Source organism: Nicotiana sylvestris, chromosome 7 (genome assembly GCF_000393655.2).
Source record: "Nicotiana sylvestris chromosome 7, ASM39365v2, whole genome shotgun sequence".
Classification (NCBI taxonomy): Eukaryota; Viridiplantae; Streptophyta; class Magnoliopsida; order Solanales; family Solanaceae; genus Nicotiana; species Nicotiana sylvestris.
Window position 1 is genome coordinate 68,290,700 of NC_091063.1, and position 72,089 is coordinate 68,362,788.

Sequence of the window (72,089 nt, forward strand, 5' to 3'; positions counted from 1 at the left end):
CAACCTGAACCTCAGCTGCTCAACTCCCTCTATGCGAACGCGGCTCCACCTCGCGAACGCGATGCACATCATTCCAGCCCTTCGCGAACGCGGAGCCTTTCTCACAAACGTGAAGGCTAAATCATTAGACTCCTCAACTAACCCTTCACGAACGCAAGGGCCTAGTCGCGAACGCGAAGGCCATTTCTCTGCAATACTGAACAACAATTTTCTGAAACTCTCAACATATAGAAATGATCCGATTGACCACCCGAAACTCACCTGAGGCCTCCGAGACCTCAACCAAACATGACAACATATCCCATAACATCATTCAAACTTGCTCCAACCTTCAGAACGCTCAAAACAACAAATTTGCATCGGATTCAAGCCTAAGAATTCCAAAATCTTCTAAATTACGCTTTTGATAAAAAAACTCAACCAAACCACGTCCGAATGACCTGAAATTTTGAACACACATCCCAAATGACACAACAGAACTACTACAACTCTCGGAATTCCATTCCGATGCCTACATCAAAATTTCACCTATCAACAAGAAAACGCCAAAAATTCAATTTCGCCAATTCAAGCCTAAATCTACTCCGGACCTCCAAAATACATTTCGATCATGCTCCTAAGTCCCAAATCACCTCCCGAAGCTATCCGAATCATCAGAATTCATATTCGATCCCTCTAACACATAAGTCAATATCCGGTTGACTTTTTCAACTTAAGCTTCCTCAAAAGAGACTAAGTGTCTCAAACCTTACTAAAACCTTTCTGAACCCGAGCCAACCAACCCGATCACATATAGAACCGATAAACAAAGCAATAAGAAGCAGAAATGGGGGAAACTGAGCGGTAACTTATGAGGCGACCGGTCGGGTCGTCACATTCTTCCCCTCTTAAACAAACGTTCGTCCTCGAACGAGTCAAAAAACATACCTGAAGCGTCAAACTTGTGAGGATATCTGCTCCACATCTCCCGCTCAGTCTCCCAGGTAGCCTCCTCCATGGGCCTACCTCTCTACTACACTTTTACTGAAGCTATATTCTTTGATCTCAACTTTCGAACCTGATGCTCCAAAATAGTTGCTGGCTCCACATCATAAGTCAAATCACCATCCAACTGAACCGTGCTAAAATCCAGAACATGAGACGGATCCCCAATATACTTCCGGAGCATAGAAACACGAAATACCGGATGCACACTCGACAAGCTAGGTGGCAAAGCAAGCTCATAAGTCACCTCCCCAATCCTCCAAAGCACTTCAAAAGGCCCAATGAACCAAGGACTCAATTTACCCTTCTTCCCAAATCTCATAACACCCTTCATGGGTGAAACCTTCAATAGAACCTTCTCACCAACCATGGAGGACACATCCCGAACCTTCCTGTCAGCATAACTCTTTTGTCTCGACTGCGCTGTACGAAGCCTCTCCTGAATTACCTTCACCTTTTCTAAAGTATCCTGCACCAAGTCTATCCCCAATAGCCTAGCCTCACCCGGCTCAAACCAACCAACTGGAGATCTACATCTCCTCCCATACAAAGCCTCATATGGAGCCATCTAAATACTTGACTGGTAGCTGTTGTTATAAGCAAACTCTGCAAGCGGTAGAAACTGATCCCATGACCCTCTAAAATAAATGACACAAGCATGCAACATGTCCTCCAATATCTGAATAGTGCACTCGGACTGCCCGTCTGTCTGAGGGTGAAAAGTTGTGCTCAACTCAACCTGAGTACCCAAACTCTCGCTACATCGACCTCCAAAACTGTGAAGTAAACTGAGTGCCCCTATCTGAAATGATGGAAATTGGGACTCCATGCAATCGAACAATCTCCCGGATATAGATCTCTGCCAACGCTCTGAAGAATTGGTAGTACACATAGGGATAAAGTGCGCAGACTTGGTCAGCTGATCCACAATCACCCAAATAACATCGAACTTCTTCAAAGTCCGTGGAAGTCCAACTACAAATTCCATAGTGATCCGTTCCCACTTCCACTTTGGAATATCCATCTGCTGAAGCAAGCCACCCGGTCTCTGATGCTCATATTTCACCTGTTGACAATTGAGACACCAAGCTACAAATCCCACAATGTCTTTCTTAATTCTCCTCCACCAATAATGTTGTCTCAGATCCTGATACATCTTTGAGGCACCCGAATGAATGGAATATCGCGAGCTATGGGCCTCCTCCAGAATCAACTCCCGAAGCCCATCGACATTGGGCACACAAATCCGGCCATGCATCCTCAACACTACCTCATCACCAATAGTCACATCTCTGGCATCATCGTGCTGAACTCTGTCCTTAAGGACAAGCAAATGCGGATCATCATACTGGCGCTCTCTGATGCGATCATATAAGGAAGACCGAGAAACCATACAAGACAATACCCGACTAGGCTCCGAAATATCTAACCTCACAAACCGATTGGCCAAGGCCTGAATATTAACTGCAAGAGGTCTTTCCCCAATTGGAATATATGCCATCCTCATACTCACCGCCTTTCCGCTCAAAGCATTGGCCACCACATTGGCCTTTCCCGGGTGGTACAATATAGTGATATCATAATCCTTTAGCAACTCCAACCACCTTCGCCGCCTCAAATTGAGATCATTCTGCTTGAACAAGTGCTGGAGACTACGATGATCAGTAAACACCTCACAAGACACACCATACAAATAATGCCTCCAAATATTCAACTCATGAACAATGACAACCAACTCTAAATCATGAAAAGGGTAGTTCTTCTCATGAGGATTCAACTGACGAGAAGCATAAGCAATAACTCTACCCTCCTGCATCAATACACACCCAATACCAACTCTCGAAGCATCACAATACACAGTATATGAACCTGAAGCTGATGGCAAAACTAACACTAGAGTTGTGGTCAAGGTTGTCTTGAGCTTCTGAAAGCTCACCTCACACTCCTCCGACCATACAAATAAAGCACCCTTCTAGTCAACTTGGTCAAGGGCGATGCAATAGATGAGAACCCCTGAACAAACTGGCGGTAATAGCCTGCCAAACCAAGAAAGCTGCGAATCTCTGTGGCTGAGGACGGTTTGGACCAACTCTGAATTACCTCTATCTTCTTCGGATCAACCTGAATACCCTCGCTAGATACCACGTGCCCCAAGAAAGCTACTAAGCTGAGCCAAAACTCACACTTGGAGAACTTTGCATAAAGCTTCTCATCCCTCAATCTATGCAACACAACCCTCAAATACTCTGCGTGCTCCTCCTGACTACGGGAATACACCAGAATATCATCAATGAAGACTATGACAAAAAAGTCAAGATAGGGCCGGAAAACGATGTTCATCAGATGCATGAACGTTACTAGGGTATTGGTCAGCCTAAAAGACATCACCAAGAACTCATAATGACCATATTGGGTCCTGAAAGCTGTCTTAAGAATATCCGAGTCCCTGATCTCAACTGGTGATAACCTGAACGGAGATCAATCTTAGAGAAATCTCTCGCTCCCTGAAGCTGGTCGAATAAATCATCAATGTGGGGCAAAGGATACTTGTTCTTAATTGTTACTTTGTTCAACTGCCTATAATTAATGCACAGCCTCATAATGTCATCCTTCTTCTTCACGAATAAAACCGGCGCACCCCAAGGCGACACACTAGGCCAAATGAACCCCTTATCAAGGAGTTCCTGAAGTTGCTCCTTTAACTCCTTCAACTCCGCTAGTGCCATACGATATGGCAGAATAGAAATGGGCTGAGTGCCCGGCACCAGGTAAACACCAAAGTCAATATCCCTGTCTGGTGGCATGTCCGGCAGGTCTGCGGGAAACACATCGGGAAAATCCCTCACAACTAGAACAGAATCAATACTGGGAGTCTCTGCACCGACATCCCTCACAAAGGCTAGATATGAAAGACAACCCTTCCCAACCATACATTGGGCCTTCAAGAATGAGATTACTCTACTAGGAACATAATCAGTCAAACCTTGCCACTTGACCCGTGGCACACTCGGTATAGCCAATGTCACTGTCTTAACATGACAGTCCAAAATAGCATGACATGGAGATAGCCAATCCAAGCCCAAAATAACATTGAAATCCACCATACACAATAATAAAAGATCCACTCAGGTCTCCAAACCCCTAATAGTCACCACACATGACCGGTACACACGGTCTACAACAACAGTATTGTCCACCGGAGTAGATACATGAACATGTGAAACAAGAGACTTATGGGGCATATCCAAATAACGAGCAAATTATGATGACACATAAGAAAAGGTGGAACCGGGATCAAATAATATAGAGGCATCTCTGTGGCAGACTGAAACAATACCTGTAATAACAGCATCGGAAGCAATAGCATCGGGTCTAGCTGGAAGTGCATAGAAATGGGCCTGACCGCCACCTGATCGGCCTCCTCCTATAGGGAGACCCCTAGCTGACTGACCTCCACCCCTAGCTGGCTGGGCGGGTGGTGGTGAAGTAACTGGAGCTGAAGCTGATAGCTGACTCCTCTACTGAGATGAACCTGCAAGACGATGAGGACACTGCCTCCATATATGACCCATCTCTAAACACTCATAGCAACTCCCCGGTGCTAGAGAAGGGGACTGAATGGAACCCCTCACACCGGAATGACTAGCAGATGCACCTGGCATAGAAGAGCCCTAAACTAATGGAGTACGGGATGAACTCTGAGCTAGAAGGCCACTAAGTGATGACTGGCTCTGATGAGAACTGTGAGAACCATGACCTGATGATGCCCTATGATAACCTGGGCGAGCTGGTTGAGTATGCCTTAATGGACGACATCTGTCGTGCTGAAACTGGCCTCTCAAAGGAGCACCACTATAACTACCAGATCCCCGAGGCCTCTTGGCCTCCCTCTCCTCTCGCTCCTGGCGACGAACTGACTCAATCTCACGAGCAATGTCTACAACCTCCTCAAAAGTAGCACTAGTCACCCTCTTCCTGGTTATGAGAATACGAAGCTGATAAGTGAGGCCATCCACAAACCTCCTCATCCTCTCTATATCTGTCGGAACCAACCAAATAGCATGACGATATAACTCGGAGAACTTCATCTCATATTGCGTCACAATCATCTCTCCCTAACACAACCACTCAAACTGCCTGTGTAGCTCCTCTCTGCATGACTGCGACATATATTTCTCCAGAAAGAGAACGGAGAACTGCTGCCAGGTAAGGGGTGCTGCACCAATAGGCCTACGCCTCTCAAAAGCCTCCCATCAAGTGAAGGCAGCTCCAAAAAACTGATAAGTAGTGAAAGCGACCCTACTGGTCTCTAGAATACCCACTGTACGAAGCATCCTCTAACACTTATCCAAGAAACCCGGGCATCCTCGCCCTCTACACCACTGAAGGTCGGAGGCTGAAGTCTACCAAACCTCTCCAACCTAAGTTGCTCGTCCTCTGGCATGGCAGGAACTATATAGTCCTGAGCAGCTGCAACCGGCTGGGCTAGATGCGCCCTCGGTGTCTTAAGTCCCTGCATGACCTGCTCAGGTGTGCGAGCGATGGGAGTCTGAGTACCTCCCACCGGCCTGAGAAGTAGCTGCGGCTGTAGTAGCTGAGACCGCCTGAGCTAGGCCAGTGCAAACAGATAGGATTTGAGCCAAGGCCTCCTGATGACCTAGAATCACAATGGGCACAACTGGTGCTTGAGCTGGTGCTGCAGGAGCGTCCACAACTGGGACCTGATCCTAAACTGGGGCAGCTGGTGGATCTGCAGGTGCTGCCCTAGCTGATGTACGGGCCACACCCCTGCCCCTACCGCAACCATGATCACGTCCTCGGCCCCTAGTGGCCACAGCTGGTGGTACTAGTGGTCATCCATCCTGACCGGTAGCGCGTGACCTCACCATCTATGAGAGAATAGAATAACAGAAGTTTAGTACTCGGATCAACATATTCGCACGATAAGAATTTAAAGAATATGAAATTTTCTTAAAGGTTCTGTAGCCTCTCGAGGATAAATAAAGACGTCTTAGTACCGATCCGCGAGACTCTACTAAACCTGCTCATAACTCATGAGACCTATGTAACCTAGGCTTTGATACCAACTTGTCACGATCCTAAATCCGGACCCGGTCGTGATGGTGCCTCTCATGAAGACAAGGCCAGTCGACATATTCCCACTTCAATTTTAAGCAATTAAAATAATAAGTATTAAGTTTTAAACATGATAAAATCCCAAAATAAGTAGTGAACAACACAATTTGTGGAATTAAAACCTACACAGCCTGACATCGGGGTGTCACCAGTCATGAGAATCTATCAATATACTACAAGTCTGAAGGGTCTACACAGCTATTACAGAATCACTAACAAGAGAAAAGAAATGAGATAAAGTGGGAGAAGCATGGGGTTGCGAACGCCGAGCAGCTACCTCGTGAACTCCGAAATCTGCCAGGAGCTCTCAACCGTCGCCAGCAGGACTTGCAGCGCCTGAATCTACACATGGGGTGTAGGAAGTAAAGTGAGTACTCCAACTTAATGAATAATAATAATAAATGAAGACTGAGAAATAAGAAATCACGTAAGGCACATCACATGCCACAAGGAAGCTTCATAAAATGCCTTTTTAAACAAGTAAGCAAGTAAAAGACAGGCAACTAGAAAAGGTAAATAAATAAAGAAATGCCCCTCGGGCACAATACCAATGGACTCAGCCCCTCGAGCAACACATGGAACAATAACCAACCCCTCGGGCTATATCTCACATCACAATAGGTACCCGCGCTCACTGGGGGTGTGCAGACTCCTGGAGGGTCCCCTTACAGCCCAAGCGCAATATCAAGCCATCTCGTAGAATCATCACTAGGCTTTCGGCCTCATATCAACAAGCCACCTCGTGGCGTACAAATCTCTGGCCCTCGGCCTCATAATCATAATCAGTGTTTCCTCACAACATAGGCCCTCGTCCTTACTTAGTCAGAATCTCACAAGCCACTCAGGCAACAAAAAAACATGATGCTCAGCCCAAAATATCATTTAAAATATCATTTTAAGGGTTAAAGTAGAGTAAACATGGTTGAGTTATGAAAACAGTAGAATATAGCATGACTGAGTACAAGTATAAAGTCAAAACAGTGAGGAAATATTAGTAAAAATCCCCTAAGGGTTCAAATAGTTGGCACGAGGCCCAAATATGGCATTCAGCCCAAAACATGATGATAACAAACAGTTTTCAATCAAATACGTGGTAAAACAATCATTCAGGATGGATTCAGTCACAATCCTCAATAGTGCAAGACCTCATGCTAGTCTTCTAGCGTGTGCGTCACCTCAATATAGCACAACGATGTGCAATCCGGGGTTTCATACCCTCGGGACAACATTTACAATCATTACTCACCTCTACCTGGTCCAAATCTATAGCTCGCGATGCCTTTGTCACTCGAATCAGCCTCTGGATGCTCCAAATCTAACCAAAATTAGTGTAAAACCATCAAAATATGCTAAGGGAACAAAGCTCACTCTAAAGAAATCAAATTACAACATAAATCCCGAAATTGGCCAAACTCGACCCTCGGGCCCACGTCTTGTATTCCGATAAAAATTATATCAATGGACCCCTTATCACACCCCGAGTTCATTCATACCAAAAGCATAAAAATCCAACCACAAACGACCCCTCAAATCCCAAATTCTAGGTCTCCAATTACAAGCTCTAGTTCTTCAATATTAGGCTTAATTTTCATGATTAATTAGGTAGAATTCAATTAGAATCGAGTATTAAGTCCATGAATCATACCTCCAAGTGTTTCCCCTTGAATCCCTCTTCAATCCTCTTCAAAAAGCTCCAAAATCACTCAAAAATGGTGGAAGTTAAGCCCAAAATCACAGACAAGATGATTATTTAAACATTTTGTCCAGGCCTCAATTCCTTTTTCGCGAACGCGGTCAACGCCTCGCTTTCGCGAAGCATAATATAACTTTGACCGAAATTTTTCTTCACGATCGCGATGCCCAGCTCGTGAACATGAAGGCATAGCTCCCTAACTCATCGCGATCGCGACTCCCCTTTCGCGAATGCGAAGCACAAACCAACCTGAACCTCAGCTGCTCAACTCCCTCTATGCGAACGCGGCTCCACCTCGCGAATGCGATGTACATCATTCCAGCCCTTCGCGAATGTGGAGCCTTTCTCACAAACGTGAAGGCTAAATCATTAGCCTCCTCAAATAACCCTTCACGAACGCAAGGGCCTAGTCACGAACGCGAAGGCCATTTCTCTGCAACACTGAACAACAATTTTCTACAACTCTCAACATCTAGAAATGATCCGATTGACCACTCGAAACTCACTCGAGGCCCCCGAGACCTCAACCAAACATGAAAATATATCCCATAACATCATTCAAACTTGATCCAACCTTTGGAACGCTCAAAACAACATCAAAACACCAAAATCGTATCAGAATCAAGCCTAAGAATTCCAAAATCTTCTAAATTACGCTTTTGATCAAAAACCCAACCAAACCACGTCTGAATGACCTGAAATTTTGCACACACATCCCAAATGACACAATGAAACTACTTCAACTCTTGGAATTCTATTCTGACCCCTGTATCAAAATCTCACCTATCAACCGAAAAACACCAAAAATCCAATTTCGCCAGTTCAAGCCTAATTCTAATCCGGACCTCCAAAACATATTCCAATCACACTCCTAAGTCCCAAATCACCTCCCGAAGCTATCCGAACCATCGCACTTCACATCCGAGCCCTCTAACACATAAGTCATCATTCGGTTGACTTTTTCAACTTAAGCTTCCTCAAAAGAGACTAAGTGTATCAAACCTTACCAAAACCTTTCCGAGCCCGAGCCAATCAACCTGAGCACATATAGAACCGATAAACAAAGAAATAAGAAGTAGAAATAGGGGAAACGGAGCGGTAACTCATGAGACGATTGGTCGAGTCATCATAAAAATCGCCCAAGTGTGCAATAAATGAACCCAAAATGGCTAAGTCCTAATTTTAAAATACTCTACCCAGCTGCCTCCTTCTTCGCGAATGCAGAACAGGCCTTGTATTCGCGAAGGAAATGGCGCAAGCCTATGAATATTTGCCTATGCAAACGCGACAAGGACCTCGCGAATGCAAAGTCTTACCAACCTTGTCCTACACGAACGCGAGGGCACCTTCATGAACGCGAAGGGCACTGACCTTAACCCCTCCCCAGTTCCCTCCCTTCTACGCGAACACAATGGGCTTACGCGAATGCATAGGCCTGGGACCTCAAGGCTCCACGAACGTGATCCCCTTCTTGCGATCGCGAAGGGATATTTCCCGACTGCCCAAATCCTTCTCCGCGAACGCAATGGTCCTCCCGCATTCGCGAAGAAGGAAACCAGAACTGGAAAATTTGGTTTCCTAGATTTAGCTCTGGGCGGTCTGAAACACGCTTGAGCCCTTCGGGACCCAATCCAAATACACCAACAAGTCTGTAATCATAATACGGGCCTGCTCAAACTCTCGAAACGCATAAAACAACAACAAAACCAAGAATTACACCCCAAAACCAAATTGAATCAAAATATGAACTTCAAGTTTCTAAATCGCTCCGAACGCACCGAATCATACTTAGACTACTCGGAATGACACCAAATTTTGCATGCAAGTCTTATATGACATTTCAAAACTATTTCTCGTCTTGGAATTCCATTCGGATCTTGATATAATCAAAACCTACTCCAAACCAAATTTAAAGAACTTCAAAACCTTCAAAAAATCAATTTTGACTATTAGGCACCAAAACGCTCCCGGGTCATCCAAAACCTGATCCTAACATACGTCCAAGTCCAAAATCATCATACGAACCTATTGGAACCATGAAATCCTAATTCTGAGGTCATTTTCTCAAAATATTGACCGAAGTCTAACTTAGCCTTTTTAGCCAACCTTAAGGAAACAATTGTTCCAATTTCAACCCGAACTATTCCAAATTCCGAACTAACCATCCTGGCAAGTCATAAAATAGTAAAAAGACATACGGGAAGTCTTATTTAGGGGAATGGGGTTCTAGAAAGCAAGACGACCGGTCGGGTCGTTACAGTTTGTGTATGTTTCTGCAATGAGGTGGACGCACTTGCGCGTGCGCACCGTGGACATTTGTCTGCTTCTATGAAATCCTCATTCAACTCGCCCTTAGCTTTTGTGATCCCTTCTTTAGGAGTGGCTCCGCTTCTGCGCTACGATTATCGCACACGCGACCACTAGTTACCTAGACCAGGGGCGCATCTGCGAGACCTCTTCCGCACGTTCTAGTCTGCACCTGCGGTTACCCCACTGCATGTGCGATTACACCAGAATCTTGAAAGCTTCGTCAACTCATGCAAATCCAATTTCGATCCATTAAACATTTGAAACTCATCCGAGGCCCCCGAGACCTCAACCAAACAGACCAACAACTCCTAAAACACTATACTAACTTAGTCGAGCCATCAAATCACATCAAACAATGCTAAAAACATGAATCATACTCCAATTCAACCTTAATGAACTTTGAAACTTTAAACTTTTACAATCGATGCCGATACCTATCAATTTACGCTTGATTGACCCCAAATTTTGCACGCAAGTCATAATGACATTTTAGACCTACTCTAACTTAGGGAATCGGATCTTACCCCGATATTAAAAAGATATAGGGAAAGTAGTAAATAGGGAATCAGGTTTATTACTCTCAAAACGCCTGGCCAGATCGTTACATGAGTCAACACTTTGGGTAAACGACCACAAAATCAGAATTTGAAGGATGCAATAGGCTCGTATAATAATTTTAAACTTAGGTGTAAGCCCAGATGTGGATTTGGAGGTACCTAGGTTGACTTGGCTCTTGTTGGCAAAAGTTGGCAATTTTGAAGGTTAGAATTTTTCAAGTTTGATCGAGAGATGATTTTATGGCTATCGGGTTCAAATTTTATTTTTGAAACTTGGAATAGTCTTGTTTCATCATTTAAAAATTGTGTGAAAATTTTGGTATTGCTCTGAGTTGGTCGGTAGGAATTGGACGCTTGGTGGTGATCTTAGCGATTCTTGAGTTTCAATTTGCTTTATATGAATTTTGGTGTTCAATTCATGGTTTTGGATGTTATTTTAGTGTTTTGAGCTCACGAACGAGTTCGTATGATATTTCTAGACTTGGGTGGATATTTGGTGTGGAGCCCCGGGGGATAGGGTGAGTTTCAAACTTATTTCAGGGTGCTTAAACTTGTTTTAGTTATGTTGGTTCTTTGCTAGTGATGCCGGTCTTACAAATGGAAGATCCAGTTCGTATATAAAACCTCACATTTTAGAGGATTTGTACCACAAATGTGACATTGCAGCAGAGTGGACTGGCTTCAAAATTGCGAAGTCAATGTCGTATTTGCGACCGAACATGGAGGCTGGACAACTCGGATTTGCGGACCATTTGTCACATTTGCGGCTTTTGTTCACTCCTTGAGACTTTGCAAATGTGATGTCTTTTGTCGCATTTGCGACTGAGCTGGGCCAGACTATCCTTCGCAATTACAATTTCATGGTCACAATTGCAACACCTGTGAATATTTCCAGGTATCACATTTGCGATCCTTGGATTGCAATAGTGAAATGCGACATCTACAACTCGTTTTTACCTATTTGTTTCGGTACTTAGGCTCATTTTCCCACTTTTCACTTGGCTTGGGCGATTTGGGAGCTCTTTGAAGAGGGATTTCACCAAGCATCATAAGGTAGGCGATTTTCACCTATTATGAGTAAATACATGGATTATGGGTAGATTTTAACATAGTAATTATAAAATTTTGGGATTTTTCTTTAAGAACCTAGGGTTTAGTAAAAAATGAGATTTTGACCATGAAATTGATTATAAAATTGGGTATAAGTTATATTTTCGAGTTCGTAAGGCCATGGGTAACGTTTACCTTCAAACAAATTCGGAATCCGGTCACATGGCCTCGGGGTTGACTTTTTGAGTTGGATTGGAAAATTACTCTAATAGTTAAATTATGAACATTTGGGCATATATTGAATGGTTTGTATGACCTTTGATTAATTTCGGATTGCTCGGCATCTATTTGAGGAACTAATGAGGTTTGAGAGCCGAGTAGTGGGCTTGGAAGCGAGGTAAGTCTCTTGCCTAGTCTTGTGAGAAGGAATTATCCTTGTAGGTATTTTAATTATTGTGTTATACTTGTTGTGGGTGCTACGAACACACGAGGTGAAGAGAGTCCGGATGTATTTAGATTCTTGTTTATGTCTGGTAGACTTAGATCCACATCATGCTTTAAACACACTATTTGAATTAATCTTGTTTGTTTAATTATTTAAATTCATGGCTGAGATTGAGACTAGAATAAATTCATTGACCGAGTCTCTTACTTTGGACTTTGTGAAATATTTGGTGAATGGTAGTTCTGTGTCTTCTCGACTTGCATGTATCTTCGCGAGTGAGAGAGTTTTCTCTACTGTTATGGGCTCAGGCTATTTGCCTTGATAGCGTTGTAAATTACTCTTATGGGATCGGGTCGTTCTCCTCGGTTGTATTGTGAGTTATTCTTATGGGATCGGTCCATTCACCTCGGCGGTATTGTGTAACACTACTCTTATGGGATTAGACTGTTCGCCTCGCTAGACTCATGTATAATACTTGAGATGTGATTTGGTATTTGTATTAGTTGACCTTGTGCCTTCCAGGCAAGTTGTGGTATTTAGTGATTTCGTAATAATTCTTGTTTGGAAGTTTTATTATTGTTATTTACCTGTCTCGTTGCTACTTGTTGAGTTTCATACCGGTTTACTTTATGTACATTATTGTATGGACACTTAAGTGTCAAAGTCGACTCCTCGTCACTACTTCTTCGAGGTTAGACTAGATATTTACTAGGTACGCGTTGATTTACGTACTCATACTATACCTTTGTACTAATTGTGCAAGTACTGAGACAAGTACTTTAGGATGTCATTCAGGCGCGTAGATGCACTTCACGGAGACTTGGTAATGAGCTGTCCTCAATGCTTCAACCTGCAGCACCCGAAGTCTTCCTCTTAACATGTTTATTATTTCTATCTATTTTATTTCATACAATAGCTATTGTGGTTTCGTATATTCTACTAGATTGCTCATGCACTTGTGACACCAGATGTTATGGGTTTCTAGTAGATGTTCACAGTTGTAGCTAATATTATTATCACTTTGCTTTATGTATTATTCATAATCAGTGTTTTGGCAAAAAAGAATGTATATTTCCATGAGTTCTAGATTTAATTCGATTATCTAATGAAATTCTTGATTTTAGAAGTTAAAATGGATAATTAAGTTGGAGGTACACGTGTTGGCTTGCCTTATGGGATAATTGGGCTTCATCATGGCCCACTACGGGATTTGGGTTGTGACAGGGTTCACATAGGTCTCACGAGTATGAGCATGCCTAATACAGTCTTGCAGATCGATGCAGAGACATCTGTACTTATCTTCGAGATCCTATAGAGTGTTAGGAAACTTCTCTTTCTTCATCTCCTATCATGCAGTTGACATTGTGCCAAGTATCTTTCTCTTATTTTCTCATAGTCGGTAAGAATGTATGCGGCGATGGTATATGGAAACAAAGGGGTTGCTCCCCCAGTCGTCAGAGGTAGAGGTAGAGGTAGAGGCTGAGGCTGAGGGAGGGCCATAGCTCTTGCTAGAGGACGAGGACATTCTAGAGTTTCTCCTGTAGTACCACTAGTGGATCCTGTAGAGGATCCTGCTATTGAGGAGTAGGATGATGCACCTGCAACTGAGCTGCCCAAAGCAGATTTTATGACCGTATCAGGCTTTCAGGAGGTCATGGGCTATATGATGTGTTCATGAATTCTATGACTCATGCTAGACTATTCCTAGCAAATCCGACCATATCTCATGAGTGAAGGGGAGCACAAACCCCTACTGCTCATGCTCTTGGGTACATTGTTGCCATTTATCAAACCCAAGTGCACTACCTGCAGGTGGGGTTCAGCTGGTTGCAGGGGTTAGAGTATAGACTAGACTGGCTGTGATCGTTAAGGAGTAGAAGCGGTTGGACAAATGGACTAGGCTTCACTTTCATGTCTTTAGTGGTGAGCAGTTAGAGGACCCACATGATTTTATTGACCATTGCAGGGAGAGGATGCATAACATTAGAGTCATGGAGTCCAACGGGGTGGACTTCACCATATTTCAGCTAGAGGGTAAGGCCCATTGAAGGTGGCAGTTTTATCTCTAGAGCACGCCATCAGGTTTACCTCCCTTAACTTGGGATCAGTTCACACACTTTTTCTTAGAGAAGTATATCCCACTTTCACATAGAGAGAGAGCAATAGGGTCAGTTTGAGCGGTTTCGACAGGGCCAGATGTCTATGATCGACTACAAGATAAGATTCACTAACTTGTCTCATCATGCAACTATCATACTCCCCACAGATGCAGAGAGAGTGCAGAGGTTTATCATAGGTTTTCACCCTGAGATTCAGGTTTCTATGGCCGAAGAGGCAGAGATGGGGAATCCATTCTTCCAGATTGTGGAGATAGCTTGGAGGATCAAACGTATCCATAACTATAGTATAGAGTTCATGTCAAGGGATAAACGACCACAACATTTTGGTGGATTTAGTGGTGCTTCATTTGGGGGCAGGGGTCAGTTCATAAGGGACCATTCGAGCAGTTACATGCATTCAGCACCACAACCTACTCGGGGTGCTCAGCGACCCTACTTCAACACTATTCTAGAGAGTACTTATCGTCTGCCAGCTATTTAGGGTTCCTCCAGTAGGTATTCTAGTTATCCGGGTCAGACTCAAAGTCAATAGTTTTTCACTCAGAGAGGTTGCTTTGAGTACGCGGAGTTGGGCCACGTGTAGAGCTTCTATCCCAGAATTTTGGGAAAGGCCGTGTAGTAGGACATTGGCCCATGATTAGCGCACCAGTTTCCGCATCGCCCGTTTGGCCAGTCAAAGGCGGAGGGCAGGTGAGTAGGGTTTCCCTAGAGGTGGAGGCCAGTCAGGTGGTGCTCTAGCTAGATTTTATACCTTCCAAGCCAGACCAGAGGCAGTTTCCTCTGATGAAGTGATCACAAGTATTATTTCTATCTGCCGTAAGGATGCTTAAGTACTATTTGATCTAGGGTCTACCTATTCCTATGTTTATTCTCTATTTTATACTTATTTTTATATAGCTCGTAAGTCCTTGGGTGCTCCTGTATATGTGTCCATGCCCGTAGGCGATTCTGTTGTTATAGATCGGGTTTACCGGTTCTATGTAGTGACTTTCTGTAGTTATGAGACTAGGGCGAGTCTTGTATTTCTCGATATGATTAACTTTGAGATTATGCTAGGCATGGACTGGTTGACTTTGTACCATGCCATTTTCGATTTCCATGCCAAGATTGTTACCTTGGTGATGCTAGAGTTGCCTAGGTTGGAGTGGAGAAGTTTTTTTGTTGGTATTTCAAATCGAGTTATTTCTTTCTTGAAGTCTCAACATATGATCGAGAAGGGTTGTTTGGCTTATCTAGCCTTTGTTCGAGATACCACTATAGAGACTCCCAAGATAGATTCAGTGCTTGTGGTGTGGGGTTCTTGGTGTATTTCTTGCCGATCTACCAAGCATGCCACTGATTGTGATATCAATTTCGACATTGATTTGGCACTAGAAACTCAGCCTATCTCTATTCCACCTTATCGCATGGCTCTAGTGGAGTTGAGAGAGTTGAAGGAGTAGCTTCAGGAGTTGCTCAAGAAGGGATTTATCAGGCCAAGTGTGTCTCCTTGGGGAGAACCAGTGTTATTTGTGAAGAAGAAGAATGGGAGTATGCACATGTGCATTGATTACCATTAGATGAACAAAGTCACCATTAAGAATAAGTACATGTTACCGTGCATTGACGATTTGTTTGATCAACTACAATGTGCTAGAGTGTTCTTGAAGATCGATTGAGATATGGGTATCATCAGCTGAGGATTCTTACTTCGGATATGATCACTATGAGTTTCTAGTGATGTCAATTGACTTGACTAATGCCCTGACGAGATTTATGGATTTGATGAATCGGGTATTAAGGTAATATCTTGACTCATTTGTCATTGTTTCCATTGAGGACATATTGATCTACTCACATAGCATGAAAGAGCACGAGCAACATTTGAGAATAGTGTTGCAGACCTTGCGGGAGAAAAAGCTATATGCTAAGTTCTCCAAATGCGAGTTCTGGTTAGATTTTGTGGCTTTCTTGGGGAATATTGTATCATGTTAGGGTATTAAGGTGGATCCCAAGAAGATTGAGCATTTCAGAGTTGGCTTCGTCCTACCACAGTGACCGAGATCAAGAGTTTCGTGGGGATAGCAAGTTATTATCGTCGGTTTATGGAGGGCTTCTCATCTATTGTAGCTCCTTTGACAAGATTGACCTAGAAGGGTGCTCAGTTCGGATGGTCCGATGATTGCGAGGCAATCTTTCAGAAGCTCAAGACCTCATTGACTACAATACCAATGTTAGTTTTGCCTTCTAGTTTAGGGATGTATACTTTGTATTACGATGCTTCATGTGTTGGTTTGGATTACGTATTGATGCAGGAGGGGCAAGTTATTGCATATATGTTTCACATTAGTCGAAGCCCTACGAGAAGAATTACATTGTGCATGATTTAGAGCTAGCGGCGATAGTTCATGCTCTCAAGATCTGGAGGCATAATCTTTTTAGAGTGTCATGTTAGGTGTAAACCGATCATCGCAGTTTGTAGCATCTGTTTAAGCAGAGGATCTTAGTTTGAGGCAACGCATGTGGATGGAGTTACTAAAGGATTATGATATTACCATCTTTTAACATCCGGCCAAGGTGAATGTGTTCATGCATGCCTTGAGTAGAAAGTCCAAGAGTATGGGTAGTTTGGCATTTATTTCAGTATATGAGAGGCTATTGGCTTGGGACATTCAGTTCTTAGCTAATTGACTTATGAGGCTGGATATTTCAGAGCCTAGTCGAGTTCTTGCATGTGTTGTGGCTCAGTCTTATTTATTCAAGCGGATCAAGGCTCGCCAGTATAATGATCCACACTTGCTAGTCCTTATGGAGATGGTGCTACGAGATGATGCCAAAGAGTTTACTACCGAAGATGATGGTGTTCTGCGACTCCTAGGTCGCATATGTGTTCATAATATTGATGGCCTATGGGAGACGATTTTAGAGGAGGCACACAGTTCGCATATTTTATTCATCTAATTGCCACGAAGATGTATCATGACCTAAGGCAGCATTACTGGTGGTGTCAAATGAAGAAGGGCATAGTTAAGTATGTGGCGATGTGTTTGAATTTCTAGCATCTTAAGTACAAGAACTAGAGGCTAGGTGGCTTACTTCAGAATATTGTTATATTAGAGTGGAATTGGGAGCGGATCACTATGGATTTCGTGATTTGTTTGCCGCAGACGTTGAGAAAATTTGATGACACGCTGACCAAGTCTGCACACTTCATTCTAGTGGTGACTACATGCACTTTAGAGAGGTTGGCCCAGATTTATATTCAGGAGATTGTCTGGTTGCATGTCATGCTATTTCCATCATTTCAGATAGAGGAACTCAGTTCACCTCGCATTTCTGAGGAGCTATATAGAGTGAGTTGGGTACCTGAGTAAAGCTCAGCATGACCTTTTATCCGTAGACCGATGGGCAGTCGGAGCGGACAATTCAGATTCTGGAGGATATGCTTAGAGCATGTGTGATTGACTTCGAAGGGTAGTGGGATCAATTCTTATTGTTGGATGAGTTTGCTCATAACAACAATTATCAGTCCATCATCGAGATGGCTCTATTTGAGACCTTGTATGGTCGACGATGTTGTTCCCCCATCGGTTGGTTTAAGCTCGGCGAGGCTATATTACATGATACTAATATATTGAAGGATGCCTTGGATAAGGTGAAGTTGATATAGGAGAGACTCCGCACAACACAGTCCAGGCAGAAGAGTTACGCGGATTAGAAGGCATGTGATTTGTCATTTATGGTAGGTGAGAAGGTGCTCTTGAAAATCTCACCGATGAAAGGTATTATGAGGTTCGGGAAGAGGGGAAAGCTGAGTTCGAGGTTTATCAGTCCATTCGAGGTGTTGGATCGAGATGGAGAGATTGCGTACAAGTTTGCTTTGCCTCCTAGTCTATCAGGAGTTCATCTATTATTCCACGTGTCGATGCTCCTGAGATACCATACTAGTAGGTCCCATATGTTGGACTACAACACACTTCATCTAGATGAGAGCTTGGGTTATGAGGAGGAGTCAGTTGTTATTGTGGAGAAGAAGGTCCGCAAGTTGAGGTCTAAGAAGATTTCAGAGGTAAAGGTCCAGTGGAGGGGTCAACCAATCGAGGAGTCGACTTGGGAGACCAAGGAGGACGTGAGGAGCAGATATCCAGACTTATTTGGCACTTCAAGTATGATTCTAAATCCATTCAAGGACGAACATTTATTTAAGAGGCGGAAAATGTAATGACCTGACCGGTCGTTTTGATTTCTAGATCCTCGTTCCCCTATTTAAGACCTTTCATATGTGGTTTTCCTATTTTATGACTTGCCGAGGCAGTTGGTTTGATTTTGGAAGCGTTCGGGTTGAATTTGGAAAACTTAGTTCCATAATAGTAGCCTAAGGTGTCCAAGTTTGACTTGAGTTAACATTTTGGGTAAACGACCTCGGAATCGGTATTTAAAGTTTTCAATAGGCCCGTATGATAAATTTGGACTTGGGCGTGTACCCAGATGTGGATTTGGAGGTCCCTAGGTTGACTTGGCTCTTTTTACCTAAAGATGGCAATTTTAGAGGTTAGAATTTCTTAAGTTTCATCGAGAGTTAACTTTATGGCTATCGGATTCGGATTTTGGTTTCGAGACTTGAAATAGGTCCATTTTGTCCTTTAGAACTTGTGTGAAAAGTTTAACATCGTTCCGAGTTGACCTGGTAGGAATCACACGCTTGGTGGTAATCTTAGCGATTCTCTAGTTTTAATTTTGTTTATATGCATTTTGGTGGTCGATTCATGGTTCTGGATGTTATTTTGGTATTTGATCTCGCAAGTGAATTCATATGATATTTCTAGACTTGGGTGTATGTTTAGTGTGAAGCCTTGGGGCTCGAGTGAGTTTTGGACATGTTTGGAAGTGTTTGAACTTGTTTCAGTTATGGTGGTTCTTTGCTGGTGCTATAGGTCTCGCATTTTTAGTTCGCATTTGCGAGGAATGTATTGCAAATGCAACATTGCATTAGAGTGGACTGGCTTCGCAATTGAGAAGTCAGTGTCATATTTGCGACCAGGCGTGGAGGCTAGAGAACTCACATTTGCGGACCATTTGCTGCATTTGTGACTTTTGTTCACTTGTTGAGACTTTGCAAATGCGATATTTTCTGTCGCATTTGCAACTGAGATGGGCCAGACTATCCTTTATGATTGCGGCACCTGTGACTATTGCCAGGCATTGCATTTGCGATCCTTGGGTCGCAATTGTAAAATGCAACATCTGCAGCTCGTTTTGGGACTTAGGTTTATTTTTCCCACTTTTCACTTAGATTAGGCGATTTGGGATCTCTTTAGAGGTTAATTTTCACCAAGAATCATAAGGTAAGTGATTTTCACATATTATGAGTTAAATACATGAATTATGGGTAGATTTTAACTAAGAAATTTCTCAATTTTGGGATTTTTGCTGAAGAACCTAGAGTTTAGCAAAATTGAGATTTGACCATGAAATTAATTATGGAATTTGGTATAAGTTATATGTTTGAGTTTTTAAAGTCATGGGTAATGTTTACCTTCGAAAATTTTGGAATTCGGGCATGTGGGTTCGGGGTTGACTTTTATTGACTTTTCGAGTTGGGTTGGAAATATTACTCTAATAGTTAAATTATGAATTTTTGATCATATATTAATTGTTTTGTATGACCTTTGACTATATTTGGGTTGCTCGACATTGATTTAAGGCGACCAGTGAGGTTTGAGAGCTGAGTAGTGAGCTTGGGAGCGACGTAAGTCTCTTGCCTAATCTTGTAAGTGAAAATTATCCCCATAGGTGTTTCGATTATTGTGTGCTACTGGTTGTGGGTGCTACATACACACGAGGTGACGAGAGTCCGTACATAGATAGATTCATGTTTGTGTCCGGATAGACTTAGATCCACAACATGCTTTAAATGTACTATTTTGAATTAATCTTGTTTGTTTAATTATTTGAATTCATGACTAAGATTGAAATAGAATAAATTCATTGACTGAGTATCTTACTTTGGAATTTATGAAACATTTGATGTACGATAGTTTCGTTCTTCTCAACTCGCATGTATCTTCTCTAATGAGAGAGTTTTCTCTACTCTTATGGGATCGTGTTGTTCGCCTCAAAAGTACTTTAAATTACTCTTATGGGATCGGGTCGTTCACCTTGGCTGTATTGTGAGTTATTCTTATGGGATCGGGTCATTCGCTTCGATAGTATTGTGTAACGCTATTCCTATGGGAGCGAGTCATTATCCTTGCCAGACTCGTGTGTAATAATTAATATGTGATTTGGTACTGGTATCAGTTGACCTTGTGCCTTCAAGGCAAGTTGTGGTATTTAGTGATTTTGTAATAATTCTTGTCTGGAAGTTTTATTATTGTTGTTTACCTGTCTCGTTGCTACTTGTTGAGTTTCATATATGTTTACTATATGTCCATTATTGTATGACTACTAGTAAGTATCGATGTCGACCCCTCATTACTACTTCTTCAGGGTTAGGCTAGATACTTACTAGGTATGCATTGATTTATGTACTCATATTACACTTATGTATTGATTGTGCAGGTAGTGAGACAAGTATTTTTCGGTGGTCATTTGGGCGCATAGGTGAGATTGTTGAGGAGACTTTGTGGTGAGCTGCTCTCTATGTTATGATTCACAGCACACAGAGTCCCTAATCTATCCATTTATTATGTTCTATCTATTTCCTATTCTAGATAGTTGTTGCAGTAGTATTGTATATTCGGGTATATACTTATGCACTTGTGACAACGACTTTTGGAGATTTCTAGTGGATGTTCACAGTTGTACTTATTATTATTATCACTTCATTTTATATATTATTCGTACTCGGCATATTGGTAAAGAAATACATATGTTTTTCCATGGGTTCTGAATTAATTCTAAGTATTTAATGGAATATCTGATTTTAAAAGCTAACAAGGATAATTAAGTTGGTGGTATTCCTGTTGGCTTGCCTAACAACACTGTTGAGCGCCATCACGGTCAATTATGGGATTAGGGCTATGACAATAAACAAAACCAATAATTAAGATAAGCACAAAAATGAAAGCTTTTATAAATATAGATACACCTAATACGTCGAAAATCATTGCCCATGGATAAAGAAAAACCGTTTCAACATAAAAATAACAAAAACTAGAGCAAACATATAATAACGGATTCGAAATTATAACCAAGCATCACCCATTGGTTCTATCTACTTTATATAGATTTTGAATTTTTTTTTAATCCCTTAGCCCAATATTAAAGATTCACTTCTATTATTTTATTTGTTTTGCTTTTTTCTTCTTCTCCTTCCCAAGTTTCTTGTTAATTTCCAAAAGAGCAAGAGTTATTTTCATGATGGGCAACCTCATTCCCGTCAACAAAACTCACTTCTCCTTATAAATAATTCTTCACTAAAACAAACTATTATACTTTTGTCGTTCTGACTCATCTCTCTCTCACACTAAAAATACACACTCTCCATGTAGAGAGAGATAGAGAGTAGAAAGAAGAAAGTTTTGCTTAATTTGGTGATTCATGTGACTATAATTTTGGAGGACATTTGTGGCATGCATTGTTGCCATTAATGACTGTAATTAACCAAAAACAAAAAGTCAATTATGCCATAATTACTTCAATTTTAGTCTACCATTGAAGGCCGTCCGAATCTTTAATTTTGCGAATTAGGGCTTTCGAGTTTGTTAGCTATTTGGATTGGGTGTTGTTCCATTCGATTGAAATTGTTAAGAGGAGTTTAAAACATAAATTTGAAGCAGATCTGAGCTAAATTTGAATTACATATCAGTAGAGACTCGGGGAAGAAGACGGAGTCAGTTTTTATATATATATAAATGTATAAACATCTCTTATAGACTATTACACACTTATATACACAATGTACCTGCCTTTTATAAAACTACAATTCTTGTTCAAACCAGTCCAACTCTTCATTAAAAGACTTCAAATTTCATAAACGGATAAGGGTCAAATATATCCCTTTACTATCGGAAATTGTTTAAATATATCTTCCGTTATACTATCTGCACAAAACTCATTATAGGTCGTGATGGCGCTCAACATCGCCGTTAGGCAAGCTAATGGTAAACTACCAACTTAATTATTTATTTTATTATTTTTGAAATCATGAATCTCATTAGATAGAGATACCAATACATTAAAAATTAATGATACGTACAATTTAAATAAAATATAAAGTAAAAGTGTGTCAATGGTAAGCAAAATCATAAACAAATTCTAGAACACCCCAAACCCCAATGTCACAAGTGTATGAGAATCTACTAGGATGTACAATAACAACACAACATTTGTCCGAAATACAAGATAGACAGGATAAAGTAATAATTATGATGGAGACTCTGTGTGCTGCGAATCATAGCATGGAATGCAGCTCACCATAAAGTCCCTCAGGAGTTGCGCCTACGCACCCAAATGGCCACCAAATGAACCTGTCAGATCCTGCACATTTAGTGCAAAAGTGCAGCATGAGTACGTAAATCAACGTGTACCCAGTAAGTATCTAGCCTAACCCCGAAGAGTTAGTGACGAGGGGTCTACATTGACACTTACTCGTGGTCCAGTAAATCAAATATAATAAAGTAAACAAGTATGGAACATGGTAAGTAAACAATAAGTACAAATATAAGCAAATAATATGGTCTATAACTGAACAATGAATGCAAAGTCCACGATTATCGGATACCTCCTCAAATGGAATACTTAGAGGTCAATATCAAATCAACGGTCACATCTCAAGTCAGGAAACTCACGAGTATGCGAACTCGTTATCAAGTATTTTGCACGATTCTATCGAGGCGAGCGGCCCGATCCCATAAGAGTGTGTTACAATATCCTACCAAGGCAAATGGCCCGAATCCATAAGAGTGTTTTACAATATCCTGCCGAGGTGGACGACCCGATCCCATAAAAGTGTGTTACTTTGTCGAGGTGAATGGTCTGATCCCGTGAGAATATTGTTGAGCCGTTCAGCCTGATCCCATTATAATGTAAAACTTTGATGAGTCACTGACCCCACTCATGAATATACGTGTGAGTTATAAAAGTTCAAGAAAAACTATTGGACGAATACGCATAACACGGAAGAAATTCGTAAAGGAAAGTACAATTTCCATGGCTAGTCAAATAGCTCGCCAAGTATCTAATATAGCAAGTCTGATGCTCTACGTGAGTCTAGTCTCAGGCTAAATGTATATTAAAGCATTTAAACATGTAAGAATAACTCAATTAAAGCATGATATGAGTCTAAGTCTACCCGGACATAATTAGGAATTCTAGCATACGCATGGATACTCGTCACCTCATACGTGCGTAGCTCTCACAATATATAGCACATAATGAATATAACACCTACGGGATAAATTCCCTCTCACAAGGTTAGACAGGATACTTACCTCGCTCCGAAATTCTAATAAACGGCTCTGATGCCTCTCTAACTCCTCAATTCAAAGCCAAACGATCTGAAACTAGTCAAATAACATGCAAACCAATAAAAATATACTCAAACACCCATAATTAATTAATTTATAATAATTCAAACTCCGTATCCAATTTTGTGGTCAAAATCCAAAAATACGATTTCTAGTTTTTTCTTAAAAAATCTGAGTAATTCCTCAAATTTTCATGTTAAATCCTTATAGAATCTATATAATTAACTTACAATATGTGGAAATTACTTACCTTGCAATAGATGATGAAAATCTTCCCTTGAAGAGCTCCAAAAATCGCCGAAACCATGTGAGAAGTGGAAGAAATGAGTCAAAATCCAAAATAAATTGAAGTCTTCCCAGGATCTCCCTCTTCGCTATCGCCGGAAAGACTTCGCGATCGTGAAGACCGAACCAGCTTGACCCAAAAATCCTTCTACGCGAATGCGAGCTCCACCACACGATCGCGCTTCAAAGTTATCCAAACCATTGTGATCGCATTCCAGCCTTCGTGAACACAAAGGTATAAAATCTAGCCTCAGCACTTCCTCATACGTGATCGCGACACGCCTCCCGCGATCGCATAGAACAACTCACCCATAGCAGACCAGCCTCAACAACCTTACGCGTTCACGACTTCTCCCACGCGAAACTGAAGATTCTCTTGCTCAAGCTTCATAATCGCGAGGTCATTTCCGTGATCGCGTAGAACAAAAGCTCTACCAGTCCACTTTACTCTTCCTGATCACGATGCATACCTAACACACCAGAAACCAACAACTGCAACACTTAGAGAAATAGTCTTTGAAGCTATCCCGAAACAAACCCGAGGTCCCCGGGACCCCGTCCAATTACACCAACAAGTCCCAATACCTTATCCAAACTTATCCAAAGGCTTAAAATGCCATGAATAACATCAAAATCATGAATCAAAGATCAAAATCTTTCTTTTAACTTTCAAACATTCAAACTTCGACGAACACGTCCGAATCATATGAAAACATTCTGGAATAATGCCAAACTTTACGTACAAGTCATAAATCATGATGCGAACTTATTCCAAGGCTCGAAATTCCAAACTAACATCGATATGGCCAAATTCCACATCATATCAAACTTAGAAATTTCTAAAACCTTCAAAATGCCAACTTCCACAATAAGCGCTGAAATGCTCCCGGGCCACCCGATACTTAACTCAAAAATATGACCAAGTCCTAAATCATCATAAGAACCTTCAAATCCCGATTCCGGGGTCGTTTAGTCAAAATTCAAACCTTGATCAACTCTTCAAATTTAAAACTTCCGAATTGATAATTTTCCTTCCAAATCAACTCCGAACTTCCCGAAATTTAATTCCAACTTCGCGTACAAGTCATAATACATAAAGTAAATCTACTCAAGGACTCAAACTATCAAATGACGTTCTAGAACTCAAAACAACCGGCTGGTTCGTTACAAGCTAATTAAAACCCTACTGTTATACTATCAGACCAATTTTACCCCTATTTTAGACAAAATGCCATGTGAAGAGCTTAGATACAAATAACCTACCCCAATTTTAATATCCGGAACCCTTCCCAAAATCAGCCGACCCGCTTAATATTTTTTTTAAAAAACAATTAAGACTATAAAAAATTGACAAATGTCCAACTTTTTATTTTATGTTTCTCTATCAAAATTAAATAAAGATAAAAACAAAATAAAAAGTAAAATATGCCCTACCCTACCTGTCTCTACCCTCTCCTTACAATAAACCCAGTTCCTTTCTTACAATGTGTAACGATCTGATCGGTCATTTTGTGTAATTGTGCCCCATTTACCCTTTTGATGCTTTACACATATGTGTTATAATTTTATGACTTGTGGGGTTGGTTAATTTCATTCCGGGAAGCTTTCGGGTTAGTTTTTTGCCCTTGATTTTGACTTAGAGTTTAAATTAGAAAATATTGACCAAAACTTTGACTTTTCATAAAACAACCTCGGAACTGTATTTTGATGGCTCCGATAGCTTTGTATCATGATTTTAGACTTAGGTGTATGCCCAGAGTTGATATTTGAAGTTCGTAGGTTGATTTATGTTGATTTGCCGAAATTTGGCAATTGAGAGTTGAAAAGTTTGACTGCAGGTTGCCTTTTAGCTATCAAGCTTGAAATTTGATTTTTGGGACTTGGAATAGGTCTGTTATGGTATTTAGAACTTGTCTGCAAATTTTGGTGTCATTTGGAGTTGATTTAATAGGATTCAGACGTTTAGTTATAATTTTAGAAGTTTTTGAACTTTACTTTGAAATTCATGCGTTTTAGTGTTTGATTTGTAGTTTTAAATATTATTTTTGTGTTTTGATCGTGCGAATGAGTTCGTATAATATTTTTAGACTTTTGTGTATGTTTGGTTTAGATCCCTGAGGGCTCGGATAAGTTTTGGACATGTTTCAGAGTGTTTTGGACTGAAGTTGGCAAAAATCTGGTGTATGTGCCTCTGGTGTCGCAATTGTGAACACCATGGTCGCATTTGCAAGCTTAGCAGGGGGGCCTTAGGTGTTGTAATTGTGATTCCATGCTCACAATTGCAAAGTGGTCTAGGATTTGGGGTAGTTCGCATTTGCGACAAACATGTCGCTTTTATGAGGGCAGCAAGGTTCGCAATTGCGAACCTATCTTCGCATTTGCGAAGAGCTTCCCATGCATGTCAGTGCCGCAATTGAGAGATTTTCTTCGTAATTGCATACCCTTATCACAATTGCGATAACTGCAGCTGAACATAAGGGCTGAAAGTCGGGATTTCATCTCTCATTCTCTCATTTTGAACCCTACACTAGGTAGGAGGCGATTTAGAGTGGGTATTCTCACCTACAAAGCTTGGGTAAGTGATCCTAATCTATTTTTAATCATATTACATTAATATATCTTAGATTTTAATATCAAAATCATGTGAATCAAAGTGAAAATTTATTAAACTTTGTAGAATTTTTGAAAAATAAGAAATTGAGTTTTGAGAGTCGATTTGGACTCGAATTTTTGAAACTAATCACATATATGAAATCATGGGGTCATGGGTAGACATAATCTACCATTGGACCCGGGTTTTGACCGGACAAGCTCCGGGTTGACTTTTATTTACTTTTTGGGAAAAATATAAAGATCTTAGCTTTATCTATTGTAATTTATTTTCCTAGCATTGTTTGATGATATCAAGTCGATTTTGGTTAGATTTGAGCCGTGTGGAGGCGAATTTTAAGGGAAAAGGTTATTTTCAAGTGTTGAATTGGCCTAGTTGAGGTAAGTGTCTTGCCTAACTTTGTGTGGAGAAACGACCCCTTAGTATTGGTATTGATTGATTCATTGTTCTATGTAAAAGCCGTGTATGCAAGGTGACGAGTGGATACACGGGTTGTATGTGGTAATTGATCGGTTTAGGTTAGTTAGACTTTTTTCATGCTTTAATTGAATTGTAGTATCATGTTCTAAATTTTCATAGTCAATCTATTCCTACTTGTGTTAGTCTATCCTTACATGCCTTAAAGGATTTTTTTAACACTTGTTTCACATTCTAATTGATAAATTGCTCTCATGCTTAGTTGAACTTGTTTCCTCTATTAATGTTACAGGTTGTCTCTCTCATTGTTGATTATCATTATTTCATTAATGTGGTGCTTATGCTTTCTTGAGCCAAAGGTCTACTGGAAACAACTTCTCTATTCTCACAAGGTAGGGGTAAGGTCTGCATACACACTACCTTCCCCAGACCCCAATGTGTGGGATAATACTAGGTATATTGCTGTTGTTATTATTGTTGTTGTTATCCCTTCCCTTGTTGATTTCATTTATTTGAAGTTATTGTTACACCTTATCTCTTCTATTGTGAGTTATTCTTATTTAACATCATAGTTATACATTGTCTCTCATTGTTGAGCTATTGGTGTTGAAGTTGTGAAAGTCGTTATTACGATGAGGTAAAATTGTTATTATTTAAACATCTTTCTTGTTGAGCATTTTACATTCATTTTGTTGTTAATATTCTTATACCAGTAGTGGTGGAGCCATGGGCTATTGTTGTGAAAATATTGATATTGTTGATTGTTGACAAGTTGTGATATATGGGCACTTGTGGTGCAAGTTGTTATTGTGATGTGTTATTGACATGCATGCAGTATAAGGCTTGGGATCAATGTGCATGTGGAGATATAAGGTGGGGCTTATGTGCTTGTTACTTGTAGGGGAACTACGTGAAGTCACGCGGTATCATAAGGTGGGATAAAGTGCGTGTATCTATTTCGGGAAAACTGTTTTCAAATTTCAAATGTAAGGCTCACGCGGCATCATAAGGAAAGATTGTGATTGAGATTGTGAATTGTGAATGCAAGGTGGTACCTCGGTTGTGATTCTTGATATTTATACATGAGGCGATACCTCAGTGGTGATTCTTATCATACACGAGGCGGTACCTCATTGTGATTCTTATTGTGTATCTCATGTTGCAAGAGTTTGGGTGGAAACAATTCTTGTTGTTTTGTTCTTCCTTGTTTTGTCAGTTATTGTCCGTTTATGATCATCGTGGTTCTTATTAACCGATTTCTTTATGTTATTTCCATGTATACCATTCTGGTATTATTTCATGCTATTAACTGTTTCGTATCAGTTATTTCTCTGTTTTCCATTATTTATCACATTTTTCATATTGTCTATCTATATCCTAGTAGGTTCTTTGACCTGACCTCGTCACTACTTTACCGAGATTAGGCTTGATACTTACTAGGTACCGTTTTGATGTACTAATACTACGCTTTTGCATATTTTTATGCAGATCCAGGTATGTCTACTCGTGCCTGTCGTTAGAGATCATCTATTAGCTGCCTAATGGAGACTTCAAGGTATGTTTGCTAGGCGTCCGCATGCCTCGGAGTTACATTCCCTTATTCTTATTTACTGTTGTATTTTCTTTCAAACAATGATGTACTAGGCACTTTTGCTTACTCTGTAGAGCTTATGAATCTGTCCTACCATTCTTGGGGAGTGTATGGTTGAGAATATGTTTTTTTTCAAAAATTTATGTGAGTTTATCATACTAGTTTTTAGCATTTTGCTAATTATATATGTTCAGTTGTTATCAAATATTAGGCTTACCTAGTCGTAGAGACTAGGTGCCATCACGACATCCTACAGAGGAAAATTGAGGTCGTGACACAATGAATCAGTTTACAATTCTACTATATATTTTCTTGTAAAGGTTAATTTATTCTACACTATTTACAGATTTGCAGTGATAAATTGAAACGAACAAAATTCCTTCTATCAGTAATTTTGTTTTCCAACTGTTAGTTAGGCCCCTCGCCAGCTTCATTCTTCACCTTATTTCATGGGAAATTGAGACTAAAAATGATTAATCTTGTAAGATTTTAGAAAATCTCAAGTATTAATTGGCTGAAAAGTCCCACTCTGAAAAGATGAATTAATCTGAGTTTTCCCACTCTTTTTGTTCTTTTTCTTGTTGTCTGGTTTGTATTTACTTTACTACCATTAAAGTCCCTTCTGTTGATAGGAGTTTTCCAGCGAGGTGTAGCAGTCGGTGGAGTGGCTTTGACAAAAATAGAAAAGATATGAGAAGAGACATGGTATTTTCTATAAGGGCTCATTGCCCTCTGCTATGTCCATGAGAACCAATCGGGCTAGCCAGTGGATTTCTCTTTTGTTCGGCGCAACCACTTCCTCCGTCACTGTCATTGCTGCTAGAATTTGAGGGTAAGACGACGTTGGGATGACAATTATGTTGGGATTTTGTTTCTTGAGATTTATTTTAAAAAAAATATTAAGCGGGTCGGCTCACTCTGGGGCGGGTTTTCAGGTATTAAAATAGAGGTGGATTATTTGTGTCTGAGCTTGTCACGTGGCATTTCATCTAAAATAGAGGTAAAATTATTCAATAGTATAACGGTAGGGTTTCAATTAGCCATATTGTGTAATGGACGATATATTTAAACAATTTTTGATAGCAAAGAGATATATTTGACTCTTTTCCCTTTTATAAATAACCTTCTTCAACTTTTTCTAGCAAACTTAAACAACATCCACTCTAATTTTCTCACAAAATTAAATTTGAAATTTAAGCTCACTTATTTAAACTTGTTTAACAATGATGGATTACCTTAAAAGTCTAATTTTTACCACCCAAGTGAATTTGGTTTGTTGCACTAGTGTTTGTGTCACATTTACTGTTTTAGAGATCGGGTTAGAAACTTGTGATTATTTTATTAAAAATTTTGAATAATGATATCGAGAATCTATTTAGAGTTGGATGTTGAATCTTGACCTATTGTTTTTGGGATACAGCATTGCCAAGTTGTATATAGGGATATTTTCATATATACCCACTTTTGGGGCCACCATTGAAGTTATACTTGCATAGCACAAAATTTTGCAAAGAGTACCTGCTCGGATCTGAAGTAGTCCAATCTCTTCAATGCAACTTCATAAATCAAATATGAAGTTCTTATATCTTTCAAATGTAACTTTAGAAATTCGAATATGAAGTAATTCAATATCTTCAGTGCAACTTTAGAAATCAAATCTAAAGTTCTTCTATCTTTCAAATGCAGCTTCAGAAATTCAAATCTTAAGTAGTTCAATCTATTGAATGCAACTTCACATTTCAAATCTTAAAAACATAAACTTATTCTTCGAATGTCAATAATTCAATACATGATTCAATGCCCAAATCTACTCCAAATGAGCTCAAATTTAAAATATAACAACAACAATAACATACTAGTATAGTCCAACAAATATGGTCTGGGAGCAAGGGTAATATGTACACAAACCCACTCATACCTTTAAGAAGGCAGATGTGCTGTTTTCGGTAGACCTTCGGCTCATGAAAGATAAAGGTAAGGGGCAATAGCAAGCAAACCAATCGAAAAATCAAAGCAAAAATACAAAACTAACACTAGGTAATGCAATAAAAAATCAAAGTGAAGGCAATAACAAGTAATAACAGAAGTATAGGAATACAAAAATACATGAAAGACGCTAAATGATGTACTAAAGCTACTGTAACAAACAAGAACAAAGCTCGGCTACCTATCCTTTTGCCTTTATTCTCAACCTCCACACTTTCCTATCTATGGTCATGTCCTCAGTAAGCTGGAGCAACTCCATATCTTGCCTAATCATCTCTCCCCAATGCTTCTTCGGCCGACCTCTACCTCTCTCTTGGTCCTCCAAAACCAACCTCTCATACCTCCTCACTAGTATATTTGTGCCTCTCGTCTTCAAATGCCCGAACCATCTAAGTGTCGTGTCCCGCATCTTGCCCTCCATAGGGGCCACGCCCACCTTGTCCCGGATAACTTCATTTATAATTCTATTTAACCTGGTATGACCGCACATCTATCTTAACATTCTCATTTTAGTCACATTCATCTTCTGGATTTGGGAGTTCTTGACTGGACAACACTTCTACTCATACAACATGGTTAGTCTGACCAAAAAAATTACCTTTAGGTCTTGGTAGTACATTATTATCACACAGAACACTAGAAACGAGCCGATATTTCATCCATCCCGCCCCAATACGATGTGTGACATCCTCGTCGATCTCTGCATTCTCTTGTATAACTGACCCAATGTGCTTGAAACTATCTCTTATAGGGATGACTTATGAATCAAGCCTTGCGTCTTCGTCTACTACCTGAGTCGTACCACTGAACTTGCACTCCACGTACTCCATTTTGGTATTGCTCAATTTGAAACCTTTAGACTTCAGGGTCTGCCTCCAAACCTCTAACCTATCATTAACACCACCTCCTGTCTTGTCAATCAGTACAATATCATCTTCAAATAATATGCACCACGACACCTCCCTTTGAATGTGGCATGTGAGTGCGTCGATTGTTAGGGCAAATAGAAATGGGCTGAGGGCTGACCCCTGGTGCAACTCCATCACAACTGAAAGTGTTTCGAGTCCCCTCCCACTGTCCTCACTTGAGCCTTATCTCAATCATACATATCCTTAATAGCCCTAATGTAATCAACAAAAATACCTCTAGCCTTCAAATATCTCCACAGAACCTCCGTCGACACTTTATCGTAAGCCTTCTCTAAGTCGATCAACACCATATGTAAATCTCTCTTCCTCTCTATATACTGCTCTATTAACCTCCTAACAATGTGAATGACTTCCGTAGTCAAACGTCCCAATATTAATCCAAATTGGTTCTGAGAAATAGACACAGTCCTCCTCACCCTCAGCTCCACCACCCTCTCCCATACTTTTATAGTTGTTGTAACTTGATTTTGGATATTACCATTGTTTTTATACAACTGGATCATTGTACTTCATCTCCATTCTTTGGGAATCTTCCTTGTCCTAAAAATGATATTAAATAACCTAGTGAGCCACTCCAAGCCTACCCTAACCACGCTCTTCTAAAATTCTATTGGGATTTCGTTTGGCCCAATCGCTCCCCCTGCTCATCTTACGCATAGCCCTCTCTACCTCCTCAACTTTTATATGCCTAAAATACCCAAAGTCCTGATGACTCTCAGAGTGTTCTATGTCACCTAGCACAATGTTCATATCCTCCTCTTTGTTCAAGAGTATATAAAAGAAAGTCTACCATCTCTATCGAATATGTTCCTCATCTAACAAAATACTGCCTTTCTCGTCCTTGATGTACTTTACTTGGTCCAAGCTATGTGCCTTCCTTTCTCTAACCTTGGATAGCCTGTACAACTTCTTATCCCCTCATTTTCCTCCAAGTTCTTCATACGAGCATTCAAACACGACAATCCTAGTTATTGTGACTTCTAACTTCGCTTCCTTCTTAGCCACCTTATACCACTCCCCGTTCGTCCTTTTATCATCCTCGTTCACTCTTTCCAAAAGCTTCAAATATGTCGCTTTCTTGGCTTTCACTTTACCTTAGACCTCAATACTCCACCACCAATCCCCTTTGGGGCCACCAGAGAAGCCCTTCGACACCCTTAATGCCTCTCTAAAAGCATCTCTAATGCAATTTGCAATCGCGGTCCATATACCACTCGCATCCCCACTACTCCTCCATGTCCTCATAGCTAGAAACTTATCCCCAAACTCCTGGGATTTGTCTTTAGTCAAAGCCCCTCACTTAATCCTAGGTAGACCATACATAACCCTCTTTCTTCACTTCCTCTTGATCTCCAAATCCATGACCATGAGCCTATGTTGGGACATGAGGTTCTCACTTGGGATGACCTTGCAGTCCACACACAGACCTTTATCAAACTTTCTGAAGAGTAGATAATCATTCTAGGTTTGGCTACAAAAATTTGAAAAGTGATCAAGTGCTCCTCCTTCATCGAGAAACTTGAGTTAGCTATCACCAAATCAAACACCTTAGCAAAATCCAGTACTGAAGTTCCTCTTCCGTTTCTAACTATAAAATTGAAGCCACCATGCACGTCATCGTAACCCCCCGACGTTGCCCTAATGCGGCCATTGAAATTTCCTCTTATGAAAAGCTTCTCAATGTGCAGAATAACACACACAACATCATCCAAATCCTCCTAGAATCGCCTTTTAACCTTCTCGTTCAAGACCACTTGGGGTGGGTGCACACTAATCACGTTTAAAGTAAAAACCCCAACAACCAGCTTAATGATCATCAACATGTCGTTTACCCTTTTAACTAACCTCCACTACTAGCTCCTAGAGATTCCTATCAACCAAAATACCTACTCCGTTCTTGCCCTCATATGTCCAGAGTACCATAGTTTAAACATGTTTTCATCCCGGTGCCTTATCTCCCACTATCTAGTCTCCCGGAGACAACCTATATTGATTTTCCTCTTATGGAGAATCTTCGCTACTCTGTAGACTTCCCCGTCAAAGTCACTATGTTCCAAGACCCAACGCTCAGCTTGGAGGCATCCTTACCACCCTTGCCCCCACCCCTTGAGGATTCCCCCAAGGACATGACTTTAACCTACCATCATTCAGTACAACCACTATAATCTAAGACACACTAAGCAGAGACTACCACAAAAGCAACGACGAACTAAAATACCAAGAATACAGTCCGAATCTAAAAGGCACAAAAGTAGGGAAAAACTAATGTGCTAGGAATGATAGTAGCAACAAGGTATGTGAAACTAAATACCCTAAACAATGCTAAAAGGCCCACAAGCAAATACAGGTGATCTAAACAATTTAACTATAATTAAAGCACAATAGCATAATAAAGAATACAGTAAGAACAAAGAAGCGTGTTTTAACATAGTATATTGAAATCAGAATGTAACTAAACAAGAACGTAGAACCTGGTACAGTCGTCGGATATGGTGGAGCCGGTGGAGGTTGTAGGAGATCAGATGGGAGTTGCTGGATTACGTCTGAAGTGGCTTTGAATTTGGTGAGACGGGTCTGGTTCGAGGGGGCGACCACCAATGCTGCAAATCTGGCCGAAAACCTAATTTTGGTGATGCACACACGCCATTGGTTAGACTAAGTCTCGCCGGAGTTCGGGTTGCCTTGTTCATTGTGCGCCGGAATGAAAACACGCACTCTCTACACAGGGCTAGGGAGCGAGAGGGAGAGAGAAGAACAAATCTTAATCATCAAACTGTCAAAATAACAACAAATTTAACAAACCCATTTTGCAACTAAGGAGAAGAAAAAATATATATATTTGAAGTTATCCAAAAATTGGGTATTAATTAAACTTGTTTGAGTACAAATTCGATGGATGGTGCAAATTGGGCGTCACATAAAAATTTTACCAATCTATGTGAACGGTAATTCTCTCAAAAAATAAAAAGGAAAGGAAAAACAAAAATAACGGCCAAATTAGCCAAAGAGGGTAAAACAGAGTGGTAAAATTCCCAAAAGGGGAAGAAGGAGCAAATCTACTGAGTAGCAGTGTTCAGTGAGCATGTAAAAAAACTTCTGCGGCACACCCTCCCAAAGTCCGTCTGAATCAATCACTAAATAAAGAGTACTTAAAAGCATATACCAGACGCGAATCGTAAAAAGGATCTTCGTCCGCATCTTAATTCGTCTCTGGAAAATTGCCGATCTTGGTACAACACACATATGGTTTGTGCAGATCGGTAATGGCGAACTTCTTAGCTCAGTTTCAAAGTATTAAAAATACTTGCGATCACGTCGTCATTGCCGGTAACAAATCTCACCTCTTACTTCAATTTCTCTACTCATTTTATACAAACCCTAGCTTCATTTGCGCTCTTCTCAATTACTTTTTTCATGTATTTAGTTTTTAGTAGTTTAATTTGAGTTATAGTTCCAATGTTTAGCGTTAACGCCGGCCACTGCCGCTTCAACTATATTAGCAACGTGATGGATCAATGTCTCCTAGTTTAGATCACTTAGAAATGTTACGAGGACTACTTCAGATATAGAGAGGCAATTTAAGACGAAAATGCAGAACTTGATTAAAACTATGCTATTTTTTCTTAAAAAGTAACGATTTCATTGTAATCTGTCGGAATCAATATGAAGTTAGCTAATAGCAGAACATAATGGATGCAAAGGATGCATATAGGTTATACCTTCTCAAAAAAAAAAAAAAAAAAAGAAGAAGAAGAAGAAGGAGGATGCATATAGGTGATATTGACTAGTTGGATTAAGGCTCAGTTGTTGTTGCACTTATTATTTCGTCCAGTATTTGTCAGCTGACTTGTATGTTATATAGAGATGAATGAAATTTTGGGACTATGTAGTTTTAAAGAACTCCTAGTTTACTTTAAACAAGTTATTTTGTATTGAAAGGAAAATGGCTAATTGGATTTAGAGAAATTATATAGCAGAACCAAAAGTTTGTGATTCAGTAGTAGTTGGTTGGTATATACATTATTTTACTTCGATATATGTTTGAATTACGTGGTACAACTGTGGCTCGTAAGTCTGTTGTGTGTCCAATATACTTGCCGCTTTACTGAAGTTATGCTCACCTTGAATATTGGAAAGGTAAAACATGCTTGTTTACTAGGGGGAAGCTTTTGTAGTTGGTGCATTTTCTTGGCTTCTATACTTCAGGCTCATGTGTGGGCATGCTACCTGGAGTGTAATCTTTAAATGCGCTACTACTATGTACTCTCTCCAAATTTAGTAAATGTACTTGTACAAGTAACCTCCCTCCTTTTCTTTTGAAGGGAAGACATACTACTACTAGTTTCCTGTTCCCATTTCTGGCTCTACTAATACTTCTAGTTTAAAAACCTTAATCTGGAGCTTTATGAGCTGCACAGTGCCGTCATCAGACATAAAAACACATAAACTGAGAGCTGTAGAATGATTAGTTCTTCTTGTAACTTTTTAATTTTGTACATTATCTTGTACGGGCCAGTAGCTCAACTCCATTTTCCAATAAATTACTCTGCAGTTGAAGATGTCAGTGATTTATGGCCCCTTGTAAAGAAGGGTTTTGAAGACCATTTGCCATTCAAGAAAGCTTTTCTGAATAACAAGACCCGTAATCCTGTGCTTGTGGATGAACTGCCAGCTGAATACATATTGACAACAGACTCAAGACTTCGTAGCCGATTTCCTCAAGAGCAATCCTTATTTTGGTTCCGAGAGCCGTATGCCACTGTGGTTCTTGTCTCTTGTGAGGTAGGAAGCATATTTAACTTCTTAAATTTGACTATTCTATCTTGGTTCATTATTCAATAGACATAAAGGCTTTGAATGAGTTTGTAAAAGCGTTTGAAGGAGGTAGTGATAGATTATAGCGCGAATGAACCATTAAATAAGGCACTGTAACGAAATAAAATTTTCTTTCATCTTTTTGTTCTAGCTCTAAGTAATTTATGGAGCATGTTTTTCCTTATTTGTCACAATGTCATAAGCTGATGGTTTACTCTTCAAAACTTTCAATGATTAGAGCAGAGGCGTATCTAGGATTTTAATAACAGGGTGCACCATTATGTTAATTAAAAAGGGCATGGGGAATTAGGAATTTGTTTATTTATAAGTTATAGAAAGAATTAATTAAAAAGAACTATAGGGACCGAACTCCCTAACTTGAGGGACAAAAGGGGCACTTAGTCACTAGTGCACTAGAGTAGTCACTTGAGCATGGATGGCCACAAATATATTTAGGTACATAACCTGAAAAATTAGTACTGGTTATACATAGCCTAGGGAGGGGAGCATGGGTGCATGTACCCCACCCCCTCCACATACATCCGCCCTTGGATTAGAGGGCAATGACCTGGCCGTGTTGAGGTAGCCCAAGTATATGGACCATTCACATAAACGTGCATGTCGCAAGAAGTTAGTGGTGGTTCAGGGTTACCGAGAAGGAAGAGGTAGGGGAGAACAGATTTAGACTTGTTAGCTTTTAAATTCAGCTCCTGTCTTGGGAGGACTATGCTAATATAGTGCTGGTGGTTGAGTGGAGGAATATTGTGGTTAAAATATAAAAGAGAAGGTAAGTGGAGCCAGCGTTATTAGCTTATATTCCTGTTTGGATAGGACTAAGGCACTAAGCTCATAATGATTGGTGGCTGAAATGGAGAAATCCTTTTTTTGTATAAGGTAATAAAAGTTTTTTGACAAATTTTGGGCGTAAAACCTACATACAAGAGGTACACCAAAAAAAGTGAAGTCCTACATAAAAATATAATTCTCTACGAATTACACCCAATCTTCTTTTTGAAGAGGAACTTCATGGGTGCACCAAAAAGAAATAAGAGATAAAGACTACTTTTCAATTGTATAAAATTCATTTCTATCTCTTCAAAAGCTCTCTTATTTTTCTCTCCAAAGAACCCGCTTAAGTGCCAAAGGAGCCACATTTCTAGCCCTATATCTGCTCTTCTTTCTACCACGGTTCCAGTTGAGCATGACATCTTTCACGGTTTCTGGCATCACACACGAGATATGGAGGAATCTTATGCCAAGTAGTGTCTGTTTAGAGAAAAAATGGTGGTCGGGCAAAGCGAGTGAGAATTTTTTGAAGGTGGGTAATACTAGAATAGGGCAGTGCCGGCTCAAGGGCCAAGCGACTGAAGCGGATGCTTTAGGCCCCCAAATCTTTTAGGCCCCTAATTATTAAAAGTAGGTCTTATGTGTTAATTTTTTTTTTTCAAAAAATATTTAATAATTCAATGAAAAATTTAAAATCTAAAGAATTGTTTGTTATGTAATTGAAAGTGACTATATATACATTTTTGGTAATGTACATATATAATCCAAATTATTTTTATTCTCTTTTTCATTCTCATAAAAATACCTTGTATTTTAGGTTCTCTATTCTTTTCCCTTTTAAGCTATCTATTCTCATAAAAACAAGTGTTGAAGGGCATTGAATTAATCAAATTGCATGTTTTCTTCATTCTTTCTCGAGTTGTTAGGCATTGCAGCAAGCAAACCGACAATGAAAGTTTGTTTTAATATTAAGTTACAACTTCTAGAGTCAATTTTATTATATTGTTCTAACTTGTTATTCTCTTTTCTTTCTTTTTTTAATTTGAAATTTGTTATTATCTTTTTATATTTTACTTTGTAGGTTTATATTGCTTTTTATACGATTAATTATAAATATATCAACTAGAAAGTATGAATCATGTAATTACTCAAAATTCATAAAAAGGAAAAAAATGAAACTTTAATGCAACATCATAACGGAGCTCTTGATAAATTTTTAATCGACAATAAAAAATAAATTAAAAAATAATAAGATTGCTCTTTAGAATATGAACAAGTCACTAAGTTGATTGGAAGTGCATACGTGAAAGGAAATAATAAAAAATATAAGAACTTTGCATCTAAAAATACTACAAAATATAAACTTTGTATAATGTACGAAACTTTTGTAATAAAATATTAAGGCCTCTAATTAAAGTTTGGCTTTAGGCCACCTAGTAACTTGAGCCGCCACTGGAATAGGGCAAGTTATATGCCTAGTTTATAAGATTGAGACATGTAGCTGGTTATACGCATGATTGATTCAGCGAAATGGCCCACTCAAACTCATTTTCTTGGATTTTCACGTTAGAAGTTGGTTTTCCCTAGTGGCGGACTGCATGATCTTTTATTTAAGAAAACTGCTTATAAATTAGCATTCATCCTTCTTAGAAGGAATTGAATTGGACAAGAAGTTCTAGTTATGCATAAAAAAATCATTGCCCTCTTATTGAGGGATAAAATTGGCAGTTGAGGAAAACCCTGAAGTTCTTTCACCTTTGAGTTTCTAAGTTGTGATGGTCCTTTAAGTTTGTTTTTTTTTTTTTTTTTAATCTGTCAAGTTGTTTAGTTTTTTTGACAGCCTCTTCTAGCTTAAACTGCTTACCTAACATCCGGCGTTTACTCTACTTCTGCTTCTTTTGTTGTGAAGATAGTTTCTTGTTTGTATATAGTAAAGATTGACAGCTTCTTTTTTCCCTTGCTAGGATCTTGATGAGTTTAAGACTATTCTCAAGCCACGCCTAAAGTTAATAGTTCAAAATGATGAACGGGAGTGGTTCATCATCTTCGTATCTAAAGCGCCATCTCACAATGATCAGGCTACCAAGATGGCGAAAAAAGTATATGCAAAACTTGAAGTTGATTTTAGCTCCAAGAAGAGAGAAAGGTGCCTCTGCTGCTAATTATATGAGTACTGATTTTGCAATTAATAAGTGTGCTGATTCATTGCCACTCATGCATCTCAAATTGTTTTACAAAGGAGTCTGTTGGGTTGTTATTCAATGTCCCGACTTCTCTTTCTTTCCAGAAGAAATCGACTGAATGGGAAACTTTAAAGAATATTTTATTGAGCATTAGAGCAATTTTTTATCAGTAAAGATTTATATTAATAATAAAAACCAGCAAAATTGACCATTACAGCAACTTGCAAGAGGTACAGGGATCCTACACCTGATCTCCATCTTAATTCTTACTTCTTCCAGTCAATAGAAACCATTAGTGCATCTTCTTTCTGGATATCATCACCAAGGACGGTTACTTTGTGGTACTAAAAAGAAGGCTAATTAGAATAGTTATCATTCTTCCGCTCATGTATTTTGGTATTATGCTACCATTTCATTTGACAAGTTGTCATACTGCTAACTTTCACTGCATGTGGTCTATATTATCTGCCTCGAGTTAAATTAGTATTTTCTTCAGATCTCTATGATACTCATCCAGTTAAAGCATTGAGTTAAATGACATATTAAAATTATGTGAAATCAGAAAGACGTAGACCGAAGTTTACCCAACTATTATTTTGTTTCTTTTTGAATAATTTTTTAACAGCCAAAATATATTCTCTCTCAAACCTATTTGGATATGTTGTATAGATGTTGCAAACTAGATTTTCATGGACCTGATACAAATTTCTGGGATGACTTGGAAGCTAAGATAATGGAATGCATCAGAAATACACTTGATAGACGCGTTCAGTTTTATGAAGAGGAAATACGGAAGCTCAGTGAACAGCGCTTCATGCCTGTGTGGAACTTCTGTAACTTCTTCATTTTGAAGGTAATAATGTTGAGAAATATACCTTCCCTCCTTAACGAAATGGTTAAAATAGTTCTTCATCATTAGTAGGATTGTCATATGCTAGTACCTGGTTTTACAAATATAGAGAAGTTTCATCTTTTAGCAATCTATACATGATTTCAAAGATGGCCTGTTTGGAAGGCATTTTAGTGCGATACATCTTCTGTTGCTGATTATAACAGTTAGTAATGAGTTAGTTTTATGCTTTATAACAGGTAGCAGGTTAGGTCTGGATAATCTAAGTTTAGTAGGTTAGCTTTTGATAGTCTAAGTGAATATATTATGCTTATGTGGAGTTGCCTCAAACTATTGCATTGTTTGCTCAGCATTAGATTTGTGTCAGGAGGATCCATGTTCTAGAATTTCTAGTAACAATTTTCTCTCATTTAACAGGAAAGCCTGGCTTTTATGTTTGAGATTGCTCATCTCCATGAAGATGCATTACGTGAATATGATGAACTAGAACTCTGCTACTTGGAAACAGGTGCTTAATGGTTGACTCTTAATCTTCAAGATGGATCAATGCTAATTGTTTAAATTCACTGCTGAAACATAGTCGTCCTTCTCGTTTGATTTAAACCTCTTTACTTAGCCATCTTTACAAGTCTACCTCCTTTTTTATTGTGCTATCGGATTTTAAAGGAAGCAGCATTTCTATTTCAATTTCTCTCTTTTTTTTAATCAGGTAAGAGCATTTCTATTTCAACTAACTTTCTTCCTCTATTAGTTATTTTTGTTGTTGTTCAAAATTGAGTAGATTGAGGAATTCTTGACTGACAATTTCAATTACTTGTCCAAGACAAAAGGATGGGCCGTGTGAAAATATATTTGTGCATCATAAACATATCTTTCTACTGTCAATTCCCCCGAAAGTCTGAAACTCTTTTGGACTTTGTTAGCTCCTTGACTTTAGACTAGGCCTTTAGTAATAGAGATAACTTTGTCTTTTTTCTTTTCCTTGCTCTGTAAATTTTGCATCTTCTTGATGCCTTTTTATTGAAATCAATTACCTTGTCAAAAAGCATAGTCTACTTGTTTCCATGTGTAGCTTTAAAACATCTCAATGTTATCTAGAAGAACGAGGTCCTTTTGGCACAGTTTACAAGGATTGCTGGCAAGTTTTACTTTCTTCCATTTGATGCTTGTTTGTTAGTTGACATTGTTCTATTCTGTAGCCCAGGAGTGTCTAGTGATTGGTGTAATTGAATAGCTTTTGTGCTTAATTGCTAATTTTGTTCCTACTATTTAGTAGGTGACCTTAGTTCTCAATAAAATACAACTTTATCAACAGAGAAGCATATCTCCACCATGTGCATAGTCCGTATGGTGTCTGTCTGTCAATCAAAGTTTGAAATAGATTGCCTCGATCAAGAGATTCTTTTTCCTTAAGAAATGTCGTAATTGAGAAATCCTCAAATATCTCTGTTAACCCTGAAAGGATCTCTAATTTCTCTACGGAGTTTGTCAAACCTATGTATATGTGAATTTGCATTATGTCCTACGATCTCAGTGCTCTTCATAAGTTATAGAACCAAAGATGCTTGCAGACAATCCTTACTTTATTACGATTGGTTCCAGTCCAGTAGTTCTTTTGACAGAAGATACTTTTATAGTTCCTGATTCTGATTTTTACTAGTACTTCGTAACAATGAAGATTGGCGTGAAAGAAGAAATGCTAAATCAATTTAATTTGATGACATAAGATCATCAGTGTCCTTTCTTTCTCATCCCTGAGGTCTGTACAATGAGAAACCACTGTGATAGTCTACTGATTTCTGTTATGCTTTGAAGTGTAGTATTTAGGCTAACTTGATTTGCTCTAATAGTCTGATGGTTTCTGGTTATGAAGATTGCTAAAGCTGATAACTGACCCGATCTTCATCTCACATATTGAATAGTGAATATGACTGGGAAACAGAGGGACTTTGGAGGAATGGACAGCGAAGATGATCAGGCGGCATTGCTCAACCCAGGAAAAAAAGCACTTAACCAGATTGTTCAGGATGATTCTTTTAGGGAATTTGACTTCAGGCAGTATCTATTTGCCTGCCAATCAAAGGTGAGTATGGAAAGACCTATGATTAAAATAGGCTAGTTTCTGCACAAGGTAAATCTCTTTAATTATTCAGTCGGAGGAAAGATACATACTGCATTCTCTTGCTTTCATCGTCCTTCTCTCTGTTGTGACATGCCAAAAATGTTGCCCCAACAAAAGATGAAAGGAACTCAAGTGCAATTTCTAGTAATGCTCCAATATGTAAATTTTTGGAACTGACATAGTTGCTCCGAGACTTGCAACCCTAGCAAGTGAAATCAATTTGCTCATTCCTAATCCATCACGTGCATTTTGAAAGAGGATTATAGAAATTAGAAGAGGAAGTTCAGCTGATTAACCTGCTAGGGAATTTTATGACTTCAATTTTGGGCGGATTCGTATCTGTTACTAGATCTTTTGATACTTCTTCAGTCTTCCTTGTACTTCTCCACGGTCCCGCAACATGATAAAGCTGTCAATGGATCAGCAAAGCAACAATATTGTATTAGCCATATGATGCCCTCATGTATGAGCACTCTTACAATGATGAGGATCCCTCATGGCTTTAACTGGATGAGTACAACAGCTTTTCCCCCAAATTTCTGGAAATTAGTGTTTTCTTGAGTCTCTGTGTATGTTATTGCTATAGCTGAAGACATTCAGATTTTTTGTGGTTGAAAAAGATAATGGAAATTCTATGTGAACCATACTTTCTCATTTTGTAGTACGGGTTGTTTCCAACTGTAGTAGCTGCCTCGTTCTACTTTCATGTTTAGCATAATTCCATGATCCTGATAAGTGATAATACTCTAGCAAATTCTTGTAGCTCGAAAAAATATAAAACTTATCAGATATCTACTGAGGGAGGATAAGTTCTAAATATGTTCCTCATTTTTCATCTGCACCTTTATGAAGAGCATTTAGTGGCTAAATAATTCTCACCGGTGCTCAACTTTGAGGAAATGTCTTTGTTAGTTTTAGGAAGCGATTAGCATTTAAAGGTATGAATTCTTCTCCAGTTTAATTGTTTGGTTGGGTTTCGCGTGTCACATTTATTACTTATTCTTTGCAGCTATTGAAATACCTTTTTGGCTACTGTTCTGCCGTTTATATGTTCAGAACACTAATTGGAATAGAAAGATACTGCAATATGAAAGATTGTATCATGCTCCTAAGTTCAACCCCCTGGAACCCAATAAATGATTAAAGCAAAAAAGAAGTAAGAAGATAGAAAGAGCTGACATCACTTTTCTTAGCGCCTGTATTATCTTAAGCATCTGTCTGATGATGTTTAATCACGACTTATTTTTCCATTAATACCTGCAGCTTCTCTTTAAGCTGAGTCGACCATTTGAAGTAGCATCGAGGGGGCATTCATTTATTATTAGCTTCTCAAAGGCGTTAGCCCTTCATGAGGTAATGAGACATTCTCTTCTACCTGCTTCATCATTTCTATTACCTGAGAGGATTGAATTCTTTTTTTTAAAAAACTTCAAATCCTCTTTTTATTTTTCATTTCGATCCTTTTGCGTTAAAAGACAACTTAATTACCAGTGTTAGAATGAAATGGGTCTGAATAGCGTGGAACATATATAAATGATTCATTTAGCTCCATCTATATTGGGATTGAGGTGTAGCTGATTAATTGATATTTCATATGCGCTTCTCTTTGTTCCAGAGTATATTACCCTTCTGCATGCGCGAGGTATGGGTTATAACCGGTTCCTTGGCTTTAATCACCGCAACTGCTTCTGAATATAAAGATGAACAACTGGCGGCTGACATTGAGAAAGAGTTTTACCGTGTTCAGGGGGACCTTTATTCTTTATGCCGTACTAAGGTAAACTAAGCTATGCCTCAGAGGTATCATCTTTTGTGGTCAAATGTATCTACTGAAGACTAACCTTAATCCTGACCATCCTATGCAAAATTATTGTCTGATGATTTTTGAAATGCTCGTCACGTGTATGCAGCTTGGGCTGCCATTTTGCTCAAATTTTCAAATAATTTTGATTCTTGACTCAGTTGCTGTTCCTTTAGCTTACATATAACAGATTACTATCTGCCTTCCACTGAAAGCTTGTAATGGTTGTGGCAGTTCATGCGGCTGGCATATTTAATTGGTTATGGATTACATATTGAAAGAAGTCCTGTGAACAGGTAATCATGCTGTTTGCTCTAGACAACACCTTTTTTGTATTGGCACAGTTTTTTGAACCAACCATCCTAAAGGAGGATAATCCTAGTCATACAATAAAGGCTGATTAATTTAATGAAAAACTTATGTCATTATCTGGAATTTTTGGATCCGTTGGTAAAGATGTAATAGGGTGCTCTTTGTAGGTGCTGTCTGCTCTGTTTTGTACTCTTGATACACTTTTCATTAATAATACTTTACCTTATCATCTTTTTTAATGATAGTTTACGTATATTTGCATTCTTTTGAGCAGTGCTTCACTTAGCATGCTGCCTTGGCCTAAGCCAGCAGTTTGGCCTTCTCTTCCACCCGATGCTTCATCTGAGGTTCTTGTGAAAGAAAAGGTGCGTTTTTACTCACGGTATCATGGAATAGAAGTCAAAAAGCATGCCCATTTGAAAGCATACCATTCTTTTGGTGTGTGGAGAATGCATGAGGAGAACTGGTTTTCTTCTATAGCTATTGCCTAGCTGAAAATTTTATAATAATGATATGCAGGAAAAGGTGTCTGGTTTGTAAAGTTAAAATCCTCCTTTCTCATCAACTGTCAGACGTTGAAAGAAGGACTCATCCTGTAGGGTAAAAGATAAGCTTAGGAATGAATATGTTGCATATAGGCAACCTACTGACATATACGAACTAAAAAATAAGCAACTAAAAAAGCTAGAGGTTTGACGAATCATTGTAGTACACAAATAGCTAATAATACTTGAGTTGTAAGTAGATGAGATAAAATTTATAGCTAATATTACTTGAGTTGTAAGTAGATGAGATAAAATTTTCATGTTCTGACCTTCAATCTAAGTTCATGGTGCCATTGGCAGGGTGAACACTTTTATAATAGACTAACTGACATGAATATTTGAGTTTTCTCTTGGGTACCTGCATTCCCCTGTTAATCATATTGTTCCTTGGCCCATTTCAAAATTTCAAAGGTCTGCTTAGCCAGCAATAATGGGTCAAATATCACTTTTTGATCATTTGCATTTATGTTTTCAGTTGAGATGCCTTCTGATACCCTTGGCCACTATTTCTTTGCAGATGATATTTCAAGAAAGTCCGCGGGTTAAGCATTTTGGTATTCAGAGGAAGCCTTTGCCTCTAGAACCATCCGTACTTTTGCGGGAAGCAAATCGCAGAAGAGCTTCTCTTTCTGCTGGGAATGTGTTTGAAATGTTTGATGGACATCCAAATGCAATTGATGGGTAATGGAGATTGATTAAGATGAATTCTTTATTTGTACTTTTTGTTCAAGTGCATTTGTATACTTAACAAGGTAAATGTTGGTGGGTGATAGGCTGTTTTGAGATTATCAGTTCCCATGATTTGAAAACTTTAGAAGTTTGATACTTTTGCTATATTTGCTTAGGAAGCAACAAGCTTATGGCACCACTTTGACTTCTTGACTCTTAATGCATTTCTGCTTTTACTCATCACCGTTGTGCAGTTGAAAATTGCTCTCTTTTAAAAAACAGCAACATATTGAACAATCAGTAAGGTGAATAAACACTGCTATCAACCACACACGTGCTATTTTGAGGGAATCAGTAAGTACTAATGGAGGATATTCAACTTAAGTAGACTATTTTAGCTGATTTCAGGGTGTAATTATTATATGGATGCATGGACAAAGATTATGGTTTACGTCAGTGTAAGTATGTTTGATTAGTCCAAGAATTATTTCGTGAGAACATCATTAACAGAAAGCAGGGCACATAAAAAGGGATGACTGGCCTATATCGTTTTCATGAATTTCTTTTCTGGTCTTTTAACTAAGGATGTTTTCGTGAGGCTGTATCGTAAAAAACTGAAAATTAAATTAGAACATTGGTGTTAGTTTCTCCCAGAGGCTTCAAATTTTCATACTCCATTAAAAAGAATGAATTTATTTCCCTTTTAGTCCGTTTAAAAAAGAATGACCCCTTTCTAAATTTGGAAACAATGTAACTTCAAACTTTTCATTTTACCCTTAATGAGATGATCTATCTCCACATAAATATCTATGGATTGTTTGACCACAAGTTTCAAAAGTCTTCTATTCTTTCTTAAACTCTGTGCCCAGTCAACTAGGTTTTCTTTTTGAAATGGAGGGAGTATGTTTTATTTTGAACCTCGAAGGCTGAGCTCTAACCTTGTCGTCATCTGCTGACAGCTCAGGTTCAATGTCCTCACCAGCAAAAGCACAGTTGATATCAATGTCTAGAACTAACTCTTCGCCTGGAAACTTTGAGAGCTCAATTGGCCGGCCTTTGAGGCTTTCAGAAATTTGTGTTGCTGCTGAGCATGGTTTGCGGAGTACAATTTCTGACACAGAACTGTGGAAATCATTGTCTTCTGTCCAGGAATTTGAGGTACCTATCTTCTCTAAGGACTATATATGTACCTGTGAATAGGAATGGTACTTTGAAATAGAGTTATGTATACTACTTGTTAGCAGGCATGATACTTCAAGTTTGAGTTCTGCATAAATCTTTTTTGATTGCCGTGAATTGGAGACCTTGACATTCGTTATTCAGCAGCAAATTGATTTTGCGTCTTTATGTAGAATCATGTTTTTTTAATCTTCCTCATTCCTTAATGCAATTCTAATAATTTTTATTCTTAGGAAAAATACCTGGAGCTGTCAAAAGGTGCTGCCAACAATTATCATCGTTCATGGTGGAAGAGGCATGGAGTTGTACTTGATGGTGAAATTGCAGCTGTCTTCCATAAGAACGGAAATTATGATCTTGCTGCAAAATTGTATGAAAAGGTTTGTGCTCTTTATTCTGGTGAAGGATGGCAAAATCTTTTGGCTGAGGTCCTTCCCAATTTAGCTGAGTGCCAAAAGGAACTTGGTGATCAAGCCGGCTATCTATCTTCATGTGTGAGATTGCTCTCATTGGATAAAGGATTGTTCTCCAGCAAGGAACGTCAAGCATTTCAGTCTGAAGTTGTTCGTCTTGCTCATAGTGAGATGGAGCACACTGTGCCTCTAGATGTGTCCTCACTGATAACATTTTCTGGCAATCCTGGACCACCGCTGCAGCTTTGTGATGGCGATCCTGGTACCCTCTCTGTCACTGTATGGAGTGGATTTCCTGATGACATTACTCTTGAATCACTTAGTCTCACTCTCACAGCCACAACTAATACCGATGAGGGTGTTAAGGTAATCTGTTTGACTCACTGTTGCTTTTTCTCTAGTAGTTTTTAGAAAGTGAGTATTCTAGTGTAATAAGTCTGAATTTTTATCCTCAGGCAATAAAAAGATCCGGTGCTACGATATTAAAGCCGGGAAGGAATATAATCATGGTCAATTTACCTCCGCAAAGACCTGGTTCTTATGTTTTGGGGGTTCTTACAGGGAAAATCGGCCTACTCAGTTTTAGATCTCACAGCTTTTCAAAGGGTGCTCCTGCAGATAGTGATGATTTTATGAGTTATGAGAAGCCAACAAGGCCAATCTTAAAGGTAATTTATCTGTCATATATATGGGAGAGAAAAAAATGAATTGTGAAGGCTGTGATGTGTATTCCAAAAGGATAGAGAATCATCCTTCGCTTCTATCCTCAAATATTCTTAGTGATTCTTTTGTATGCAAATGATCTACTATTATACATAATGATCATCTGAAAGGCATTCAATATTTCTTTAACTTTTTTGAAAGGTGTTCAAGCCGAGGTCTCTGGTCGATCTTACTGCTGCTATTTCATCTGCTTTATTGATGAATGAACCTCAGTGGGTTGGAATAATTGTGAAGCCAATTAATTACTCTCTTAAGGGTGCAATTCTGCACATAGACACTGGTCCTGGGTTGACTATTGAAAATTCGCTTAAGATTGAAATTGAGAGTCACATGAATGGGCACCCAGATGAGTCAGATCATTCTGAAGGTTCTAAAGATGACAGATCTCCAGCTGCTCCAGAAGTAAAGCAAATGTCTCTTCACGATGGAATTATTGAGCTGCCTGATTGGGCAAGCAACATAACTTCTGTTTTGTGGATCCCTGTACGTGCTACCAGTGAGGGACTTCCTAAAGGCGCTCCTGCAGGTGATGATTAATAACCTAGTGGTGGTTCAAACAGCATAATCATGGCTCCTTAAATCTGTTTTTTTCCACTGTCTAAACACCTGCTTTACCTATCAGGTGCAGTTGTTCCCCAGAGACAGAACCTAGTGGAGGGATTAAGAACAATAGCTTTGAAACTTGAATTTGGGGTGTCGCGGAACCAAATATTTGAAAGGTTAGCTTCACTTTTTCATTTCATATGTGTATTCTTGTTAGTGAAACTAATCTGGAATCTATCTCTTTGCAGGACAATTGCAGTGCACTTCACTGACCCCTTTTCTGTAAGTACACGAGTTACGGACAAAAGCACTGATGGTAAACTGCTTTTGCAGGTAATCTTTTATGTCTCCTTTGTTTCGCGGTTTTTTGGGGGGGGGGGAGGGAGGGGGGTTGGAGGTGTTTCAGTTTCAGGCTAGAGTAGTCATTTGTGTTTCAGTTTCAGGCTAGAGTAGTCATTTGTGTTTCAGTTTCAGGCTAGAGTAGTCATTCTTTCTGTCGAATGGTGGTTCTTTATAATTATTTTGGACGGCTGAATTATGTAATAGAAATAGAGAAGAAGAATAAATGGGCTTCAAGAGAAGAAAAGACGTAGAGGATGCAAGAACCCCTCTGAGTTTGCATCCTTTGTGTTAGGAGGAATATTTCCAGTTTTATAGTCAGTTTTCCCTTGGGTTACACTACCTGGAAATGCAGGCGCTTGTCTCTGTTGTCTGGAGTTGTGTTTTACGGAATTGTCATTGCAGATTCAGGAAATTGCATGACCTGCATGAATGCCAACTTACTCATGGTTGTTATTGTTTCATGCTTTTGTCTAGGTGATACTGCAATCACAAGTACAAGCTACATTGACCATCTACGACTCTTGGCTTGATCTTCAAGAAGGCTTTGCTCACACTGGAAATGGTGATAAAAGGCCAATCTCTGGCTTCTTCCCCCTAGTGATCTCTCCCAAATCTAGAGCTGGAATTCTCTTCAGTATATGCCTGGGGACTACACCAGTAGAAGGCACGCCCTGTTATTTTCTCACTTATTCACAGTCATTATTGTTTGTCCTTTATGTACTGAGCCTGATACTAAAGCACCTAATCATGGCATATCATCCACTAAGCACCTAATCATGGCATATCATCCACTACAGTTTCTGCAATACTGGGGAAATCTTGGACGGCACTTATCCCTGATCTGATTAGCTATAGACCAAAAGCAGAAAAGAAGATAAAATATCTACTGGAGTCTACTAGGGATTATTCCTTTATGGACAGTTGATAGGGGATTATTTTGAATTGTGTGAAGGAGGAAAGTGCTTGCAAGTTTTTTTCCCAATTTTTGAAACACATATGAACCATTTTAAGAAGCATCTAATGATCTTTTATTATCTTAATTTTCACTCTTCACTTTGTCTTTTTTTTGGTTTGTTTAGAAGGAGCTGAGATCGTGTGTCCTGAGAGCATTTTAAATATTAGATTTGGTATTTTGGGAAATAGAGCTGCTGGAGCGCATGACCTCAATGCTGAGGAACCTATAAGACCTGATGGATCGACTCAGAGTCTGATTTTCAAGAGCTCTCTTCTTTTACAGAGACCCGTGCTTGACCCTTGCTTTGCAGTCGGTTTTCTGCCTCTTTCTTCAACTGGTCTTCAGGTTGGACAGCTTGTTAGCATGAGATGGAGAGTTGAAAGGTTAAAGAGTCTGGAGAAATGTGCAGCTTCTGAAAACAATGTAAGTGTTTCACCTGATAGTCTGCTATCCTCTTTGGGGAGTGGCAATTTCAATGTTAATCCTGCCTGTGCATACAAATTGCTCAACCTTTCAGTAATGTTAAGCTGTTTTACTGTTGTAATCAATCATTTGGGTGATTTACTGGATAACTCTGTTGTGTTTTCCTGACATCTACTTTGAATTTACGAGAAAGCTTATTCTTTTCTACCAAAATTTTGAAATAAAAGAAAGTGATGTAAAATTCAAAATGGAGCCCTGGCTGCTGATGCACATGTATATCTTTTTAATCTAGTTAGTCTTGTAAATTTCTTGCATCTTGTAAAAATTAACTCGTAATTCTGTAAATATCATAATGGACACATTCAAGATGACAAATGCATGTTTTTTTATATGCTCATGCAAGGATGATGTCCTATACGAGGTCCACGCAAATTCAGATCACTGGATGATTGCTGGGAGGAAAAGGGGACATGTCTGTCTGTCCACAAAACAAGGTTTCTTCAAGATGTTAATTTGTTTCTTATGGTTTTTGACTTTCAACTTGTATTTCAAGTGCTTCTGTACATTTATATGTACTCTGCTGTACTCATGCTTGTTTTGTACTCCGACAGGATCGAGAATAACTATTGCAGTATTATGCTTGCCACTGGTTGCTGGATATGTTCGTCCTCCTCAGTTGGGCTTGCCAAATGTTGACAAGGCAAATATTTGTTGCAATCCTCCTAGTCCACATTTGGTGTGCGTCTTCCCTCCAGCTTTGAGTTCTTCTTTCTGCATACCGGCCTGAAGATTTTGGTCATCATTCTGACCTTTACAATTGGATTGATCGTCGGCGTCCTTTCTCGTTTAAAAAGGCATGAGCATCAAGTGGACGATTTAACTTGAAAACGTCAAATCTGCCAGTGTTTGTACAATATGTATTCTTTTTCCAAGTTGCAACAATAGAGAATGTGAGCTTTTGCACGTTAAAGGTGTAGGTAGACTCACTGCTGTATCATATACTCATGTACAGAGAACATTTTTGCTTGTACAATAGAGGAGATTCTGAGATGATTTCCTTGTACACGGAACAGTTGTAAGGAGATAGATGAAATTAATAGGTAAGGAGATTGGTTTTCTACAATACAATGTGCATGCTCTGACCAACTGCTCTTGTTCTTATGAAAATGTTCGATGTGATAAAGTAATATGCGCTGTATGCCTTGCTCTTTTGGTTCCTGTCGGAAATGGGCGTTGACCAGACATTGTTGGAGATTGTATGGATTATAAACATTGGATTTAAGTTATATGCATTAACAGTGATAAATGTTATTTAACCAGTTATAAAGATTATCAACCAATGCTAGGAGTCTTAAATGGAGTTACCTGCAATTACTGGATTACCTTTTGATCTGACCATTAGTGCACATAACTCAGACTCAAAACATATATCATTTATTAAGGCGATCCAGTTAAATGTTATTAGCAGTGATATCATTTCTCCATGGGTAATGCTACTTGCATGTATGCGACAGTGCGAGGCTTTGTATGGGGTGTATGTGAATTAATGTACTGCAATCTTGTATATTGAGTAATCAATACAATCATATTGCTCATTTCTTATTTCCGGCGATTCACTTAGCTGCCGTTTTCAAGGTGTTCTGTCATCGAACTTTTTGGTAGAGCTATACCATCTCAGTCTTGTCATGTGTGTATGCTCCTCTCTTTCCTTTATTTTGATACTTTTCGCTTATGGAAGATAAATTAAAGTTATTAAACTAATTTCACGACTATATTATTCGATATTAATTTTAAGTTTAAGTTTCAAAAATCAGAAGCAATGCGAGAAGGTGATGGAATAGACTTTGAGGTCCTAGCCTAGGTAAGCTAGTTTCAATATGAAGAAGCAATAAGTGAAACTGACACTTATGGAGGGGGTAGATTGCGAACATCTCAGTAATACTATCATTGTTAGTGTTTATAGAATGAAGTTTAAACATATGAGATAACGAACTAAAAAATACTTTTAGGAATCATTATTAACCGGAGTGTATTTTCTGATCGTTTCTCCCGAATCTGAACTTTACTTCCATTAGCGTTCTAATATTACTTTATAATTGACGTCTAATTGGTTTTCTATAGGTACGAGTTCATAAGAAACTACGAGAGTTGACTATTACACTGAAGCATATATGCTCAAGAATTACTTATGAGTAGTTGAAGCATATTTTCAACTGAGTGCCACGGATTGTCAAATATCATAAACGAGCTATCCTGTTTTACTTTTGATATAAGCAATAAAGAATAACCTATACCAGAAAGGCGGAATGAAGTATCAGGAAACAGAGGATAACGGAATGAGGCTTCAAAAAAGAAAAAAAAAAGAAGGAAACTGGAAAGGGTCCCACCTAGATTTGAACTCGGGTTACTGGATTCAGAGTCCAACGACCTGACCACTAGACCATGTTGATCGAGTCGTTTCCCAGGTATATTATTACCCATTATTAAGTTTCATCCCAAAAGAAAATATCTTAAATCAATGATATCGTAATAGTTGATTATTTTCTTCTTGAAGGAAACAAGGGAAATATAAAAAGGAGGGAAGTTTATGAATTCAACATTAGCCTTGGATTAGGGCCTAACCCAAATATTCGGGTAATTTGTAATGTAACACAAATTCAGGAGAAGGAATATTAGTAGTTGTTTGGTCTCCATCAACTCCTCGTGGCCTCTAACACTCTAATTTGATGAACCTATATTGATAGTTGAAACGTCGTGGGAATTATCTTTCTCAATAATATATGATGTGTGTTAATTACCTTTTTGATATGGGATTCCAGAAAAGTTCACGCTTCTATTGCGTTACTAATCAATCACAATAAGCATATAAGGATGAAAAAGGTTGTATTGGAGTTATGCCTACTCAATTGCAAGATTAGAGTGTTTAAGCTTTTGGATTTAAAATATGGCATTTGAATCCCTCCTATTTTTTTCCCTTCCTTTTGTTGTATTTGTTTTAATGAATCCTAAATCAGCACTTGGAATAGGGCCTCATTATGGACCAAAACATCCTTGGAATGGACGATACAAAATCAGGAGAGAAGAAATATTGCCAGTTTTTTTTTAGGTCTTTATCAACACAATACAGTGGCCTTCTAATATTCCAAGTTATATTAGCCATAGCTGTTTATATATGATAGCTGAAACATCATTAATTTGACAAGCACAAAAATTGTGTCCTGCTCTGAAACACCTCTATCAGGGAAGAGCTAAACTTCTAGCTATGGATCGGCAGAACCAAATAAATTTTATATATAAATGATTATATATCAGAACTCAATAAGATATCTTTTCTAGAATTTAAAACTCATAAATTCAAGTTGCTGGATCCGCCTCCGAATTCATGAGAACTTTTGTTAGCAAATCCTTCTTATCCTACCAAACCCACTATTACATTCAGCATCACTGTTATTTTAGTTTGCCACTAATGAAAACTCTGGCCGAACTCACGATTTTGATATATTTATCATCTTCTAGGAGTACCTCGAAGAAAAGGAAAGGTCATGATTAATGATTTGTGTTTTAACATAGCAATATAAATAAACGGATTCAAAATTTTATATAATTTTTTCTATCTCTAATTAACTGGATGTCCTTCTTTAACCGAGGGTCTAACGGAGACAGTCTCTCTGTCTTTCCAGGATAAGGATAAAGCTGCGTACATCCTACCCTTTCCAGACTCCACTTATGAGACCACATTGGATTATTATTATTGTTGTTGTTGTTGTACAATTTAGCTGGATGTAACAAATAGAATATTTTCTTTGATAGATAACCAACAAAAGTTTACCATTGACATTTGCTTGTACTTGGTTTTTAAGTTTGTAGTGGATATAGAAACAAACACAAACGTACAAATGGAACGAGGCTACTAAAGAAAGTTCTATTGAGTAATAAGTATTGATCTTATCTTTTATGACCAAATATCCCCTATTAACAATCAGTACATTGAACTTTTTCTATATCCACTACAAACTTAAAAACATTACTTTACTTTTAAATTTACAATTGACATTTGCGTTTTCTAGGCGTGCCCGGGGTCATGGCCTACCAAAAGCGCATCGCAGCGTACTTGTAAGGCATAAGTATTATGGACGTTCGTCTAGGCGTAAGCCCAACATTTTGGGCATTTATTTAGTAAAAATAGCACGGTATAGTCAGTTTTTGGATTGATCATTCAAAAATATCCAGTGTTTATTAAGTCAATGAAAAATAGCCACTATTTTACTGCAACAGAGATCGATCCAGCATAATATACTGGAGTTCGGTGCACTTGTGTATGAACTCCAGCATATTATGCTGGACCGGTATACTTTGCTGACTCCAGTATAATATACTGGAGATTGGAGCACCGGTGCTCCAAACTCCAGTATATTATGCTGGACCGGTATACTTGCTGGAACTCCAGTATATTATGATGGAGTTCTAGTGTACTTATGCTGGAACTCCAACATATTATGCTGGAGTTCCAGCATACTTATCCTGGAACTCCAGTATAATATGTTGGAGTTCAAATATACTTATGCTGGAACTCCAGCATAATGTACTGGCGTATTTTCCGGATTTTGAACAGTGTTTTTGCTCAGATTTATCTTTACATGAAAAGTAGCTAAATTTCGATTACTTTTGAAACTGAGCTATTTTTGAATGACCAGTTGTAAATCTGGCTATTTTTTTTATTTTCTTCCACTTATTTGGGGCGTAGGCCTCGAGTAATAAATCTTTATTGCTTAACTTAAACAACAAAAAGTTAACTCATATAGCAAATTTTCAACTAAAAATCTCAAAAATTAAAGGTTTTTTTTCTTTTAATTACTTATCTCAATTTCATAATCTTGACTCTTTATCATTACTACTGAATAACAAATACATTTTAAACCTTTATCTCCAAGTGTAAACTACAAATAAAGAGCTTTTTGCTCCAATTCTTACTTTGCTTTCACTTTTGTATTTTGATTTGTTATCTAGTTTTAGGTTTTTAAATAATAATTTCATATTATTTTTATTTTTATTATTATTATTTGAATTATTAGGAACTAGAATATCATTTTTATAACTCTAGGTTTATTCTACTATAGTCATGTTAATTATACGTGTAGTGCAACTTTTCGTTTTTTACTTTTTCAAGCAATTTTTTTTTTGGGTGTGGTTCAAGCACATGTTAGCATATTTATAATAGACATTTACATTTTCCTACTTTTTTTTTTTTTGAGCCATGAGTCTACCAGAACATTCTCTCTAGGCAGGAGTAAGAATTTTGTACACACTACTCTCCCTAGATTTCATATGTGGGATTTCACTGTGTTTGTTGTTGTAATGTATTTTTATTAATATATTTATTTTATTAATTTATAAAATTATTAAAAATTAAATATGCATGGGGCTTATGCCCGCAGCTCAAGGCTTTCGCCTCATCCGGTGTTGGATAAAATGCCTCACCACCTCTCGTCCACCCCTTTTAAAACAGTGATATAGGGTAAGTTTTTTTCTTTTATTGCTGTAGGACCTATGAGTATGCATTAGTCATTTGTTGCTCTTGCTTTCACATGTTAGTCGTTCATTTCTACATCAAATTTCAAAAGGTAAAGCTGTGCCATAATCTATCCATGATAATTACCACTACAATTTATTAATTGGAGAAAGTAAAGAATATTAAAGGTTATGTCCTTTAATTCTTGAAGGAAAAGTTTTTAAATTCCCACTTGCTTCTAAAAAACTTTCTTTTGTTTTCTATTTCGTGTTTAATTTATTAAGGTGGGGAGTTGAAAGGTAGATATTTCTTTTTATCTTCTTCTTCTTTTGTTTATTTTATTTTGTAGAGGATAAAGACGAAACGGAAATCTAGTCTTCCTTGTATGTGATTCTAAGATGAATAAATTATATAATTACAATATTATACCTGATTATTTAAATCAGGCCTCTATTTTGGTATAACAAGAAGGAGTTTACTATATTTAGCGCAGTGAAATTTGTGAAATTAATCATGCCTTTATACCTATAGTCATAGAAGCAATTAATATATTTTCTTTTTATTTGATGAAATACATATACAACATTTTTAATTTAGCAACAATTTCTAGACTCCTCACACGAGGCTTATACCTAAATCAGTTTGTGACATTAAAATGGCAATCGTATTTACATAGCTTTACATTTTTTTCTTATATGAAATCGCATAATGATGTTAATTATGTAAGTTCAAATTCGAGGGTCAAATGTGGTCCGAATATAGTGTTACTACCAATTCTACAAAAGGAGTAAATGCACAAAAGACTTTTCAACTAAAAAAAAGTAGCTTATAATATCCATTATGTCAAGGATGGAGATTTGACAAGGACCTCAATTGCTTCTTCCACGTCTATTTCAACTTTTATCCAATTATTCAAATACCTAATCATATGTTTAAAAAATGGTCCCAATTCTCTTGTCCTATGTTACGGCCAAACGCACACGCAAGTATACGATCGTCAAGTAATAAAGTAGTGAGTAGAGTATCGTTCCCACGAAAATTTGTGATTAACTATTTACTGATTCAAACTCAATTAACTTATCAATTCAAGAGATTTTTTACAAAATATAGAAGTGACTAATTTACTACCTAAAACTATCAAGCAATGAATTAACTAGAAATCAACCGAATAAATAGCAATTTCAAATAACAATCAGTAGGAGAGAATATTCCAGGGTCACAGGTTAGCTAACAATCATGTTGCGTTCTTGGCTTAAAATTACTAATTGATTTATATGGATTGTTGATTGACAGGGTTGATATTGCTCATAAGAATCTGTGGAATTCTTACTCGCCTATTCAAGCTAACTTAATGCCTATATGTCTATGGAATTAAGATTAACAAAAATGCATTTATACTTCATGTATTTCAACCAAGCAAGACAATTAGGTATATGTCTATCCTAATTGCAAATCCGTTCCCCGATGCCCGGGTTCAAGAACTTGCTCTATTTAATTCTATATGCAATCTAGAATTTTCACTTTCGAGCTCAACTCTAGATTCGTAGATAGTAGTATTTCACTGTTAGCTACTCAGCAAAATAATTAAAAACAGAATTAAATAAACAACCCAATATGATAAAATCAACTTCGTCAAATTAAACTTCAAACATTAACATTCATGTTTCACCCATGACCCTAGAACAATAGGGTTCTTAGTCACGCATGCTCATAGTAGCAATTTCAAGTAATTCCCAAGAACACATAAAAATCAATAAAAGAAGGAAAAAGTAAGAACTCAAGACGAATTCCGTGGTTCCCAAGCTTTGTCGTGGCTTTTTCTCCTTTCCCAATATGTTAGATGACCTAAAAGAGGTGTTTTTGGCTTATATATTACGTACAAAAGTTATGGGCCAAATTTCTCCTATTCCTAGTCCGAATCTGCTTCAGGGATTGATGCTGGAGTGGATGTTTTGCATCCATCTCGTCCTCCGCTTCTCAGCTTTGCATGCTAGCATCCACCCTTTGTTCCTCCATCTCAGCTTTGCCCAGGTACGGATACTATAGGGATGCTATGAGCCGACTTCACTGCTAAGGGTGTACCAAGTAACCTTCTTTCCAAGGATGATGCGACGCATCCACCCTCTTCTCCTCTAGTTGGAGCATCTTTTCTTCATATTTTTGCTCTCCAAACACCCTAAATCATCACACACAATTCAATTAGTCATAAAACCAATAATTAAACCATGTTGGACATTTTTAACACCAAATAGCAACAAAAAGCGATTAAAACATGGGTAAAGTAATATCAAAACATATAGAAATATGTCCAACATTACCACCCCACACTTAAACTTTTGTTCGTCCTCGAACAAACCATCACTATAGTGGACGAAACAAAATTAAGCTCTTATCATTTAAAGTACACTACACCTATGACCATGGTTGTTTGCAAAATTAAGCTCTAGCATATGTATTCACATACACTTCCCTTTTTTTATGCCTACTTCAAAAATATTCAAACAAATACAACATACACATAAAAATCCTAGCCTTAAAAACTAACTAAATGTCACAATGCACTCATGGCCTGAACACCAAACATCATAGAGAGAAGTCTAATAATGTTACCTATCCCTCGTGAAACTATGTATCCTCTCAACAAGAACAAGAGAGTAAGTTGAATCCACGTATTCGAATCTCATGATCATATATAATTTAAGGACTCATATATATCAAAGAAAATATCTCACCCTCACAAAGAAGTCACATGCATGCAATTGGTACCATAGGCTCAGAGGTGGCTCAACACTGCATGTGGCCTAAAGCAAAAATTTAAAAAGAGGCCTCAAAAGACATTCGAGGTTAAGAAATGCTTTTTCATATTTAATCCTTTGATAATTTCATTAGCTTAAGATTGAAAAATTGTCTAAAAAGCACTTAAAGAATAGAAGAAGATTCTACAAAATCATAGTTATAAACAAAATTGATTCAAGTTGAAGTGAGTTAGACAAATTAAGAAGTTGAGCCCATCCACCATGCGTGTGGTAACAAAATAAATAAATAAATTAGGAAGTAAATGCAAATTTAATAATCTACAATTTTTTGGTATAAACTTTAAAAATTGACAACAAAGGATTAAAACTATTTTATTTATCACTAATAATAAATACATCATCATTTATACTATATATAATTTGAGTAAATTTGGGGCCTTAATATTTTGGGGGCCTAAAGCCACTGCTTTAGTGGCTTTAGGGTTGAGCCATCACTGCATAGGCTTGCCCATAATATAAATCTCTACTAATGTAGGCCCACTTGATCTAAAATCAATTAGAACTTTTTTTGTGGTTGTAATGTGGGCTAATGGACGGGTATGATATATATAGGAATAGTGACTAACCCTCCTGTAAACATGTAATTTTTGACCCTCCCCAAGATTTTACACATTTTAGCATAAATATTTAATTTAGGTTTAGTATCGTTATTCTAAATAGTGTTGACTCTTTTACTTTATTTTAATCACAAATAATAAAAATTACAAAAAATATTTTTTTATCTTTAGGTAAAGTCAATTAGCATATTTATATTTATAGTATTATAAAATTTGAAAATACAAAAAAAAAATTTAGTTTCACTCGTAGTATTTAGTTTTATAATAGTTTATTTTAATTAAGAATGATGTTTACACTTTATAGATACATTGTATTATTTGGTCTTCTTATCCTAAATTTAAACCCAAAAAAAGACATGGTCCAACTCAATCCTAAATCCAAGCCCAATTACCTTTAGCCCAAATAACCTTAGCTCATTACCCCATCCTTAACCCTAGACCCCTTCCCATAAATAGAGACCTAGACCTAGGAGGGACCCTAATTGGAGAGCTTCAACTGTGGACATCTAAAAAAACCCAGCCATCCCCTTCTTCTTTCTCATCTCACTCACTGATAACACATACACACACAACAAAAAAAAGAAGAGAAACGGACTCCTTCAAAAGTTTTAAGATCTGGAATCGGAAAAACTTGAAAGTAGAAGAAAAACATCATAAGGAAAAGGTATTACAAAAGCTATTATAAAACCCCAGCACATTGGGTGGATATTCTCTGGAATTTCAATGGTTATTCGAACTGTAAAACCGTTGTTCATTGTGCTGAACTCAATACAGTTTCTTCATCACTTTTCTCCTTTGATTTATCCCTTTCGAGGTATTCCTTAACTTCTAATTTTGTAATTGCCTGTAGATTTAGTGAATCGTGTATATTCTAAAATGATTGTTGCTGAAATAAGGTTATATGTCCTTCACGGCTAAATTATACCGTTGTCACCACTGATTTAGTTCTATTGTGATTTCACTTGAATTTCAAATTTGAATTAATTGTAGTCGTCGTATCCCATGTTTAATAAAATTATTTCAGCATTTTTTGTGTGATGAAGAGGCTTAATTAATTGTTCTTTGAATATGAACTGCATCTGCCTTTGTCATAAATAATTACATATTGGTTGTTACCTTGTGTCTCTTGCCACAGTCGCTGCTTGCAAATTCCAATTTCTTCATTGTCCAAGCAAAATCTCTTGATGGATTTTTACTTTTTTTAGTGGATAGAAATGGAGAGGTTTCTTTTCTGGTTGATCTTTTAAAATTTAATTGTTGTTAAAGAGGTTTTGTCTTGATTCTTGGTTGAACAGAAAAATGAGGCAAGTAGATTTGTAATTGGAATTTGGTTGCCTTAAGTTGAAATAGGTTTGCCATATTTGGTTTGATAATAATAAAAGATTACGTAAAGTTATGAGAAGCCCATTTTAAATACCTATTGTTTTGAGATGGTGCTACTAATTCATTTTTTTTCTATAGTGCATTTGTCTACTTTTTCTTGTAGATAATTTCATGTTTTAACTTCTTTGTTTCATCTTGAATTAGTATTCTCAAATCTCATTTCATATTCTGATTCAATGTCGACATCTCATTAGGTGGCGACCTAATCCAACTTTGGTAAATAGGAAATTCAATCTACATATTTTCAGAAATAATCCATGAGATCACACTTCACAACAAATCTTAAACTTAGGAAGATAAATAATTATGAACATTCGTAGCTTGCTTTAGGTGTGATTAAACAAATCATTATGACTATGAGTACGGTTTTCGTGGCATAGTCATGATACATAAATTCAAATTTGGGCGTACATTTCATGTGACCTGGCCATAACTTTGAATATTGATAATAATGATCATGTTGTAAACCGCGAGTGTATTTCATGTGACGCGATTTGCAATATGTTCAAAACAAACGAATCCAAATTCGAGTGCGTATTTCATGTGACTCGACCACAACTTCTAATAATAATAAAATAAATATGTTGTAAATCGCGGGCGCATTTCATGTGACGTGATTCACAATATGTACAAAAATAACGAGTGCACGATATCGTGACACGTTCAAATAAATTCCATAAATTGAAAAACGGTTAAATAAATAAAAGCGATTATAAAGTTAAAAATGCACAATATGTTTAAAATATGTAATAAATCAGATAATTAGGCCAATTATTAATAGTTAAGCGACCGTGCTAGAATCACGGAACCCGAAAATGCCTAACACCTTCTCCCGGGTTAATAGAATTCCTTGCCCGAATTTTTGTGTTCACGGACCATAAATAAGAGTCAACTTTCGTCAATTCAGGATTTAGAACCGGTGACTTAGGACACCATAAACTATCCCAAGTGGCGACTCTGAATTTTAAATAAATAATCCCATTTCGATTGTCACTTAAATTGGAAAAAACTCCCTTATACCCTTCCGGGGGTAGTAAAAAGGAGGTGTGACAGCTCTAGCGACTCTGCTGGGGATAAGAACCCAGAACCTATGGTTTAGGATTCAGAATTCGAGCTTAAAATATCTGTTATAGTTGGCTTTATTTATTATCTAATTTTTGTGTGTTTGAGCCTAATGTGCTAATTATCGCTTTTTACCGCTTTGATATTGTTTGAATTGTATATAAACTGTTACGAAACCCTCCTCTCTCTGAGTCTTCTAAATCATCTGGGAAGTGTGCACTTCATGTGACTTCTCTTCTGTTAGAGTCATATCTCAATTTTAGAATGAGGTTCGGACAAGTTGCAAAGCTGGTGAAGCTTTTGTATTCCCAGTATGCTGTCCCCCTCGGCTCGAGCTGTCCGCTCGAGTAAGCCCGGTCTAGAACAAATAAACCCAAGTTTTTAAACTTAGAATAACATAGCCTCATGCCTGATCCCTAGTAGGAACGTTTGTTTGCATCACGTGTATTTGACTTAGGGGACTCAACACAAGGGTTGGGTCCGTCTAGGACAAGTGTATCCAAAAATAAAAGACTATTCTGATGCATTCTATGTGCTACATATTGCAATATTCAAGGATAAAAGGGGTCATTTGGCGGACCAATGAGGGTAAATGAGAAAGAAAAGAGGTTGAGGTATAAAAAAACAAGTAGGGCCCAATTATAATTTTCTTTCACGCTTTTTCAAGAAAAGACCAAAAACAAAAAAAAAGTATGAAAAACCCATACATTTTGCACTTTCCCATCATTTTTCTAAATAAAAAATAAAAAAATAAAAAGGAAAAGGAAATCCAAAAAGAGTTTACACGTTTCATCATTTTTCAAAAAAGACAAAATATATTTTCCTCTAAATTAGTTATTTTTTTTAATTCTCGCCCGTATCCAATCTGCCCGAACTACGCATACTTGATTCCCGTCTTTCGGGGCGTGATACGTAGGCAACCCATATAAGGTCCGGTCTTCCTAGTGAGTCTTATGTTCTTGGCTTTGCGGGGTCTTAGCCAAATCTTGCATTTTTAGCAACTTTTAGCAATTTTAGAAAAATAGTTAGAATCATGTTATGCATGTGTCCAACAGGATGGGTTATTGTCTCACATAGCGTTCTAGGTCTTTAACTTTATTTGGTCTTAATTTTTTCATATAGATGTGGATCTATTTACCGAAGTTTGAGCATAACAGACACCCCAGGACCATCTGGTCAGGACCGTTGCACCCGTGAGTTGCTTAAGGAGATTTTTTTATGCTTTGAGTCTGTTTTTCTTTTTATGTCATCTTTTACCTTCTAGTTTTATATAGTAATGTCGAGTCTTTTAGGTGATGTTAGAGTCTGTCATATTCTAGTTAAGTTTGCCGAGTCTTTTGTTATTATATTTCCTATTTTGTATTTGAAAATTATGTTATAAATCAAAAATCCAAAAAAGAAGAAATTTTGCGTTTTTGTATTTCCGTTAGAAGTTTTCTTTAGAATACTAATTCTAGGAATTAAAAAAAATCATTTAAGGTGGTTTTCCTTTATTAAATTAATATCTAGAACTCAAAATAAAAATTACTTTTATATTTCCTTTAGTACATTAAGACTAAAAATTCAAAAAAAAAAAAAGAAATTTTCTTTTAGTACTTCTTTAAAAGTTTTCTTTAAGATATTAATTCCAAAAATCCAAAAAGACTTTCTTTTGAGATTCTTCTTTGGGAAATTAATGAAAAATGAATAGAAAAAAAATTATTTTTATTTTTACTATAACTTCTGGATATTGTACATAGAAGAAAAAAAATAACATACTTTATCTTTGGTTTATCTTCAGATTTTCTCCCTTAGGTAATCAAAACTGAAATCCAAAAATATTTTTTATTTTTTCATTTCTTTGTTCGAAATCTTTCTTTCAGGATATCAAACGAAAATTCAAAATATTTTTCTTTAGTTCATTCTTTAGATTTCCTTCCTAAAAAAAGAATCAAAAATATTTTCTCTTCTAGGGGTTTTTCCTTAATAATTTCTCATCAGAGTATTCATTAAGGTAAAAAAGAAAAAAAAAGAAAAAAAAGAAAAAAGAAAATGAGAGGTTAGTTTCTTTACTTTATTCTCGATCTTCCCAAACTACGCAAAGATCTGATTCATGCGGCGTCATGATACGTAGGCAACCTACATATGGTTCGATCGAATCATTTTTTTGTTAAAACAAAAAGGAAAAAAGAAGAAAAAAAAGAGGTGAAATTATGAGATGTGAGAAATGAGAGGAAAGAAAAGAGTGATAATTAGAAGAGAAAAAGAGAGGAAGGAAAATGAGTAAGCCAAGAAGTGCTAGAAAAGAAAAAAAAAGAGAACATTCAAATGGACAAATTGGGATGATGCCAAGTGACCTTGTGACCTTCGAAGTCAATTTTGAACCGTTAATTGTTGCTAGGTGCATTGCACACAATGTGATATTTGCAGCTGTTAAATGCCCTAACGTTAACGTGATGACCTCATTTTGTTCCTTTTTGTTATCTCTATTGAGCAGAAGGGTGGTTGGTTTGTGGTTCTTAAGGTAACTCATCCATACAACACAAGGTCAAAGAGCAAGGCAGCCATGACTAGCAAAGACCTAGACACAAGAGTTGTTGACTCATCGAGGGAGTTTATGGAGTCGGAGTCTAAATTGAAAGGGGAGGTTCAAATGTTGAAACAAGAGATGGCAAAAATGTATCAGTCTTGGATCAGGGGGCATCCTCCACCTTCATTCCCCACTAACTACACTGAAAACCCTGCAACTATCCCACCACTATCACAAATCCAGATTCCCACTGTTGCTGATATCTTCCCACAACCTTTTCACAATCCACCACATAGAACCACATCACATCCCGCTCCTTTGACCACTCATGTTTTGGTAACTCATCCACCTGATACCTTTCCTCGATCCTCTAACGAGACTATGTTTAAAGTCCCCGATGCCAAACACTATGCTCTAGAACCAACTTTCAAAGTCTCGGATCCCTACTCTCACGCTCCTCATTTTGAGCCTCCCGATGAAGCTGAAAAGCCTGCTAAGACAGTGGAGCAAGATGAGATATCCAGGAAGGTGAAAATCTTAGAGCAGTCTTTAAGAAACATGCAAGGGATAAGGAGCCAGATGAGTGTCGCTTACAAAGACTTGTGCTTATTTCCTGACATCCAACTGCCTACTGGTTTAAAGATGCCGAAGTTTGATTTGTATGACGGACATGGAGATCCCGTGGCCCATTTGAGAGGTTACTGCAGTAAGATGAGAGGCACCGGTGGGAAGGACAAATTATTGATGGCATATTTCAGTCAGAGTCTGAGTGGGGCAGCTCTAGAGTGGTACACCCGCCAAGACGTTAGCAAGTGGTACATATGGGACGATATGGCTCAGGCCTTTGCTCGGCACTTTCAGTACAACATAGAAATTGCCCAGATCGCATTTCCCTCACCAAGATGGAAAATAATCCTAATGAAAGCTTTAGGGAATACAGGCTCAGATGGAGAGAGCAAGCTGCCAGAGTCAATCCCCGATGGAAGAAAAAGAGATGGTCGAGTACTTTTTTCAAGCTAAAGAGCCAACTTACTTTGGGCATTTGATCACGGCTGTGGGTAGGCCTTTTAATGATGTGGTAAAAAATGGGAGAAATGGTAGAATATGGGCTGAAGTCGAGCAAGATCATGAGCTATTCTGCTTTAAAAGCCACAACACAAGCAATTTAGAATGACATAGGAAGCTGGCTGGGTCAGAAGGAAGATGATGATGTTGCCATGGTTGTCTCAGGATCAGGATATGGTTCAGCGGGTCCACCTCACCAATATACTCCGTCTCAACCCCAACTCCAAACCTATCCCCGAGCTCTATTTAATCCACCTCAGTATTATCCTCCGAACAATGTCCGGTCATCTGTCCAACCACCGTGTCACTCCTTATGGCGAGCGGCAGCACCGTATAATGCACTCTTGCTTTCACAACATTTTCAAGTACCCAACAACCCTAGAAAATAGGGGCAGGGAGAGGAACAAAGGCAAGGAAATAGTTTCACGCCAATCGGGGAGTCCTACACAAGCTTGTTTGAAAAGTAAAGCACTCTGGCCTGATTGAGCCGCTCCTTGGCTATACTCTAGACCCATATGCAAAAGGTTTTGATCCTACTGTACGATGCATGTACCACTCTAACATCCAAGGGCATTGCATTGAAGATTGTCGTGCTTTGAAAAGGGAAATAGAACGAATGATTCAAGAAGGGGAAATTGTGATCAAGGACAGTGACAGGGAGCATGCGAATCCTCTTGGGAACTTGCTGACTGAAGTTAATGATATTGAAGTTGGTAATGGACTTGGCAATATTGATATGGAACCCAATGGCTAAGATAACGTGCTTGGTAATTGGAAAGACGCTCCATTTCTTGGTTAGCCGGGGAAGAGTTTTGGTGGTTTATTTTGTTATCATTTCTGTTGTCCAGGTTATTTTCAGGGTTGTAATCCGGATATTGTCTTGTGACTCAAACCCTTCTATCCTTTTATTTTGCCTAGTTTGTTTAGTCGTAGTAGCTCGTTTAGTGTTGTCTGGTTTTGTTCCAGGGTTGTAACCCCAACTTATTTTACTTGTTTTGTTGTTCAAACCCTTTCACCATCTGTCTAATGCAATTTCTTGTTTTCTATTATTTCTAGTCAGTATTTGTTTAGTTCTCTTTTCCTTTTATAGTTCTTTTCCTGCTGACTCTAATGACATGACATGCACGCGTAATTCTCAGCCTGGTCTTAAAAGTTAGTTTAGTCATGAAGTAATGAAATAATTTTGAAGATGATAGGGACATTTGAGGAAAATAAGTAAAAGCATTTTGAGATCACATCAAGCCTGAATTGTGTGAAACTGGGGCAATAGAACATAAAGAAACACTATTGAAACGCATCCTGCCGCATCAGGTTGAAGCTAAAGGAAAGTTTGCTCCAAATTGGCAGGGGCCGTTCGTGGTAACGAGAGTGTTGTCCAATGGTACTTTGTATTTAGCAGATGTAGAAGACAAATGTGTGTATATGGTTATCAATTCTGATGCAGTCAAAAGATATTATGTATGATTTCTTTGGTTTGTTTAATTGTGTTGTTTGTATTTGACATGCTTTGAAGATTGGAATGACGAATGCATTTTATTTTGCTATCTAAATACTTTATCCTTTATTACCCCTTTGAGCCTTGTTTAATTTCTTTCATATCCCTCTTTTGGAATCAGAAGCAGATTTTAGAAATATGATACAGAAAAAAAGAGAGAAAGAAAATAAAGAAAAAAGAGAAAGGAAAAATGGAAAAAGAGTAAATAAAAGAAAAGAAAAGAAAAAAAGAGAAAAAAGAAAAAAAAGGAGAGAGAAAAGTACAAAAAATAAAGCAATTCATATGTCATGAACTACGTTCAACCTGATTCCTTTTAAGGATACGTAGGCAGCCTCACGGTTCAGTCCCATCAAAACAAAAATTCAAAAGTCTCCAAGCAAAGAAACTGGGGCATAAGTTGTGGTTGTTGTAAGAGATCTAATTCCAAAAATTGTAATTTTGAACCCTTTTAAGCTATTTTTGAGCCTTATGATACCCTTTCTTTTTAATCCTATCCAAAAGCCAACATTACGGTCCAAAGAAAGACCTTCCAATCAATCTTTGAGTAGTTCCAAGTCAAGCGAGTTAGAGGTAGGATTCTCATCAGGGACAACACTTCATTCTACACAAGGAAAACAAAAATGAGAGAGTCTTATCGGTGAAAACCTTCACAGGTACCATAAGGCGACGATAAGTTGAGAGAAAGAACAAAATGAGAGAGGCATGATGGTGAAAACCCTTCGGGCACTAACCAGATAGGATAATCGGAGCATTGAAGCCCAGTTTCACGACTCGGAGGTACAACAAAAGTTGAATATCAGACTTGCTTGATAGATTAGGCCACTTAATCAAAAGGTGCATGTCATGGTCATTAGAGTTGGTGTCCACATCTGATAAGTGATTTACGTTGTAATTTTCTTATTAGGTATCATATCTTTCCATTGTCCCTGTCACAACCCTAACCCCGAACCCGGTCGTGATGGCACCTCTCGTGAAGACAAGGCCAGCCAGTTCAACCCAATTCGCCCTTTAAAACAGTTAATCAACACAATTATAGTCTAAACATGGTTTACATAATACTGAATACCAGAAATATAGATAACAATGCGAAAATCCAGCCCGATATAGCCCTAACCGGGGTATCACAAGTCACGAGCATCTATTAGAGTATAAATACAACTTAAAGGTCTGAAATATACAAAACAGGACTAATGAACGAAGAGGGAGAAAAAGCGATGCTGAGAACGCCGGCAACCACCTTGCTAAACTCCGATAACTCTGCCTCCGACCAGCCAAAACCCACTACCGGGTGCATAAATACCTGAATCTGCACACAAGGTGCAGGGAGTAAAATGAGTACTCCAACTCAGTGAGTAACAAATGTAAATAAAGACTGAAGACAAGAAATCACGTAAAGCCAATCAAGATGCTGTATAGAAGCATCTCAAAAACCAGTAAGAAAGCAGTGAAGCTGTAAAATCTCTTAAAACATTTTAGCTCAGTTTAAACTTCTTTGAAAATGGCTTTTTTCAACAGTTACACAATGAGTGCAAAATAAGTAGTGCAGATTAGCACAGAAATCTGCCCCTCGGGCACAAATAGCATGGTTTAACAGATAAAATTACAAATAAATATGAAAGATAAACATATAAAGGTTTGCCCCTCGGGCTCAATATCAACAACTCCGCCCCTCGGGCAATATCTCAGAACAATACCAGCCCCTCGGGCAATCACATAGAATAATACCAGCCCCTCAGGCTATCACATGGAACAACATCAGCCCCTCGGGCTATATCTCACATCACAATGGGTACTCGCGCTCTCTGGGGGTGTACAGACTCCGGGAGGGTCCCCTTACAGCCCAAGCGCAATATCAAGCCATCTCGTGGCATCAAATCTAGGCCCTCGGCCTTATATCAGTCAAGCCACCTCGTGGCGTATATATCTCAGGCCCTCGACCTCATAAACAATATCAACAAGCCACCTCGTGGCGTATATATCTCAGGCCCTCGGCCTCAAATCAGTATCAATGTTTCCTCACAACTAGGCCTTCAGCCTTACTCAGTCAAAAATCATATAAGCCACTCGGGCAGCAGTAAAACATGATACTCAGCCTAAAATATTATTTAAAATATCATTTCAAGTGTTAAATCAAAGTAAACTTGGCTGAGTTTTGAAAACAGTGAAAAATAACATGGTTGAGTTCAAGTATAAAGTAAAAACAATGAGAAAATATCAATAACAAGCCCCGAAGGGTTCACATAGTTGGCACACGACCCAAATATGACATTCAGTCCAAATAATAATGATAACAGTTCGTTTTCACTTAACTACGCGGTAAAATCATCAATCGGGATGGACTAAGTCACAATCCCCAATGGTGCTCTACCCCACGCTCGCTATCCAGCGTGTAAGTCACCTCAACATAACACTACGATGTGCAATCCGGGGTTTCAATTTACAATCATTACTCACCTTGAACCGGCAAAATATCTAACTCACGACGCCTTTGCCCCTCAAATCAGCCTCCATGCGCGTTGAATCTATCTAAAATCAGAACGAATATGTCACAATATGCTAAGGGAACCAAGCCCAAGCGAAAACAATCGAAAAATACCAAAAAATCCCAAAATTAGCAAAACCCGAACCCTGTGCCCACTTCTCGAAACTCAGAAATTTTTACATCATTAGATTCCTTATCTCCTCACGAGTTCATACATATCAAATTTACCAAAATCCGACCTCATATGGTCACACAAATTCTAAAAATTCACTCTCCAATTTCAAGCCCTAATTTCCCAACTCTTCCTCTAATTTCCACAAATTTTCATGATTAAACAATGATATAATCACCATAAACACAATATAAAGCCCAAGTAGCTTACCTCAGCGGATACACTTGATCCCTTCTTGAAATCACAGCTTGGAGTTCCAAAATCGCACAAAAATGATGAACAAATGACTGAAAATCGCGAAAGGGCATTTTTATACCTTCTACCCAGCTCTTTCGCACCTGTGATCCAGTAAGCGCATCTGCGCTTCTGCTTCTGCGGATTTCACTTATGACCCAGGACCCGCATCTGCGGTCCGAACACGCACCTGCGGTACCGCATATGCGGTTCTTCCTCCACTTCTACGAAAAACACTTGCCGGTCAAATCTCGCATATGCGATCCTTTCCCCGCATCTGCGGCTTCGCAGATGCGGTCCACATTGCCGTTTCTGCGGTCTCAGCCCATCTGACCTTTTTTCGCTTCTGCGATGAATCACCTGCATCTGCGGTGCCGCATCTACGGTCCCCAAACTGCAGATGCAAAAATACCACAAACAGCAAATCTGAAGCTGCAACCAGCATCTAACTTCTCCGATAACCATCCGAAATCATCCCGAGGCCCCCGAGACCTCAACCAAAAGTACAAACATAACCCAATACCTTATTCAAACTTGTTCCAATCATCAAAACACCTCATACAACATCAAATCTACCAAATCACATTGAATTCAAGCCTAAGTTTCTAAAAATCTTCCGAAATACACTTTTGATCAAAAACTCAACCAAACCACGTCCAAATGACCTGAAATTTTGCACACACATCCCAAATGACACAACGAAGCTACTGCATCTCTCGGAATTCCATTCCGACCCTTATATGAAAATCTCGCCTATCAACCGGAAATCGCCAAAATATCAATTTCACCAATTCAAGCCTAAACCTTCCACAGATTTCCAAAATGCATTTAGATCACGCTTCTAAGTCATATAATGGAGCTAACCAATTCATAAATTTTTTGATCTGAGATCATATACAAACAAGTCAAATCTTGGTCAAACCTTTCAAATTTTAAGCTTTAAACTGGGAACTGTTCTTCCAGTTTCATTCCGATTACCCTAAAAGCCAAACCCAACGATTAACATAAGTCATAATATATCACACGGGGCAAGTCATGCCCGAGAACTGGCGATCAAAGTGCAAAATCTCAAAACGACCGGTCGAGTCGTTACATCCTCCCCAACTTAAACATACGTTCATCCTCGAACGTGCCCAGAGTTGTTCCAAAAGCTAGCCAAATGCTGAATAACCTTACCATGCATATACCCGGGGGTGATCCCACGTCACCCTATCTTACATAGGTTCGATAACACAATATAACTGAAATTTCACAATCTATCCTAGTCCATAAACCATAGAACCACTTTTCTGCTTCTAAATCATCAATACGGTCAGAATCTCACATTTATACTGTGAATAAGTCCGACAAGCTATAACAAACCATATCTGCTATCTTAGGTGAAATCACATGATATATCACATAACTCAAACACTTGTAGCGATAACTTCTATTCACAGCAGCTGCCCACAACAACCGAATACCAGTAGAAAATCTCTTATCAACTAAGGTTTCATTCCAACACTTTTATATGCTGCCAATGATGACTAAAACACGCAGTAAGCCATAAACATTTCTCAGATCAACCATTCATGAAACCACTCCTCCCTAGCAATTACCATAGCAATTTTCTGCGCCGAACCTCGATGTTATCCTTCCAACATGCTGAAATCAAATCCGTTTGCAGTCATTAAAGATCCCGACGATCTCATCTAATCCAACACCCCATTCTGGTGACATGACACATCAATATAGGCCTAAGCCACAACTTGCATAATATGTGCACCAACAAGCAATGGTCCGAACATACTCAAATCATGAAAAATGTCTCAAATGAAAGAGCTGTAGCTCAAGCTCACCAGTACCACCACAATATAAGGTTGAGAACCCGTCTCACATCATAGAAATAGAACACACGAGTCTGACCCGCAAGGTCATATCTCCACATAGCTTCGCTGCAATGCGCGATCCTATCCAACACTGCTCCACATGAAACACCTTAAGTCACTATGCTCGAAATCGACAACCACACATAATTTGATGTTAGAAACCAAAGAAAATCATTACACCCACGGTGAAACAAATAACATATACCACGCAAACCCGATAGGACATAACTGATACGCCATTCAACGAGCAGCACTCAATTACTCACCCCGCTCGACTTCCACTATGAAGCCCCAATAGAACTGCACCATATGTGCCCGTCACCAACAAGTCATAACGTATCACACACAGAAAGGTAAGTCATGGATCTCCCCTGATCACTAATAAGCTCAATAACGGTCGAATCAACACGTCCCTCAACAATACAATTCGAGGCCAACCAAGCCGACTCAAGCTAGAATCACGCATCCACATTGGCCTACCAACGAAACCCCTTATCAAGGAAACATGAAGCTGGTCCTTCAACTCTTTAACTCTGCCGGTGCCATACGATACGGTGCCCGGTACCAGATCAATACCAAAGTCAACAACTCTGTCCGGTGACATGCCCGACAATAGGAAACACATCCGGAAAAGTCCTTCACCATCGGAACTGAATCCATATGAGGAGCCTCTACACTGACAGCCATCACGAGAGCCCAAATAAGAAAGACAC

The 72,089-nt window shown here is 38.4% G+C and overlaps 1 protein-coding gene across 2 annotated transcripts; it reads left to right on the forward strand.

Moving 5' to 3' along the window:
- The first annotated feature begins 34,599 nt into the window (after positions 1–34,599).
- LOC104220750 (trafficking protein particle complex II-specific subunit 130 homolog) lies at positions 34,600–51,347 on the forward strand. 2 transcript variants are annotated; one of them, XM_009771681.2, is made up of 21 exons: positions 34,604–34,890; positions 36,116–36,345; positions 39,129–39,310; positions 40,017–40,200; positions 40,615–40,705; positions 42,120–42,280; positions 43,583–43,672; positions 43,935–44,096; positions 44,355–44,416; positions 44,707–44,797; positions 45,495–45,658; positions 46,606–46,804; positions 47,059–47,604; positions 47,694–47,906; positions 48,103–48,487; positions 48,584–48,680; positions 48,753–48,837; positions 49,321–49,510; positions 49,926–50,224; positions 50,628–50,718; positions 50,836–51,347. In XM_009771681.2, exons 1-21 carry the CDS (start codon positions 34,827–34,829, stop codon positions 51,009–51,011), a joined length of 3,762 nt encoding a protein of 1,253 aa, XP_009769983.1. In that variant the 5' UTR covers positions 34,604–34,826; the 3' UTR covers positions 51,012–51,347. The 2 variants fall into 2 exon arrangements, with proteins under 2 accessions (XP_009769984.1, XP_009769983.1); XM_009771682.2 differs by lacking the exons at positions 49,926–50,224; positions 50,628–50,718; positions 50,836–51,347 and adding an exon at positions 49,644–49,917 and having other exon boundaries at positions 34,600–34,890.
- The last annotated feature ends 20,742 nt before the right edge of the window (positions 51,348–72,089 follow it).

What these genes read in the sequence shown, in the direction of transcription:
- LOC104220750 (XM_009771681.2), top strand. Translation starts at nt 34,827, where the DNA reads ATGGCGAACTTCTTAGCTCAGTTTCAAAGTATTAAAAATACTTGCGAT. An exon ending in TGGTTCTTGTCTCTTGTGAG is followed by an intron (nt 36,346 to 39,128) that starts GTAGGAAGCATA and finishes TTCCCTTGCTAG; the next exon opens with GATCTTGATGAGTTTAAGAC. An exon ending in TCCTAAAGGCGCTCCTGCAG is followed by an intron (nt 48,488 to 48,583) that starts GTGATGATTAAT and finishes TTTACCTATCAG; the next exon opens with GTGCAGTTGTTCCCCAGAGA.